Consider the following 51,096-nt stretch of genomic DNA (forward strand, 5'->3'; position numbering starts at 1 on the left):
ACTGAGAGGAAAAATAGTTTAATAAAACCTGAGTCTGGAGCGAAGAACCAACACGCCTTGTCTGGGTAGAAGACTAAGTCGGAACTGGGCATGTGCGACCAGGCAAGAGGCGTGGCTATCTCAGACTTAGTCTTATTGGGTACAAGGGACTTCAGGAAACCCAATCATGTGGATTATCCATCCCTCATGCTGGAGAATTTTGATATTACAATAATGAACCTATATTATATTCCATTTATAAAGTCATTCTTTTTCTTATGATCAAATATTAGGAAATAAAGAGAATTGCACAAATAGATCCTCAGGAAAAATCCTACATCCATACTGCATTTATTTATACAGTTAAACCGCTTATTCCAAAAGATAAATATATATCAGTTTTAAAGCAAGACATAAATGAAATCCAATAGAAATATCTACAAAGTAAAATCCTGATTCAGAATGAACTTTTAAAAGCCAAGTGATCCACCATGGTAAGAAACAAAGGTTTAAAACTTGCTAAATACATTCTCACACATAATGTATCTAAAATTACGTGATTGAGGAGTGTTAAACTTGCTGGCTGTCTCTGCCAGTACTGAATTTGAACAAAGTACCAATAATGTTAATATTTTTCACAGTAAATGGTATTTTATTATCCTTTCACTATTCATCCATGTACAGCAGACATGTCAAACACAAGGCCCGGGGCCCAGATGCAGCCCGCAAAGTGATTTCATGTGGCCCGTGAAGCCATCCTGGAAACAGTGAGGGAACAGCCCCCACTGCCTTCGCCCTGGCCCAGGCTGGCCGGCTGGGAGCCAATGTACAATTTTGTGGTGGCTATCTATGCTGAAACGTATTCAGTCTCCCTCTGACTTTGCCCTGGTACCCATCATGAACAACCTGGCTAAGGAGAGCAAGCACAGCAGCAGCAGCCTTGAGGAGGAGGTAAGTGCAGCTGGGTGCCCCCTAGGGGAAGTGGGGCTGGGCTTGGTGCCACGGGTGCTCGAGCGCCAGGCTGGGCATTTGATCTCTGCTGCCCAGGGCTCCAGGCAGCCCGCACCACCATCCAGCCCCCCTATGGCCTGAGAGGAATAGTGAGGCTCCTCCAGTGGACCATGCCTTGGCACTTGCCCTGGTCCCTTCTGCCAGAGACTCTCAGATCTGTCCCACTCCTGCCCAGGCCCCCACAGGTACCATTGACGTGAACAATGTAGAGCTGGCCATGCCCACCAGTAGGCCACACCCACTCCCTCCACGCCCACCCAGTAGGCCGCACCCACCCTGGCCATACCCACCTGGCCCCCAAGGGCAACCGCAATGCTGATGCAGCCCTCAATGAAATTGAGTTTGACACCCCTGATGTACAGTGTCCCTATTAATTTGATTTTAGAATATCCTCTCCTGATGACGTTATCTACATTTTGCTTGTAGTACAAAGACGACTAAAAGAAGGAAAATAATATCCTTTGCTTTTACCACTAAGACATGGTGGGAATATCATATTTCACCACTTCTGTATATGACACAGAGAATACAATATGCAGCCAGAAATGGGCTGTTTTCAAAACTGGTGCACAATAAAAATATACAGAACATAAATTTTATGAAGGATTGCTTCAGACACTGGGATTTGACTACAGATTCCTGTTAGATAGTCTTTGCCAAAGATATACTCAATAAAATGCCAAGTCTGCTACATCATGAGTAAATATTTAATAAAAGGCTTATGATGAAAAAAGTGCATCCAAATTACTTTAGAATAAAGTGAAAAGAGGTAGTATTTGAGAAGTAGTGCAATCATGGATGCATATCCATCAATGCCTATTTCAACATATCAGTTTAGTCCAGATCAATTTCAGAAGCATAACTCAGCTATACACAGCCTTTAGTGGCTAACTTCTCTTGTATTAAGAATATACCTGCCATGTCTTGATGGAGCAATTTTGTTTTCAGGAATACATAAGTTTCAAATCTTCATAAATGTGCAGATGGCTTATGATCCTTTCAGAAATACCTTTTATAAGATGAAAAGCTTACTCTGAACTACTGGGAAGAAAGGACTACTAACTGGGTTAGTATTTCAGTCTCTATCAATGTCATTGCAAATATGTCTGTGTTTCTGAGAGCACCCAGGGTTAGGGTATATAGGCTGAGTGGCCACATAATTTTTAAAAATAATAAATAACTTTAATATTAAATTTTAATATTAATATTACACATGCATATTATATATTCATATTTTCCTCTAAAATATGAATCCAATAAAGCCTGATTTTTGAGAGAATTTTTAAGAGCAGATTAAGTTTTATATGTAGAAAAAAAACCAGGACTGTATCAGGACATTTTTGCCAGTAGAAGAAGGGATGATCAATGAGTAGGTCAGTATAAAATTTTAAAAAAAATCATCATATGTAAATCTGATATGTTTAATAAAATATATACATATTCATATAAATGCCTACTCTGAAATAAGCCCATTAAGTCTTGAATAACCCTATTAGATGCAACAAAATTCATTTACAGATTAATGAATGTAAGACCTTCCATTTGTTAAAATGTAATGAGATTATAAATGCCAGATTCCTAAATGCTGCTCAAAATCCTAGATCTATTATGACTACTCAGAAGTGATGGTTACCCACATAAAGTCATTTTGCATTCCTGAAGTGTAAAGCTATAAACTTCATAAGTGCTGCAATAATGCTTAATGCAACTATGTGATAAGTAATCAAGAAGCCTCAGAAAAAATGGGAAGGATGAAATAACCTCATTCTATTTTTTTTCCTAGTTTAGTCTAGTGGTTAAGGAACCAAATTAGAAACTAGGAGAGTAGTTCCTAGGAGACTGCAAATTCTGGCTGGGTGACTTTCAGTCAGCCATTCTTTCTCACCCCAGCTTACCTCACAGAGTTGCTGTTGTGGGGAAAATAGGAGGAGGAGGAAGAGTTAGATAAGTCTACCGCCTGGAGTTCACAGTACTGAAGGTGGTGCACAAGGAACAATCCCATCTGATCCTTATGGTCCAGTTTCACAAACAAGGTCTCACGTCTAGCTGTTTGTGGAGAAGCAACCCCAAAAGCAATGAAGACTCCCAGACGACAGTGACTATAACCCCCCACCCTGTCCAAGAATCTCGGATGATACCACAGTCAGGATCCAGATGGGCACATCCTTGAGAGACTCTAGGCTCACATTTATGGCCTGGCTGCAGAGTCCGGCAGTCATTTTCTGACAAAAAAAATGCCAATTTATCAAGCTGGATTTAGACTTACAACCATATTATTCATTTAACCACCATGGTGACTCACTTAACAATTGTCATAAAAATGGTTGTAAAATCAAGACTAAACTTATGACTACTGCAACCAAAACTCTTAATTGTGGTTGTAAGCTGAGGACTACTACCTGTATACATGTCATTTATGTGGTATTATACATCAGACAGACAACAACAAAAATCTCTTTGTTCAACCTGATTTTTCATATCTCTTTTTCTATTTATGTGATTTTTTTAAAGGAAGATATACTGTAGTAAATTTTACCTTTCAACAACCTTGTAACTTAAGAACGGAAATACCTACAAGAACGTGCAATATTTAAAACTGAAAACATGTTTATAAGTTTTATATGAGGACCAGTTTGGTGTATTTGTTAAGCCATCTGGCTAGAAACTGGGAAACTGTGAATTCTAGTCCCACCTTAGGCACAAAACCAGTTCCATGGCCTTGGGCCAGTCACTCTCTCTCAGCCCTAGGAATCACGCAATAGAAAACCACTTCCACAATCTTGCCAAAAAATGTGCAGTGATATGTTCAGGCAGTTGCTAGAACTCAACACTGACTCAAGGGCCACCCAGCCTCCCCAAAAAAGCTTTCATGGATATACATCAGCCAAAACAAGTGAACACAAATTCAACTAAATACATCCAGAAAAGGAAACATTATGGATAAGAAATGCTGAGAACAGATTCTAACAATGGATAACTGGAAACTTCCTTTCTTTTTTCCTTTCCTTTCCTTCTCCCATTTCAAATTATAGGAAAAAAACTGAAAAACAACACATGTAAAAACAGACTTATAACAAATAAGCAAATCTTGACTGAAAAGACTATCTCTACTCCTTTTCCCAAATGCAGCCATCCCAATTTTCTTTTGCTTGAAAGCCCACCATTCCCATTTGTGTTCTGCTGAACACAGAGTGCCATCAACAGAAACATCCATTTAGATCTCAGTGTTTACCTTATTTTCATATATTTTCTCTCTCCAGTTACTGTATACCCTGCCTATAAATCTCTTCAATTGCTGTTGCTTATTTTAAATATTACATATTTCTTGATCTTTTTATTGCCCATCTTTTCTCCCCCTTTTTTCTGCTTTGTAGTGGTTTTCATTTTCCAACAGGAAATAAAACTTCCCGATATTGTCTGGTTGAGGTTATTTTATATTTGCTGTCTGTGTTGTTCTACTCTCTCTCTAAATCCCAGTGGTTTGTTTTGTTTTGGTTTTTTTTTTGTTTATTTGTGCTTGTATCTTCATGTTCCTTACTGCTGAAATCCCCTACTTCCTGAGATCAAAACTTCATCAATCTTGGTGTTTAAATTCCACTAGAAGAAAGTTTTGTTCTCCTTGGTTGCTACCCGTTAGGAGAGTTCTACTTTTTTTCTCCTTCTCTCTTGTTTGCATCCTTTCCCCCCCCTTTTTTTTTTAAATTGTAAAATAAATACAATAAAAATAAGACAAAGTACACTGTTTTGAAGATGGTGTTGAAATAATGTGGTCAGGTATCATTGCCATTATATTTCTAGAAATAATTTAGATCTGTCACTTTGGCAGTTGTTGAAATCTAAGTCAAGCTATATCAATCAAATCCAACTTCATTACAGTCACAGAAATTTACCCTGATTTCACTTCAGTTGCCACGTCAAACACAAACACACGTGATCTCAATGCATCTTTAATGAAAATGTCCTATGCACAATCCTCAAATTAAGAAAAGGTCTAGATTTAACATTTTTCAATTATTATTTCTCATCTAGAATGCTGCAGTAGAGGCAGGGCAAGGATGCAAAATAATTTGAGCCAGTTTTTTCGGTTTCTTTCTTAGATTGAGGAATGGCACTTTGCTTCTTCTTTTTAAAAGCTTAGATGAACATTTTCATGTGCATCCTGCTTCAAGATTATAAGATTAATTAGAAATTTAGGGGAAGGAGCAAAAAAAGTGAGACCTCCTGTGCATTTTCCATACTGATTTCATCACATATCACAATTGTAGCACCCAAACTATTTGAGAATTTAGTGGAGAGAACAAAGGTTTGCTTGATAAACTCGGATTTCTTTCAGCCAAAAATCATCCCAAAGTGACTCTTACAGTTGATTATTACTTTTTTGGGTAGGGGGGAAACCCCAGTAAGAGGTAATTAATTAAATATATCAATATCATAAGAAAGCAAAATAGAGCACAGAAACAAAAAAAATCAGAATAGTTTTCGAGCAGCAGCTTATAAAGGGCAGAAGGAAATCTCTCTCTCCAAAATTACCTGAAATATAATCTGTTTTGTTGCAGTCAAGAGCAAAATAAGTTAGCATGGACTCACTCATTCACAACACAGGGCCCAAAGATCACAGCAGCATCCTATCCACATAATAACAAGAGTAATAATAGTAGCAATCTTTATCACTTTTTCTGGTATGTCATGTCTTCACTATCATTTCACTTCACTATCATTCATTTAACGACCATTTGTAATTATGATGGTGATTAAAAAAAGTAACTTTATGACCCATTTACAACCTTCGCAGGTCTGTTAAGCAAAGGAAATAAGACCATAAGCACAGTTGTGGTTTCACTTAGTGATCACTTCATCAGTTGCTGGTTCCAATTGTGGTTGTTAAACAAAGACTACCTGTAATAATATCTATAAGTTACCTGTGTAGCTTTCCTGACTAAAGAATAAGATTAAAATTCATGAAATTATAAAGAAGGAGGAAATGCATTTTTAATTTACTGTCTCCAATAGAAGAATAATTGTGGAGTCCCTGGAGCTTGGTTGTTTGCTTGCAGACGTTCCATTACCCATCTAGCTAACATCATCAGTGTTGCAATAGTCACGCTAGTCACATTGATGTTATTTAGTTGAGTAATGATGTTATTTAGTTGAGTAATGTTATTTAGTTGAGTACCAGGCCTTCATAAATTACTATCTGTTTCACATACAGTATTTCTGCATTTATTGCTCTTGTGCAGAAAATACAGAGGGAGAAAGACTGACAATCATCAAAAAGACTCCAGTATTCCAGCATTTGGTCACTTGATTAGCATGTTAAAGAAGGATTTAGGATATTCTGCTTCCAAGAAAAGATGAATAATACAATATTTTATCGATAATATAGTTTTCATCAACTAATATATATAAATTCTGCATTTGGACCAAAGTACTAGGCTTATAATTGCTTTTAAACACTAAGTCACTATGACATTGGGTTTAACCCTGCTGAAGACAATCTGTAGAACCTGTAAAAAACTAACACACAACTCTCAATATAACTGAACCTCTCTAAAAAGACTTTTTAATTGTCTGTGTTATCTTGTCTGAGTTTTAAGGGGGAAAAGGGAGCTTTTTTTTTTCTTTTTCAGGGAAATTTCACTGAAGTCACATAAAGACAGCATCTAATCCAGGCCTAATAAAGGAATTTTGTGAAATAGCAAATTATAAACAGATTCCATGTTAAGCAAATTATATGTCTCTCAGGAATATCTGTCTCCTTTGTGTAATTATGCAGACGGACCAGTAAGTTTAATTAAGGTTATTTCCAAGTTAGTGCACATAAAGTCTCAGACTGAGATCATCAAAAGAAATACATGAGGAGACATTCCTTATTGATGGCGACAACAGAGGAAACTTTTCACACAATGAAATAAAGGTCTCTCTGGCATCAAAAATGAGACAGTGAGGAGGATCATACTTTACCATTAAACATGCATCTATTAAATAAAACCACTTACTGTGAAACAGCTCTTAAAGACAACCCATTTCACTTTGGCCATTAATTGGCAGCACTTTTCATGAACCAGAACAAAATGCTTGGATTTATTATTGGGTTGATATATAATATTTTGTTCAGAATCATATATAAGATAACATAACCTAAGAATGCCATCCTGTCGGTGCCACAATCTTGTTTTGGTTTTTCTGCTGTACTTGCAGAGGACATTTTTTCTTTGGTCTTTTTCTCACTGGCTTTCTGTCTCTTCATCAAGCAGTTTCCTTCTTTGCTTAGGAGGGAGATCTTCCCTAGCAGAGCCTCTTCTGGTGAGGTGGCCAGAGCTGGCAAGCTTCATCAGCCACTCCCACTGCTTCTTCTCTCCCCTAAATAACATCAGCCTCTTGGCTTGCTTCCCTAGCCAATCCTTGCTTTCTTGTCGCCATAAGAGCCTCATTCCACCTGAGAAATGGCATCTGTCATGGATGTGCAAGAACAGGTATGAGTTCCTAGAAGGTAGTCTTGCCCAGAGCAAAGTGCCAAGTGTTCAACTGCACAGATCAGCCAATGGGGTTCCACTGTTGCTAAGAATCCACCGGCCATTCAAAGATTGATTGTTCCTCCTGCCAGAATGTCTCCCAAGACTCAGTCTAAATGGCACTCAGAGTTAGAGGATATTGTTGTTGCTGTTTGAGTTTGGGACCCCCAGTTTACTAGATTTCAGACTTAAGTTCTCCATAAATATTTGAGCATTACAGAGGAATTCTTTAAAAGGGCATTGCTTCTGCAGTTATGTACGATTGTGATAAGATTAGGGAATGTATATTATAAAAATGATTGAATAAATTACAGGAAATTTAAATAATAGCAAGGATACTAAAGGTCAGAAAAAACTGTGTCTAACACAAGGCACACCTCCAATGTTTCCAAAGCATCAGGTTTTTAATTTTTAAAATATTAATTTGTTTTGATTTTATTTATTTTAAATTTTTATTATTTTTTTATAAATAACACAGGGCAGCGAACATTCCTAATACTCTTCCTCCTATTTTCATCACAACAACAAAGTGAGATGGGTTGGGCTGAAAAAGAATGACTAGTCCAAAGTCTTCCAGTTGGCTTTCATGCCTAACATGGGACAAGAACTCAGTCTCTCAGTTCCTAGACTGATGCCTTACCTATTAGATAACTGACCAGCTGCACTTCAGCCTTAGGGTGAATTAGTTTCTTAGAAATCTGCCTAAATTAATTAATTTATGTATCTGTATGAGTGTCTCCTAGCCATTTCTTCATGATTAAGGAAGCTGATTTCTCATTATAAATCCTGACTCCCAAGCCACGATTTGCAAACCTGACTTTGCTTGTTGAAAGCTGGCTGGGAAGGTTGCAAATGGCAATCAAATGACCCTAAGATGCTACACCCCTTGTAAACACATACTGCTTACCAAGTGTCCCAATTTTAGTCAGGTGACTGTGGGGTTGCTGTAACAATCGTTAAGCGGGAGGACCAATCATAAGTAACTTTTTTTAGGGCGCTGTAACTTTGTCCATTTGCTAAATGAATGGTTGTAAATCAAGGACCACCTGTAATGAATCTTTTATAGATTTCTCTATTGATAGGAATAACTTCAATTGCTGATAATTAGAATTTAGTTTTATTTGTGAAATGTATTTTCCACCCAATCTTAAAATGCTGCTTCATTGCATTTCTTAATTGCAAACAACCCCTATCCCGAAGTTCACTCCAGTTGGTCCCAAAGCATTCCAAATCACAGCTGGTAGCTAGCTGTGTAGGTTCCTGCTGGGTTACTGGAAAAGTGCTTCTCTTTTCATGTTTCCATTGACACCCCTAAAACTCCCATCTGAAGGGAGTGAACATACTATATATAGCTTTGTTTTATGAAAGTGCTGGATTGATAGTCTGCAAACTGATGTTCTTTGTTAAACTACAAAGCAAGAACAACAATGCACAGCTGCAGTATAAGCTTGCTATCTGCCACACACACACACACACACACACACACACACACACACACCCCTCCACCACCCCGATCCTGTGCCTCAGTCAGTCAGTCAGTCAGTCAGCCTGAGTAAGGCAAATCTGCCCACAGGAAGTTCAAGCCTTGCCAGGACAACAGGGCTGAGAGAGAGTTGCTTTGCAATGCACTTTCAGGAAAACAGAAAGTTTCCAAAGAAAAGTCATCCTTAGCAGAGAACTCTTTGATAATATTCACATGCTTGCTGATACTTTTGTTTTGCTTTTAAAGTAACTTTCAGTTCTTGTTTTACAATACAAACCATGGGAAACCACACGAGTTATGCGAAACCAGCAACGCAGGCGATAGGAAGAAGTTACTTTAGTTACCTTCGCCAGAAAAGTTATTTCCTTGCAAGGACAAAATGAATACTGTAAGACAATACAGTTATCTTTTCTTCTATTGTTTAGAAGACACTGATTTTCAAAACTATCCTGGCAGAATGTAAATCAGGAGACAGAAGTTCTACCCTAAATATAATGTGATTTTGGCTTCATAGTAACTTAAAAAAAATATGCCGAAATCCAGTGCTTTTTTCCTAAAAAAAAAAAAAAAAAGGTGCCGGAACTCACACATGTCATACAACCCGCCTTGCCTACCCTACAAGGTTCCATCCAAAAAAGGTGTCGGAACTCCGTTCTGGGCGTTCTATGAGAAAAAGAAGCCCTGCCGAAATCATTATGAAAATGAAAAGTTCTTAAGAATCTCTCTCTCACTCACACATACATTCACCCACCCCTCCATTACCATAATTTCTTGGGAAAAGGCAAAAAATAAAATGTGATTGTGTCCAGTTATTTCATTTTTTCTTTTTTAGTGTGAGAAAAAACAACTTACTTTATCACACTGAAGGCTTTACTTGACTTGGCTTTTATAACTCATTGTATCTTCTAATCTAAATCAGGCAACAATATTTTAACAATCAATGGTACATTCCAGCCTTCCCTAGCTTAATGCCTTCCAGGTGTGATGGGATGACACATACCCGGGAGTTAATACTCCTTCCAGGGTTGATTTCTGTGTAGACTTGCCTAATGGATGGAACTATCAGCAACCTCACATGGAATAAGGTAAACTCCCCACTGACTTATGAGAAGAAGAGAGAGTGACTTGCAAAACAGATGTGCCATTCACTCTTATGCTGGTATACTGTTATAACATTGCCATGAATCAGAAGCTCAAGGTACATTCTAGATGCAGTGCAGGGAATAAGTGAAAATAATCAATTTACTTGTAATTATTTCCGCAAGAAAATGGGCACAACGAACCAAGAAAGTTTGAGAACCTCTGCCTAACCTACTATTTTTAATCAATGATACATAAATATGTTACATTTATTGAAACCAGAAATTTGGATTATGTTTGCAAATCTGTCTGCAATGACCTATTGAACTCATTGGCATGAAGTTTGAGACATTTTTTAAAAAATAAGGACATAGAATAAAGACTGATGCCTAAAAATGACATGAGAGAAGGTATTACATATAAAAAGACTGAGACATATACATTGACTCAGCATTAAAGCTGCACTCTAAAACCATACCTATTTTCTATCTTCTTACTACTCAAAAGAATAAGAACCCTGTAGTTTCTTTGAGGAATAAATGCTGAGATACTTGAGTTGCTAAATATTGCATATTAAATGTTAAGCTCTCACAGTGGATTCATACTGGGAACAGAATAAGACACAGACTTGATTATACAGAACTGGAATAGCAAATGATAGACCCTTACTTTTAAAATGAATGTTCAGAACCAAACCCTAATCTACCAATATGCAGCTCATTATAATCTCTTGAAACACACCATTGTTTTAAACAACTGTTATATTAATTTATTAAATATATACTCTTTCTTCATTTCTTACCTATCAAGGAGCAATTCCAGAACTTCCTTTGTAGATGCAAATCCTCGGTATGTTGACAGAAATATGCTGATGTAGGTAAAGTCGTTGTCCCCAAATGCTGTCAATAGATTTTCCACAAGCTTCTCTAGAGTTCCTGCCTTTATTGTCCTGATCTTACAAGTTTCATATTGGCTGACAGTGTGTCCTGGCGGAAGTTGGTCCCCTTCAACCTGTGTTAATAGACAAATCAAGGGAAAAAAAGGGGGGGAGAATTATTAAACTCTTAATGGTAGAAATAAGACTGCACACAATATCTTTTTAGGTGTAATGAAATGGTCTGAAGATTTAGAGTAGTTACAAAACAGAGCGGGTGCTTGAGAACACCTGGAGAAGAGGAAACCACAAAGCAGCTGAGTGCATACACTGAAGCAAACAACAAATAATGACACAGACTAATTCAAACATCTTTTGATCATTATGAATTCTGAGAGATCTAACTGGACTCTACAGGCATTGTGAGTCAGAGAATATGGTATAACAGTTGACTAAGGAAGGGCCAACAGCTTTTAAGGGCTGAATACCCTCGCTAATCAGTTTTGACACCCTGTGATTGAAGCTGAGCTCAAAGAGAGCAGATGGGTTTGTTGCAACTTCATTAACTTCCTTACCATTTAGCAACATTCCTATCTGAGCTGCTTAATTTCATCCACACATATATTTTACATATCAGAATGCTAGAAAACTTTGCTCAACATAGCAAAGCTTGCTGGCTTGAAACATTTTAATCATTTTTCCTTTCTTGAAGAGCTAAGTTTTCCCTAAGCTTTTTTCTTTTTAAAATAAATCTAGGAGTTTATTATTTTACCATTATTCTAGGCAACCCAGGTTTCACACCCAAAGCTGAGATAATTCAAATAAACCCATGGTTGCAATGTTACATTCCTTCATTTGTATTTCAGGGATCAGACACTATACTGTACTTTCTAGTTTCATTCTTGTCGTTAAATGATTAGCAGGCATTTTTTTTTCTCCAGTGGTTCAGCATAGTAGGATCTCATTTCAAAAAATGAGATGGATGAGGAATCTGCATTTCAATGAACTAAGACAGAAAAAAAGTACAGAGAACCCTAATCCATTAACAAATAGGATGGGGTATTTCATCAGATAAAAGCAATTATTCGATAGTCATAACTAATTTGAATATGTGCAAAAGTGTTACATTATTTTTCTATAGGAATCAAAGATAACTTAGATCAGCCATGAAAGACTTTCAAAAACTCCTCATTCTGAGTAAATAAAGTGTTCATAGATAAATAGATCAGTCATTCTAAGTCTGCAGAAGATGGTCTTCCACAGTTAAGCATCTAGCACTGGGGTGTCAAACTCGCAACATCACATGACGTGTCGCAACTTATCGTGACTTTTTTCTATTGCCGGCAATGGGATGGGCGCGGTTTCGTCAGTGACGCATCCAGCCCGCGGGCTGGCAGTTTGACACCCCTGATCTAGCAAAATGGACTCACAATTTCCAGCTCATTGGAAACCAGTAACAGAATAACAAAATAGCAGAGTCGGAAGGGACATTGGAGGTATTTTAGTCAAACTTCTAGTGTGATGGCATGACCTGGCCATAAATATAAGGAAAAGGAGAAGTCAACACTTCACCAAACATTAGGAGGCAGAGCTAGCAGTCTGCAGTGGTATCTTTCATCTGTCTTTACTTTAAAAAAACCCACACACACCACTGTTGTTTGTGAAACAAAGATTCTGTATGCATTATCTTAGTGAAATATGTATTTCAATATATCTGTATATATAGCAGGCATGAACTGTGTGTGTGTCAGACACAGTAATCAAATGTATGCTTAAAGATGAACCCATGAAGAAGCTGACCTGGCATATGTACTGCTGAGCCAAACCACATGGGCAGCTGTTCATATAAACAGCTAACCATGTGGCTAACTTTGTGCACAAATCTGTTTTCCAGCAATGTAGTTTCCACAAAGATAATGAATAAACCAGTCTGGGGAGATGGGAACTGAGAACAAAAGAGGAAAGAAAGAAAAAGGGAATAGATTAGTACTTAGGCAATATCTAGGAGGTGAGAAATATTTAATTTTTTCCCACGATTTGTATTGAATTACAAGATCATACTCCTAGAAACGGAACATATATGTCCATCCCCTTAGTGGTAACAGATTCCAGAAAAGAAACGTTATCAGGTAGTATTTTAAGGCAGCGAGGTCTACTCTAGAAGACACCAGCAATCTCTCAAGAGAAGATCCATCACTAGCACTTAAGATTATGAAAAGCATCCATGCATATGTTATAGAGAGAATCCAACTGAGAAAAGCTCCAATTTCTGTTACAGTATCAAGATGATAAGGGAGGTGAAAGGGCCTTTTCCATTGCATACATTTCACTACTGTATGCAGTTATACGAATTTGCACACAGTTGTAAAATGTGCAGAGCTACTTTCCGTGTTTATGTTTTTATGGTGAAATGGAAAAAGCAACATGAAAGACTTTTTCATCATTTCACCATAAAAACATAAAACACAGCTCTCCATGTTTTAAAATTCATACAACTATATCTCTGCTTAATGCTCCAATGTGATATACTGTGTGCCACCATCTGCCAGCAATCCCCCTCTGGATTCTATGTAGGACAAACAAGGAAACTTTGTACAAAAGAATTAACAAGACACACGTTTGACATCAGAGCTCCAAACAAGGACCACATAATATCACAGCATTTCAACTCCCTACAATCAGACTTTCTATTGTAGACTTCAGAAATAACCATTTTGGAAAATGTTAACATGACCATCAAATGAGATTCACTCATATACTCAAAGGTTTTCAGGCAATTTCAGAATGTCTCAACAAATACAATGAGTTTGTAACACATTGCCATTGTGAATTTATAAGATACTTGTACTCCCTTACACATGTAACCTGTATCTGCATAACCTATCTTCCCTTTCCCTTCCTCCCACCTCATCCTAATTTAAATCCAACAACAACCCAGCTATCCCATGCATCTAATGAATGCCTTTTAGTAAAATGTATTATTCTAAAAAAGTGCTTTTTTGATTTCCAGCTTCCCAATAGTAAGCTTTACTGCAGACAGTCATGATTATTGCAGCAAAGGCAGGGATTAAGATTCCTTCTCTACATGCCACAATCTCCATAACATTTATCAAGCCATTAGGTCTCTGATTAAATGTGTATGCCACTAATCTGTGAGATTTTTTTCTTCTGTATCTTATTCCTATTTTTCCTACTGTATTTCTTCTCTTTGTAGAAATAAAAATCAGATTGTGGCTTTAATACTGATGCCCAGAGTCACTGAGAGTGAGTGGGTGGCCATATAAATCTTCTAAATCAATCAATAAAATAAAAACATTCCCATAAGCTTTTGATATACTTCATTCTACATTTCCATTTAATTCATTAGTTCAAGTTTATAACTTTGACCAATAATGTTTGGTAGTTAGCATTTAGAAATAGCACCCCACCCTCTGCATACACCCCAAAATACCAATCAGAATTCAAGTTACCACACCTGGTTATTTAATTCAGGCTCAAACAGAAACTTGAGTAAAGCTCTTCCCGAAAATATTCAGACTTGGGCTTTGATGGTTCTCTAGAGGAAAGGAATGCTACAGTTGTGGGGGAGACATAAAAAAATGTTTCCTTGCATTTGTGTGCTTAAAAAAATAAAAGTACATTTTATCAGCTACCAACAACAATATGCTTGAAGTCATTTGAAGGAACATCTAAGGCATAATTTTGGTCTGCCTTATTAAAGCAGTTCTGCCCCCAAATTTTTAAGAGAGCTTTGGCAGGCAACCATTCAATAACACTGACTTGTGGAATAAGACACTGCAAGCTGAGTTAGCACGCTAACAGGAAACAGCTCAATCTGGATTCAATCAGAGACTGTCTCTTTTCTGAATGATTCCTGAAAACAAGAGGGGAGTTTTGGGTTTGCTTCTTGGCCAGCTGTCCACCTACAAGTAAGCCACATTGATTACTTTTCAAAGGGCACTTCTACAGCTGAAAGGCAATTTTCCATCAGCAGGACTTAAGAATGAAGAATATACCATACCTCATTGAAGGTCAAGAAAAGTCATGCTGTTTTTAAAGAATTACCCCTCTTACTTTCACATTTCACTTTTAACTCAAAGTTCCATGGAGATGCTCTTCACCTGTTATGAGTTTCTACTGTTCTAAATCAATTATCTATAATGTGTGGGGGGGGAGGGGCTTTTCAGAGTCTTCAAGTCAGTCTTGACTCCTGGCAACTGCCTGGAGAAGTCACTAGAGTTTTCTTAGCAATAACTTGAAAGTGGTTTGCCACTGCCTCCTTCCCAAGACTGAGAGAGAGTGACTGGACCAGGATCACCTAGCTGACTTTGTTCGTAATGTGGGACTTGTCTCCCTGTTTCTAGTCTAGTCCCATGAGAAGGTGGTGCTTAGCAGTAAAAAGGTTGCCAGCTCTAGGTCTATATAAATATAAGAAAGATATATAGTTATAGGTAGTCCTTGAGTTACCGTACCTCCACAATTGGGACTAGAATGCTAGTTGTTGAACAGAGCAGTCATTAAGCAAAACAGCCCGTGACTGCTTTGGTCAATGACTGCAATTGCAGTCTTCCCAGTCATTAAGTGGACAAAGTGTCAGGTAAGGAGCACAGAGTGCCTCAAGGATTTGGGGGAGACCATAGGAGGTTTGATGCAGGCTGCATGTGTGTGTCTCTGCTCAAAAGCTGAAAATTCTCCCTGCCAAGAAAATATTTTTAACACCCGAATAGAGACATACTTACATGTGGCCTGGGCCAGCCCCCAAGTCCCATGAGGCACATCACATTCCTTAGCTTATTATGCTGTCTCACCATTCAGGAGCTGAAAATCCTGCTTGGATTTTAGCTCCCTCTAATCAATGGGGTCTGAATGAAAGAGCTGGCTTCTGAAGAATTTCAGCTTCAGGCCAATCCAAACTCATATGGAATTGAAATCCTTCTCTCTGGAGATTGGCTGAACAAGCTGCCAGCCAAGAGATTTCAGCTCTATGACTGTTTGGTTTGGCCTGGAGCTGAAATCCTTCAGCAGGCAGGTCTTTCAGCCAGCCATGAAAGACGAGAGGGAGTTTTCTCAGGAGGCAGCAGCAGCTTGAAAGTTTTCCTGCTGGCTTCCCCATTAAACTTCTGGGGAAGCCAGCATAGAATATTGAAAACAACGATCACATGATCATGGGGTACTTGGCAACCACTTGCGAGGTATACAGATCACAATCACATGATCAAATGTGATGTGTATGTGTGTCTGCGTAAAATGTTTTGCAAAGGTCAGAAGTACTTTACAGGCCATAAAGCAACCTTTTCTGAGGCTGTTATTAATTCAAACTGTTATTAAGTGAATGGTTGTTAAGTGAATGGTCACAAGTCAAGGACTACTTTTATTCTATTATTAAAAATAGCTGACTTTTCCTCAGAGTAAAAAAAAACTCTGCAAATTAATAGCCAAACACTATGAATATGCGTTCAGCAGCTAGATCCTTCTAACCTCAATTATACTTTCTCATACTTCCATGGAAATAGGAATCTGTCAGTATTCCTCCATCAAGAGAAACATGATGGGAAAGTGAGTCTTTAATTTTTTGTGACCATGCTCTTTTTCTAACACAATTACAAATTCCTGCAAATGTAATTGTTTCTACAAGCCAAGGAGTGATACTGGGAAACTGATTGAACCAACAAAGAGACTGAGAAACATAGCAAGCAGACTCAGAGAAGGAAGATTTGCAACAGAGGATTAGTAGGTCAAGGAGAGGTTAAACACTTCCCTCCTCTGAGCAGCTACACATCCCATCCCTGCATTCATTTTGCATCAACAAAACAGGGTAAGAGAACACAGGCTTCCCCAAAGAACAAGTAGTTCCATATTTAAAGTGTATAGACTAGAGTAATCGCTGATAATAATCATCTCAGAGTGAAAATGTTCTGTAGGCAGAACATTTATTTCAATGAAAGCGAATAACATCTGATTAGGAGTGTATGTTCTCTCCCAAATGCTTGTGCTGCTTGCCTGATATTACCGTCTGAAATCCATGTGTAAATATGTAGAAAAGTTTTTTCAAGTGGCTGTTGGCCAACACGCTATCCAGTGAGATGCATGCAGTCTGCTCACTTATTCCTCACCAGACCAATGCTGTGTACACTATATAAACAATGTATATATAGAAAGCAAGTTGTTCTCTACGGTAATTAGCAATGCTGGAGGTTATAGGGTAATTTCATCTAGCCCTAAAAGGCTATGGGTATTCATTTCACGGCTCTATTCTGTCTCCAATTATACATAGCAACTCTTGTATGGGGATACAGATTTCTGTCCACACAACAAACCGTTTATTCATTTAACCCTGGACACTGCATTGGGTGTACTATAAGATGAGGCAGAAGATGAGTAAACCAGTGACTATTGATATAAGATACATCCCCCCACCCACCCCAAATTTGTATTTTTAGTTTGTGTGAGTTTGTCTCATTTCTATTTTTGAAAGTTTTAAAAGTTTGAATATTGTTTTGTGAATTGCATACGTATTTTAGAAAATAAAGAAATTAAAAAAGATGAGGCAGAAGACGAGCTTTAATTCATACAACAATAAGTGAGTTCACTCATCAATCTAATAATAAAGCCAGACAATACATAAGAAAAAGGTTTTTTTTTCTGTCAATGCCATACAGAATGTGAAGATGGGGAGAACTTCCAAAGTAAAAATTGGCACTGGGTTGTCTTCTAGTTTACATGCTTAATAGAGCTTGGCATTCCCTCCAATGCTAATCAAGGAGAGAAACAATCTAGAACTAAGGAGAAATTTCCTGACAGTGAGAACATCAGTGGAACCTCTTGCCTCCAGAAGTTGTGAATGCTCCAACACTGGAAGTTTTTAAGAAGAGACTGGACAGCCATTTGTCTGAAATGGTATAGGGCAGGGGTGTCAAATTCGCAACGTCATGTGACATGTTGCGATGTATTGCGACTTTTTTTCCATTGCCGACAATGGGGTGGGCGCGATTTCACCATGACGCATCTGACCTGCGGGCTGGCAGTTTGACACCCCTGGTATAGGATTTCCTGCCAGAGAAGGGGGTTGGACTAGATGACCTCCAAGGTCTCTTCCAACATCATCATCATCATCATCATTATTAACACTTCAGATTCAAGGGTAAAACTTCATACCATATAGGAGAATACATGGAGCTCTTCTCTTCAACTCTTTAAACCATTGTTTCTCAAAGTGTGGCTCATGGCCATCACAGGGTGCGATTACAAGAGAGGGAATGGATGAGGAATGATAAAAGAGGACCCTCATGCCAGAAGATGTGCAGGCTCATCAGTGTAATGCAAAAGTATACTGAAGCAACATTCCCACTGCCTTGTGGCAAGACTAAGTGTTTGCTGTGTGTTCATCTATTACATCTGGAGGGCACAAGTCTCCTATGCAAGCTCTGTCTGCCACTTGACCCTCACTCTGAAGAGGGGATTATATGGGTAGTCCTCAACTTACAAGCACAATTGGGCTCAAATTTTATGTTGCTAAGCAAGACAGTTGTTAAGTGAATTTTGCCCCATTTTATGACCTTTCTTGCCCACAGTTGTTAAGTGAATCACTGCAGTTGCTAAATTAGTAGCATGGTTGTTAAGTAAATCTGGTTTCCCCATAGACTTTGCTTGTCAGAAGGTCGTAAAAGGTGATCACATGACCCCGGGACATTGCGACCACCATCAGTATGAGCTAAATTGCTTAAGCGCCCGAATTTTGAGCACATGACCATGGAGATGCTGCAGCGGTCGTAAATTTGAAAAACGGTCATAAGTCACTTTTTTCAGTGCCATTGTAACTTTGAACGGTCACTAAACAAATGATTGTAAATCAAGGACTACTGTAATAGAGGAGAATGGAAGGTGTAGCTAGGATAGAAATGCAAGAACAGGGGAGAGAGATATAAACAAGAGATATATAAGTTGTGTCTTTGGCCCTTTTGGGAGGAGGCCCAAAAGCACTACTTGCCGTTTGTTGCAAGCTGTAGATTTTTAAGAGAAACTGATTTAAGGCAATGAAGTGTTTATTACAGTACAGGACAAAGGAAACATTTCCTTTTCTATTTTCTTTCTGATTTTAGTGACTAAAAATAAGGAAAGAAGGAAGCAGGAAGAGAATAGCAGCAAATTTCCGCATTTCTTTACAACAAACAACAAATAAACTGGTATCAAGTCATTGCCTGCCAAAAGTTACATCACTACCACCCTCTACATTAGGGGTGTCAAACTGCCAGCCTGTGGACCAGACGCATCACGTGGAAGCCGCGCCCACCCCATTGCGGGCAATGGCAAAACCGGCCGGATATGTTGTGCGACGTCATGTGACGTCGCGAGTTTGACATGTCTGCTCTACATGGAAAATCTTTATTTTGTCTTCCAGCTGCAAGATAAAAGCAAACAAGCATTCTTCCCATTACAAAAGTACTTTTAAATTTGATATGTTTCTATTTCCAGTGAAATGGCTTTATTTTTAAAGTTTTAAGATTCTATCATGCTGTTATAAAATACACAGATTAAAATGATGGGCGAAACAGTTCTGGTTTGTAACAACCTAATTTTATGGATTAGTCTCCCCCAGAAGTACAGTATATTCAGTCTCCTTCCCCCTGCTGAGTAAGCAAGGTAAAGATTGTTCCTTTTAATCACAGCTGAGTGCCTATCTTGGGTTTTCTTTGGGGTCCCATTCTTAGTATTCTTTGGGGGATTTTTTTGCTTTTGATATTGTTATGATTTAGATATGTATTATTTTGTTTTTGTTTTGTATAATGTTGAATATCACCAAGGACCCTTTGGGATCAAGTTGGGTTGTAAACACTGTCAAATAAATAAAATAAACACATTTTGTATCCTTAATAATAGCATTCAAATGTAATTGAACTTTATGAAATGTTAGCAGGAATATCATGGAATCTTTTACTGGTTTATTCTTTTTAAAAAATACATTTGCTTAATAGCTGCTGCTATAATAAAGAAAAAAATATGTGGATTTACAAGTAGTCCTCCACTTACAGCCAATCGCTTAGTGACCATACCAGAATTACATAGAACCCATTTTCAAAGTTACAATAGCCCCTTTGTTCATGTGATCACATTTTGGGTTCTTGGTAACCGATTCACATTTATGGCTGTTTGCAGCATCCCATGGTCACATGGACACAATTTGTGACAGTTTTTGCCAGTTTACCTCTAGTTTCTGGCAAAAAAACGCCCATTGGGGAAAATAAATGCACTTAACTGTGGTGCCTACTTAACAACCACAGCGTTCACTTAATGATCACCATTAAAAAACAGTCATAACTCTGAATCCAGTCACATGATACCTCGATTTATGACTGCCATGAATCATGACTGTAATTCCAGGCTCAATTACAATTATATGTCAAGGACTATCTGTATCCTGATATTAAAGAAGTGTGAGGTAAAACCACAGTAATAACTGTGATCAGTGCCAAATTGTTTGATGAAACAATTGCTGTAAAGCTTTCCTCCAAAACACAATGGGATGGAATTTCTTCTCTGTTTCCCTTAAGGAAAAGGGGAGACTGCTAATTGCTTAAAGCAGTTTAAAATGCTAACTTAAGATAAACCCATAAGATTTTCTTCAGGGATGTATCTCTCCCAAACCTTGCTGATTTTTAAAAGTCATCGCAAGGGGTAAAGTTTCTAGTTGGCTAGCACGGCTTCTTTTTGTCCTTTGACAGATAGTATTTTCAGTTCTTTAAACATGGTAGTTTTTACAATTTTTGAAAAGAACCTTGAGTCTCAAGAAAACACCATACTTAATTTAGTATTTAGATCTTTCACACCAATCTGACTAGCCAAAGCACTACATGCACAGAACAGGGTGTGCTGATCACAACAGGAAGCAGCATCTACAATATAAATACGAACTACTTAGATTTCACCAGACAACTTTTTTATCAATTCAGAGAGCATGAATGAAGAGAAGCTGTGAAACTAGAGGACAAATAAGTTTAATAAATAATTAATACTGATATATTTGTACATCAGACATAACTTTGCAAGTAAGAGCAGTAATGCTATTACCCTCAGAATACGCACTAGTTAATAATCTTAAAATAGACTAGAAATTTTACAAATAATTTAGAAATGTGTCGGAACTATGTGTTACTAATAACTCTAAAAAACCCCACCAACAAATTGAATCTGCAATGGTCAGAACCTGAGACATATTAGCCATCCTTAAGAAGAATCAATTACTGAATCTAGCGCCCATATCTTTGTTCACATGTGTATGGAAACTTATATCTACAAAGGTTTTGCTTTAAGAGGTGTGTGGCAATACAAAAGGTATCTCACTGTAATGTAACCAGAAGTCTGCAGGTGCAATGGAAAGTCCCTTTAATCTTGCAGTTCCCATTCAAAATCTGTTCTGGATGGTGACAGGAGAGAGCTGCCAAATAAGAAATGGGGAGGTTATCTCTGAGACCAAACTTAGTGAAAGTAGCAGAGTTTCATTTTCTAGCCAATTGAACAAAGGGAGAGTAGAGAATCAGAAAACAAATCATTATGTAAATCAAGAGGACAGAACATTCCTTAAGTCCTGGGAAGGGAGATAGTATTAAGAACAGAGGGAGACTAACTCCTCCACGATTCACTCAAAGGAGGGAAGAAGAATCACAATCAGGCTTGCAAATTCTGTTATAATATAGCCTATCTCGATGAATATAGCCATCCTGTGAGTTTCTGATTTGGCCTACCTTGAAAAGCCGAAATATCAGGATAAACAAAGGAAATTTTAGATGATAGAGTATATTAATTTCTTTTGGGAGGGAGGCTGTTCACACCAAATTGGAATTCCATGGCCTCAAAGTTTTGATCACAAATTCACAATAGGATAATCAACCTTATAATAAAGGGTGAAGGAATGTCTCTCTGTGGACCTTGACTAGATCAAAGATAATAATGAATGCTTAGGTAAGAGTTGGTTGCATGTGACTCTGCATATCCTATCACAAATATGCTGCCCCTATTAATTACATTGCATAATAAGAGCACAAAACTTATATTACTCAAATCTATTGCAGTTTGGGTTAACCAGATTGAAAAAAATGACTCTAGTTTGAGACAGGAGAGTATATTTTAACATTGTAACACGAAAGCAAAAAAGCTTTCAAAAAGAGAAAAGCAATGCGAAATATTTACTCAGGAAATTCGGAAACAATTTGTTCAACCCTTGAAAGGACATTCCAGGTCTCTTTGCTGGTAGTATTGCAAATGACTAACCTGGCTTTCACTCTGGAATCTGTTTTTACTTTTCATCGTTTTTCATTATAATCATAGATGATAAATAAATGTTCTTACCAGGTTGTGCAATTGTACAGCCAAACTACCATAATACATAATATATAATTATTGAATAGCCCATGATTTTCCATGTTGTAACAGATGTGCAATCAGTGAAACTTATTCATGATTTCACACCATTCCGTGTCCCTGCTCTGTTCTGCGCCAGTGATGCAGGCAAGTGACTATAGAACACAATACCGCACATTCTATTAAACCAGTCTTTTCCCACTAGACACTATAGTTTTTGCCTTCAGAAGTTGTGGGTGGTCCATCACTGGAGCTTTTCAAAGAGATTGGACATCCATTTGTCCAGAATGGTATAGAGCAGGGGTAGGCAACCTTGGCTCTTTTATGACTCGTGGACTTCAACTCCCAGAATTCCTGAGCCAGCCATGCTGGCTCAGGAATTCTGAGAGTTGAAGTCTACGAGTCATAAAACAGCCAAGGAATTCTGGGAGTTGAAGTCCACAAGTCATAAAAGAGCCAAGGTTGCCTACCCCTGGTACAGAGTCTCCTGTCTGAGCAGGTGATTGCCCTATAAGACCTCCAAGGACGCTTCCAACTGTTTTTTTATTACAGAAAATGCAAAGGAATTAGACATGTTGTATGACAACAATCACACACTTAGGCATCACAAGGATCTAAGATTAAACTAAGAGATAAGGCACTCTAAAACTAATAGGACTTTGGCATTTCAACATACAAAGAAGACCAGTGGAAGTTTAACAGTTGTACAAAACTGATATTTTGTTACTCAAAATTTCCATCAGATTCATTGTCTTCATCTGTTTTAAGATTATGAGCAGCACTGATGTGCTGGCACCCATGTGAACAGAGAATTCCCCATCTCTATCATTTCTTTTTCAAAAATGGGCAAGTAGCACATAGTTCTTTTATATAGTCTACAGACTATTTCTCTGTAGTCTTGTCTACTCATGCTTGCATTGTTTTAACCCAACATCGTGAGAATATATACGCAGTTACCCATATGTACTTTCCTGGAATATGATATAGGGAGAGATTACAATCTTTTTTCATTTTTATAAGGATTACATTTAAAAGGCAATATGATGCAGCCTTTTACAACTAATGAACATTATTATTTCTGTACACGCTATAATTCAGGTGAGATTTTGATAAACGTCTATGTAGATTAGGTATTGCAGAAGCTATAATTTAGCAAATGTGTTATTACAGGACAGATTATTGGAATATATTTCATTATTTCCAATCTCTGAAATTGCCTTCAGGAAATAAAGAAGAATTATTGCTTTGCCTAACTATATTATGTCTGGTACAGCTGGATTAGCTAACAATGCTATAGAATGCATAGATTTGGACACCTAAAAAATTGGCATGCAAGAACAACCTTCCATAACTTTTATTTTTCTATCTGCAAATTAATTGATTAGATTGATTAATTAGTAAAATACTGAATCACATGCAGCGTCAAAGCTCCCAAGATCACATCTTGAAATTTAATGGAAAATATTTGTTTTTGTGTTATGATTCCGCCCAGTTTTTGTGTTATGAGCCGCCCTGAGTCCGAAAGGAGAAGGGCGGGATATAAATACAATTAATAAATAAATAATAAATAAATGATTCTAAGCTGCTGGTAGGATATTTTGACTTTTAAAATCCCAATCCCTCTAAACCTCTCTCTCCAAAAATAAAAGATGGCCTTGCTCCTTCTAGAGACGTCACTAAGGCAAATACATAAACTTGAGTATTTCATCATCAATGAAGATGCAGGATTTAGCAATGTGAATGTGATTTCTCAATTCTTTCTTTCCAGATGCTGTTTTTCAAAATAGAAAGCTCTTTTTGTTCACAGAAAGATGGAAGTCTCATTGCTTGATTATATATACAAATGAGCCAAATAGAACAATGGCCAAACTAGCAGCAGGCTGAAACACTCAATACGGCGGCGTTATGAGTGGATTCTGCAGCACAATTAGAAACATCTCAGTGCTTCCAAGAGCACAATTAGGTGCCACACAATTACATCTGTCTAAACACTTCATAGTCAATTAGGTGCCAAACCCCTCTGTCTGTCTAAACAGACTTCATAATACAAAACAACAGGTGGTTTTTGTCTTTGATGGATTACTCAGTGAAAGCAAAAGGTAAGACATATTTTTATTTACCTCATTTTGATTATATACATATGCATATACTTTTAAAAACCTTCAAGAAGTTAATCCTATTTTAAGCATACATTAACTCCAGGCCTGAAAATAGTTCAGATGAACTTGGTCCACTTACTCTAAAACCATTCACAGCAGTGGTTTTCAATCTTTTCAAAATCAAAAACTAGTTACGGGACCCAAAACATCTACCTTATATTTTTCATATTTTTATTTCTCTATCTTTCCATTAATTTCTTTCCAATTCTCTTTCTGCTTTTATCTCTTCTTTCACTTCTGCCAAAGGGATGGAGATGATACTGCTGATGTGTTCACAATAGGTAAGATCCCAACTTAGTTGGGCTTGAAGGTATAACTGAAGACCAGACCAAACTAACCCACATTACTCAAAAGAGAATGCTTCTAGGAATCATTTATATATTGGTAAATACAAATGTGTATTTGTCATCACAGAAATACATCTTTTAATTCTTGAGCATTATTTCCATTGTAACTCTTTCTCAAATAATATTGTGACTGGCCCAGAGGGAATTCAAATAATTATATGTGGAAGTTATTGAATTATTTAAAAACAGTATTACTTGCATTTAATTTGATAACAGATGTTCTGGCAATCAAGATATATAGCAAAACTATTAATAACCCTTATTATGTACCAATTCAATCAAACTGCTTAACAAAACAAGGCCCACCCATTTTAAAATGTGCAATTCAGCTCTTTATAGAGCTGACAAATTACAGTGCAGGGGATTCCCAATTGCAGGGCAAGATTATTGTTAAATGCCTAAATAATAAAAAATTGTTTTGGAAATCTGTAACCCAAGATATGACTTAGGCAGTACTTTTGACAGGAACAATTATCTGTGCAATAATGACTGTAAGAGTAATATAGGATGGAATCACAAGAGAAACCACATATAAGAACATGAAACAAAAATTAAGGAGCAAATAAAGACATCTGCTCTCAGTTCACGAAAAAAGCAGACTAGCACTAAATCTGCTCAAGAAAAATAGAAAGATCAGGATTAATAATATTATTCTAAGGAAGTACTTGGAATACCCACATTTAATTAACAATAACTGCCGTTCAACAGATAGCAGTCTTGGCACTGGACTATAAAGCTGTGGGTTCAAATCCTCTGCCAGTACCCTTGATTTCATCCCAGCTGCTGACTCGACAGCTCCTGTTTCTCAGAAAATGTGTTTTTGCATGAAATGCTATTCTGGGGCTTGGAGAAGGATGGCACGTAGAAAATGATGCCACAAAGTCCAAAAGTACTTTACTTGTGAAAATAAGTGGATGTAGGAGAAACAGATAATTAAAAATTATACAGATGAGAAATGCATTGCTACAATTCACTAAATCTTGAATTCCTTAAGGTTATTTCAGAAGAAAAAAAGCTTTGTGTTTCATTAACTTCACATTTTACCTTGATCTCAGTGAGTAAAGTACATTGCAATAATTCACTTACTAGATCTTGACTCCCATAGGGATATTTCAGAAGAAAAATGATTTTTTTTTCATTAACCCCCTATCTCATCTCGATGTTAGTTAAAGTTAATAAATGTGGAGTTAATTTCAGCATACCATCATGGCAAATTTCTGAAACATTCAGGATGACCTGGGCTTTCATCATAATAGACAGTTTAATGTCTAGCTTGGTTTACACTTTGTCTTTAGGCAAGAAATTCATGGTAGATTCAGTGAAATGTATTATTATACGCTTGGAGATACTTCTGAAATCATAAATAACATGAAGGCGATTATTATGGGACAATTACTTTCCTTCTCATATTACAGAAGTCATGCAGGAATAGATGAAATTATTATGAAATAATTATAGAAGATGCAACAAGCTCATTTACAGTTGTACTATGCAAATGACTGCCTTGAATTAGCAACTCCTTGCTTACTACTGTTGTTAACATTCCAGGGCTGAACAAGAGATTAAATAACTGTGGCTTGGTCCTAATTTCAATTAAAAAATATATATATAGCTACCAGTTTCAAATAAATCAGTACATTTCAACCACAAAATGTCATGGGGGAGGAGAGAGAGAACTAGGCTAGCAAAATCAAAATCAATACCAAATACCTGTTCCAACTGATGGTTCCTCCCCACCCCCAGCAGAATGCTCCATCAGAAAGATAAACACAGATGAATAACTAATATCTTCTGCTCCATCCCACTACATAAAAGTAACAGGAGCCCTTTCTCATGTTCCTCAGAAATCAGCACTAACAGATCCTCTGCCTCTGTTGATGGATGCTATAGTGATTCTGCTTAGTCAACAGTCTTACATATTTGTAATTTGTTAAATCCTCTTTCAAAATTGTTCAAGTTAATTGTTCTACCTACATCAATCATCAAGGGGTGATGTCCATAATTTGACTATGAGATAAAATTCTGACTTTAATCAGTCTTGAGCCACTTCCAGTTTAGATTACTTAGTTGCAGTTCTTTTTTTCTTTTTTCTTTTAGAAAGTTCATGCCTTTCCTTGCAACATATGCTGATTGGTTCAGGGTATCATTCCTTGCCAGTCATATAATTCTGAATAGGTATGGCCATGACTATCGCTCCAAGCTTTGGACTGACAACATAATTCATGGGGTTTAGAATTAGGGTTGGGAATGTTGGAACTGAAAATAGAATTCGGAAGTGGTACTAGGGCTCTTATGCTGGATCATGTCTACAAAAGGGGGAGATAGTGTGATGGACTATAAGTGAAGCAGCAGTTTGCCAGGAAAAAGAGAAAACATTCCAAGAGACAAGAGGCAACACAACTTCAAGCTATATCAGAGACAGAAGAAGAGAGATTTAGGGTTGCCAGTCTCTAGAATCTCCCACGGTTATATCTGTTAGAGTATAAGAGTACTACAGATCACAATTGAGTCCAAAATTTCTGTTGCTAAGCGAGACAGTTGTTAAGTGAGTTTGGCCCCATTTTACCACCTTTCTTACCATAGTTGTTAAATGAATCACTGCAGTTGATTAGTACTTACTAGTAACATGGTTGTTAAGTGAATCTGATTTTCCCATTGACTTTGCTTGTCAGAAGATCACAAAAAGCTGATCACATGGCCCCCGGGACACTGCAAAGTCATAAATATGAGTCAGTTGCCAAGCGTCTAAATCCTGATCACATGACCATGGGGATGATACAATGGGCACAATGGCGAAAAACGGTCATGTCACTTTTTCAGTGCCATTGTAACTTTGAACACTCACTAAATGAACTGTTGTAAATTGAGGACTACCTGTATTACTTTAATCTGGCAAGATTTTCTCTATATGGTATAAGCAATTAAAAAACTGAGCTTTAGCTGGATTATTTTATGTCATTCTTCAGCTGGGGCTAACAGTTCTGGAGCGCCTCCTCTCCCTGCTACTTTAAAATCTGACAAAGTTTGCTAAAAGTAACAAACTAAGGACGTAACTGATTTTATAAGAATAGATCATCTCTTGGCATATTTCTTATTCAATAACATTGATTAGAAGATGTTATTAAGCTTACAACTATATTAAAATGGCTTACATTCCCCTCCCCAACCCTATGACTACAGAGCTGGAACCTAGTAAAAGCAGCCAAGCAGCCAAAGCTGGAACAGCAGTTTGAAGCTGCTCAGAACAGCTTTGGATCTGGAGGGGGGGGTGTTCCCTCAAGCAGCCGACTGCTGAAGCTGGGGGCCTCTTTTGGCTCCAAATCCAGCCTAAAATGACCTGAAGCTGCACTGGAGCCAAAGCTATCAAACCCAGATTGTTGTCACAAGAATTCTGAGATCATAAGAAATGAAGTTGATGTTACATCTGGCTTTGAAAAGTGTGGGTGGGGGAGAGGGGAATAAAAGGGAAAGGGGAATAAAAATGATAACTGACTGAAATGCCCTCAAAATTCATCAGAATCTATTTTGATTATGCATGAAATACATTTCAGAACTTTCTTTGTCAATAGAAACTGTGCTTTTTTACTTCATACACTTGATTGCTGCTCTAAGAAGCAACAAAAGCAGTATGAAAATTAGTACATATTAAACTGTAACTAGCAACATGCAAATTTATAGTTTAGTTTCTGTGATTATATATAGAATGCTTGTTCTATTTATTCATATCCTGCCCTTATACTCAATCAGCAGCAGCAGCAACAACATAACAACAGTAGTAGTAGTAGTAGTAGTAGTAGTAGTAGTAGTAGTAGTAGTAGTAATCTTTTTATTTTAGTAATTGACCAGCATAACATATCACTAAAGGATAAAATTATACCCATCCCATTGTGTTAATAATCTAACATAAATACTACAAATTCAGATTATAGAATATATCATAAAGTCATGATACCAAAACTACTAAGACTGTATGTTTAAGGTCTTTGAGATGAAAGTAAATGTATTAGAAATTTACATAATTTGGATAAAACTATAGAATAAAGAAAAATAAAGAAAAATAGTTAATAGGAAACACTAAATCACAAAGGTCTGCCGGTAAACTATTTCATATTGATATTATAACTATAAGAACTATAATAGTATGATGTACAATAGAATTTTATGAAAAGGAATGGTACTAACTTAAAAGACTAAACTAATTAATTTGCAATTGCTAGTTTTCTGCATCATTAAGGGGCTTTCTAGAAAACAAACAAATAACAGTCATTATATGCAAGGATATCAATAATCAAACAAATAACCAAATACAGTTTGGTAAGCAACAGAGGCAGAGAGGAAATATGATTCTCAAAATGAGACATACGCCACTATACATATAAAAGTTTCCATCAAACCTAGTTGGAAGGGCAAGCAAAAAAAATAAAATAAAATAATAAATAAAATAAAATAAAAAATAATAATAATAAAATAAAATAAATTAAAATAAAATAATAAAATAAAATAAAATGTACCATAAAGCTGAAGCTCCAATTTCTACTTAACTGCCTTGGCCAGTTTTCATTTCAATCATGGGAAACTCTATTTGTAAGCCTATTATAAATCAAAATGAAAGGAATACGATTCTAAATATGTTTGCATTAGATATTTGCTGGGTAAACGTTATAAAAATACTATCAAAACAGTGTTCCTAAGAAAGGTTTGATGGGTTTATTATCTACTCACTTTTTCTCTTTGCATTATTCTTACTATCTTGGTTACTTATTTATGAACTATTTGATAGAGGTAATCAATAATACTATAATGCCACCAAACAGTCAGATTTATAACTGAATACACATACATAGGACTGTGCTGTTGGGTTTTAATGCTGATCCACTTCAAATACATTGATCAGATAAAAAATACTACCAACTTTATCTAGGAATCAAGTTCATCTCAGGGTAGGCTTTTGCTATAATGTTAAGGAGCACATTGCTTCTAAGAAATGTGAATAAGCTATGGAAGATTACAATGTGATATTTTAAAAAGGCCTCCCATATTTTCTCATGTTATTCCAACAAAACTGTCCAGGTGAAGACCAGAGTTAACATGGATGTTGACATGTTGACAATTACACACAGCCCTAAATGGAGGGGAGAGCTATTTAAGACACTGAAAAGAAACAAACCAAATATAACAATGATTGCCTATAAGGTGACCAACTTTTTTACAATGAAATGGAGGACCCAAATAAATTGAAAAAAATACCGTAAATAAAAGAAACATTTTATTCATTGCAACAATACAGAATACACTATGATAAATGCATAATAAAAAACATTTGTAACAATAACATTTTATATTGTAATTATGCTTACATGCCGCGCCCCTGCCTGCAGCCGCCCCGCCAGCACTGCTGCCCCGCCGTGTAGAGCGGGCTCGGCGGCTCCCAAAGCACCAGCTGCGCCGGTTCCGGCCCGGGGGGGCAGCCCGCCGTCAACACACCCCGCCTGCAGCCGCCTCGCCAGCACCACCGCCCACCCTGCGCAGCCCCGTGTAGAGCAGGCCCCGCGGCTCCCACAGCATGGGGGGCAGCCGGCCACCGCCGCCCCTCACACCCCCGCCAGCAGCAGCCCCGCCGTTCCTGCCTCTTGCGCCCGCAGCCATTATTGCCCTAGCAGGGCCGAAGATCAAGAGAAAGTTACCCTGGAGTCGCCGCTCCAGTCTCCTCCAGGTATCTTTGGGACTAACTAGGAGATGGTGTAGTTGGGTAACAGGAAGGGGTGCAAAGTTCCTGCCAATTCGCCTTCGCTACAGACAACTTACGTGTGCAAAGTTTGCCGGCCGGATGTTTTGGCGCGCTCAGCAGCAATTCCTATTGGCTTTCGAAAGCCAATAGAGGGAGTAGCACAGCTCATGCAAAAGTTGAAAAAAAATCCCATCAAAAATGGTGCCAGAACGCTGTTCTGAGCATTCTATGAGGAAAAAAAAAGCCCTGCAGATTAGTCTTCAAATATCGAAAAGGAGGACATGTAGGAGGACACTTTTCGAGGACAGAACTCACAAAAGGAGGACTGTCCTCCCTAAAGGAGGACGGTTGGTCACCTTATTGCCTAGCAGAAATCTTTAGGCAAAAATTTGCACTTGTTTAATGTAATTTGATTTTGCTCTTTCATGCCATCCTAGCACTGCAGATTGAAATGTGAAATGTAAGAGCAGCAAAGAATATTGGATGAGTTATAAACTGAAACAAAAGGGAGAAGAGTGATGATGAATTAGAAGATGGAGAATAAGTGTATATGGAAGAAGATGGAGGAATAAATCAGAAACATTTGGTATTCATCCTTTTTCCAATTTATCCTAAGTGTGGGTAGATTGGCAATTGTTGGAAGTTTCCAAAATTAATTATGTATGATTGCAACAAAACTATCTCCATTTTTGCCGAGTAACCAAGGCACCACAAAAAGTGACTGAACAAAATCCTGCATTTCCACACATCTAATTTTCATTCAGGTTGCTTTGCCTAAAACTTTCTGAAATCCTGGAACTGATATCAGATTTAAGCAAGCAAAGATCTTTTATTATATTTTATTTAGAATAACTATTATTATTTGGCATATGATGAGAACAAGACAGAAGAGAAGTAAACATATATACACAGTCCACGTAATTATATATAAAACTTCTAGCTGCTTTTAATTACCCTTGTGACAAGCAACATAGGTATGCAGTTAAATAGATTTTGTGCATTATTGCACACTTACATGTACATTACAATAGTAATGGGGCTGCCCTTAAAAAGTATCCGGAAGCTCCAGTTGACGTAAATGCAGCTTCCGCATGGCTTTATGCAGACCTCAGTGTTCACGTGTCACCTACCTCTCCTGCGGAAGCCGCATTGGTTGCTGATCTGCCTCTGGGTGGAATTCAAGGTGCTGGTTGTCACCTTTAAAGCCCTTCATGGCTTGGGACCAGGTTATCTATGGAATTGTCTCTTGCCGGTCACATCCACTCAACCCACTAGAGCGGGAAGGCAAGGATTGTTGCGGATCCCGTCCCCAAAGAAGATACATCTGGCCGGACTCAGAAGAAGGGCCTTCTCTGTGGTGGTTCCCTCCTTCCCTCTGGAACATCATCCCCCCCCAGATATCAGACAGGCCCCCACTCTGACACTCTTTCGAAAGGCCCTGAAGATGTGGTTCTGCCAGCGGGCCTGGGGAATCCAGAGCAAGATGGATTCCATTAATGGCTGGTATGAATGTCTGTTGTCGCCGTGTGTGTGTGTTATTATTTTACTATTATTTTTAATTTTTATTTCTTTTATATTGTGTTTTTATTTCCTGTAAGCCACCTTGAATCACCATGAGCGAGTAGGCAACAACATAATTTTTCCAAATAAATAAATAACTGCACATGTGACAAAATCTAGAAGTAGGGCAAGGAAACCATGAAAATTAAATAGACTGCACAATGAATAAATAGCACTGTTGACTTAATCAATTGCCCATGAGAAATGATGCTAAGGCTTCCCCTCCAGTAAGAAATAGATGTTGTGTTAGGCACACAATCTATGAGAAAGCAGCAATGCCTACCTATCGAATTCTACACTTTTCAATGGTGAGTCAGATGTTTCTGCTGGAACTCTACAAAAGATTTTGGCAGTACCAAGCTGAGATAGAGCATGTCAAAGAAAGGGATATATTTGTTCTATCCCAGCCTATAGCCGTCCTTGTTAAAGGCACAAGGACCAAACCCCTGTTGAGAAATAGGCTGGAGACTCAAAACAAAGCAAACCCCTTTTAATATAGGTGACAAACCTGCCAAATAGTCCAGAAACAAAAGCAGCAAAACACAATCCAAATGGAGGAAATTGTCCACAGGAAACACGATGCAAACAGAAGAGTAGTCACAGGCAATACTAACAGAACATGATCCCATGAAGTACTTTGCAACGGTTGCCTTCAGCAACCAGCACCGCCCACACCTTCCCTTTTTATACAGCAGTCCCAAGGCGTTGCCTCTCAGTGCCTTCTCCTCCTTCCCTGGAGTTGTCATATTGACTGCTGCTGATCTGCTCTCATTAATTGTCGGCGTGTACGAGCATCAATCAATCTGTCCATCAGGTGTGAGTCCTCCAAGTCTGACTCATTCTCCCCACACAGCTGAGCTTCATCAGGAACACGACTGGAGGGCCCAGGCTCTTCATCAAACCGTGAGTCTTGTAATTCATCAGAGCCTCCCTCTGACCCTGATGGCCCTTCAAATGCTTCCTCCACCTCCTCCTCAGATTCCCCAGACTCAGCTGTTGGGAACACAGGCTGGCACGGAATCACGACAATATTACAGGCCTAAATATAACATAGTTGGGAATGCCTTCTGGCAAATATGACACATGTAAGAAAGACCTGGATTCATCATGATTCCTTGATACAGTAAGAATGTAAAAGTTGGTGAATCCATGTGGCTATGGCCCATTAACATTTGGAATTCCTCCTTCTTTCCCACACAATGTCAGGAATGAACTGATATGAAATTAGCAGATATCCCTCTTTCTCTTCCATTTTTTTTTATTACCAAATGGCCTTGCAAAATGTGCATTATATGCTTCCCAGCCCAGTCAGAGAAAGGGCTATCTATGTTCCACATTCACCTCTCTAAAGAAACATAAGCTTATTGCTACTAAAGGCAGGGGACAGTAGGGTGAAGTGAATCTTTTATGCTCCTGAAAAAATGAGTATTATGAGAAGTTTTATTTCTCTGGAATAACTATCTGAACATTTTGCTCTTGAAAAGCATTCCAGAATGGGGAAAGCATTCCATCCCCTTCATGCTAAATTTCCATAAAGATGAAAAAGTTTTCTATAATCATACATACAAAGATATTGTATAACAAAACGTGATGGGAAGAGTTTACAAGTATAACCATACTGGAAATGTTATGATTAAAACAACAACTCAGGAATTCAGTATTTGTGGATCAACTTATTTATTGGGAGAGGAGAACTGCTATAACTTGCAAACATTTTTGCTCTTGGCAGCCTTTATATTACGTGACCTCAGCTAAGGAGCCATCTTAGAAGGCATGAAGGGGATGGAAAGCTGGCTTCCACTCTATGGACAAAAAAATGGCCTAACACAGTTCTCTGTGAACTTTTCACAGACCTTTTGGCTATAATGAGACTATTGGGACAGCTCTCTTTCAATGTTTTCTGAAGGCAGGGAACTATTTTGAACAAAGAAAAACATCTTATATCCAAGAGCACATAAACCAACAGCTTCAAATTCATACATGGACATTATGCTACAAATATGCATTTTTCTCACCCCAAGGATCAAACACATCTCAATTACAAGCTTTGCTATTTAAGGGAAGTATCCTATTATGATTAACAGTACTGTGGTGCTATAAAAACTAGTTCCAACATATCCTGTTGCTAGCAGGCCCGAGAAACAGAGCTAAGGATGCAATTCAGCATATAGTAAAACTTGAATCTTAACCTGAGTTTACTAAAAAGAAGTCCAGACCTTCCTCATTGTAATTTTGGCCTGAATAACTCTCCTTATTTTTTCCAAAGAGAATGAAAAAAAGGGTGCATATAGGGGACTAGAAAACTTGTATACTGTATATGGAATTTTGATGAGGGCTGAAATGGTAATAGACAGACAAGAATAAGAACCATCAGAACACTATTGAAGGAGGTGAGAAACGAAAAAAAATTACAGGTGCCTACTCTTTACTGTTTTAGGGTAATTATTTCTTCCATTTATATTTTAATCTCTCTCCAGGAGTCAAGGCATAGCATTCCCTCCTCCAATATATCCCTAATTTAGCATCCTAATGAGGTAGGGTGGGTTAAGAGAAAATGACTGGGCTGAAATCATCCGGAGATCTTCCTTGGTTAAGTGAATGCTTGGCCCTGGTTCTCACCAGTCCTAGTCCAATAGCTTAATGCCAACAACCATTTGAAACAACTAAAAGAATAACACTTTGGAACAAAGAAACACTTTCAGTTTTCTCAAGGCATACGGAACAAAAAAGCTAAACAGAGTTTAGAGAAAAGGAAAGAAAAGCTGTAAATGAATGGAACGGGGAAAATGAAGTCTTCCCTTTCCACTGGTTCTCCCTATGTGAAATTATTTTGGAGAATTAAAATATTGGGGCAATAAATGTGGCAAAAATAATCTACTTGTATACTCTTCATAAAGGAAATTTTCCTCAATGCCTATGAAAAAGAACCATGTGTTTAATATCTAATCAAATACATTTATCTCTTCTAGTCACAAAAACTAGTCTCATTCAGACTGTCAGTGTCAAATTGCAAGAAATGTGTGGTTTAGCAAAGAGCAAGGCGCAATTCAGGATTAAGTTGGTATGCCCAGGAAATCTTGAAACATACATACACTAATAAACATATCTGATTGTTATTTTTACCAGTTAGGATCAAAGATGTCTCATGCAGTCTGGAAAAGACCCAAGAGAGACTGTGGTGGGAAGCACATCCTTAAATACAGTTTCAAAGATGAAAACAAGAACCCTCATGTCCGTTTATAAACTTCTTTGTCCTCACAACAAGCAAGAGTGCTCTCTCCACATTACAAACTTCTCTTTTCCTGTTCCTTGAATTTATTTACTCTACAACAAATTATCAACTTTTCAAAAGCAAGGCAGTATTAGCAAGGTGACAACACTTTCCTTTGTATAAAACTACTTAAAATCATAACGGAAGTGATTATATTGTTGAATACTTTCAGCTCAACCACATTTAATCTCAGTATATCAAAGAACCCAAATACAGTAGCAATGTTAAATTCTATAAAACAAACTTATTTCTGCTACATTTGTGTGAGCAGCTACGCAGATTAGGAAAAGGATGGCTCAGAATCTGAGTAATTGAGCTGTCTATACTGTGTATATATATTATCATGCATTGATATCCCAAAGAAGTTTCTTGGATGAGAAGCGAAAAGTCTTCAAAGAGAAAAAAGGAAGCCCAGTTGCCTCATGGAAAAGCACCTTTGGGACAACCATGACCTTGATGACTGAGAATCTCCATAGACATCATGCATTGATAGTTTTTCCTTAACTATATAATAATGCATTAATATGTTTTGTGGGTTTTGCAATGTAGTGAGAGTAAGCAAATATATATTTACAATCAAATGAAGCATCACAAAGTATCTAAGTAGGCAAGAGAGAACACTGACTTTTTTGTGACATAATCTGCACGGATTGATTTATTCATCTAGAATAAATATGTCAATGGGCCATTGAGAGATTTCTAGTCAACAGGGAAGTGAAACCTGAAGCACTTAAGTTTGTATGTGTCAGATGGAGAGGACAGTCACAAGACCTCCTGAAAAGCAGATGGACCTCATGCAGCAAAGATATCATGAATATCTCTGGAGGGAAAAAAGATAGTTGGAGTGTATGAAGAAAGACCACCAACTTTTCCTTTGAACTTCTTAACAATAGGAACAATACCTCCATTAAAAAGACAGCATTTGTGTTATTGACATCCGCCTGTAATAAATAGTATACCAAATCCAATTATTAGTATAGTGGATCAACTCTTATACAAGATTCTACGGGCTCTCAAATTATAACTTTTCATACCACACTGTGAGAAGTAGCTACAATAATAATTTATTCCACAAAAAAGTATTGAGGCATTACCAACTTCTAAATATTCTAAAGCTATCAATCTATCTATAATTATTTTATCTTCTGCTCAACTGAAAAGTTAATATTTTTCCCTCATGAGTTTTGTGTAATTAAAGTATAGCTATATTGATATAGTTAGCACACACTTAGCTATTTTGCATATAACTTGAAAGCAAGAGAGAAATGTCTAGTTTCACAAAGATAAAAACAATTATTTTCCTGGAACAGTAGATTACGGAGGACTAGGAAATGAAACCTTTCAAAGAAACAAGACTAAATTTCAAACTGTACTAAAAAAAATCCCTTGCTGACCCATGCGGAAATTAGCAGTTCCCAGTTTTAAGTATTGCTGACAGTGAATTAAATCAACTAAAGGAATAACAAAATCCTTTTACCATCACTATAAACTGTGATTAGTTTTATGGTGGGCTGCTTTAAGAATTGTGTGCAAAAACGTTTGGGTTAGACCTCGTTTTATTGCTCTCCAAAATGAGTTCCAGCAGGTTTAAGCCAACATGAGCTATCTTTCTTGCTTCTGGATAGGTGGCAAGAAAAAAAATGAAACCATTTAAAGCAGGGGTGACAAACTCGCAACATCACGTGATGTGTCACGATGTATCACGACTTTTCCCCCATTGCCGGAGCTGGGGTAGGCGTGGTTTCAGCATGACGCATCCGGCCCATGGGCCGGCAGTTTGACACCCCTGATTTAAAGGATTTAGGGCAGGAAATACGAATGGCTGATCTCAGAACTAGTTATTCTCTTGAAATTCTGTTACTTCTATTAAAGCTAACTATGAGAAGAAATAATACATTTCAGTGGAAAGCAGAGGTGATCCTAATATAAGGAAAACTACCCTAGATGGCAAATTTTCTTCTAGAAACAAACTTTTAACTATGTTCCCCACTGTCATTCCATACTTGACATGCAGTTCTCCTCTTAATTCCCTCAGTTGCTTCTATCGCCCTCTCCCCCACACCAATTACTTCAGAGTCTCATACCAATGTGCTATTGTCTCACTATTCTATCTCACCAGGAGTCAGTGGGATTTGGCAAGTTGTACACACATTTTACAAGCTGATACAAGTCAATCTGGCTGCAGATATGCATTCTCACTGGGCAGTTTGTTCCTCCAGCCCAGAATGAGAAAATCAGAAGAGTCAAATGAAGTTCCTCCTAAAAGAGGGAGAGAGGATTGTTCTTCCAAGTAGCACTATTATTTTGGGTTCAGAATGACGTGATTGAACTGAATTGCCTTCCATAAAATCAAGATGCCCTTCCAAAATTATTAGCGCTGAACTAGCTAAACATTTTGGCATTCTTCATACCCCAAATCAGCCATAAAAGGTCTTTACCAATTCTCTCCTGCAACTTCATACAAAAAATAGTGGACATACAAGCACTCTTGGTGGTCTTGAGCCCTAGCAAAAACTGCCATCTGTGAAAAATATGCAAATATTTCATTTTTTTTTTAAAAAAATATTCCTGTAAACAGAAGGCATTGATGGGAAATCTGCCACCAAAGGAAGCAGATTTGAATTCATCCGTTCTACTCAGAACACTTTGTACTCCTTCAGAATATGAAAAAGGAGAAACTAGCAATACAGTCTATAAGTTTTGCAAAATTTGCTGATCCTACTTGGTTGTACCATAGTACATCTAAGATTAAATTATATTTCAAGATAGCATCAGTAATTAATTGACAGGTCTATATTGAAATAAATTAACTAGCTTGCAGGATCATCTTATTTTCAATAATGTCTATCCAAATGAGAAAGAGTCTCAGAAAGCAACCCCAATTTCTCTTTTGATAAATGAGGCTTTTGTGGGTGATCAAACCTACCAATAGCTTCCATTTTATAAATGTATAAGTTCTTCAACTGCAAGTGGTTAATGAGAATGTTCACAAAATACTCAAGGTTTCAAGTGTGTTCAGTAGCTTAAAACATTTGCCTACTTTTACCTAGTCTGTCCTTAGTCAAAACAAAACCTACAATTTTTTCAATATAAGATAATAAAAATCCAAAGGTTTTGTTTTTTATACACAAATTTGTTTGTGTATATGTGTATTATGGGATAAAATGAATATAAATCCCACAACTACCATGTAAGACTTACTTCGAGATGGTTGTGTATAGAATCAAATACTCATTCTATAGCTACTTCGTTGAGATACCCATATTGGCCATTTTTTTATTGTAACTCACAGTATACATAAACCTCCAACATATATAGGCTAAAAGAAGGATAAAAGCCTACACAGTATTATTTAAGTTTGACATCTATGCACTCCCAGTTTCAGAGCTGGTATGGGAACACAGGAATAAGGCATGATCCCATTCCTCCATTGTTTTTAATACTCTGCATCTAGCGCACCAACATAATCTCCATTATTGTGCATGCAACTTGCATTCATACCATGTTTCCTACTTGATTTTTTAAAACTGTGAGAAATGGAATGCTGCAAAGTAAAATGCCAAACTCTTATCTTAATGTTCAATAATGGTTTACAAGCTTTGTTATGAAAAAAAAAATACAGCTGGACCCAGCACTATCTTTGGAAGTATACCCATTTGCACCAAAAGAAGACAAAAACAAGCAACAATAACATCAGGTGGGAAGAGGGAACGACAGATAGCAATCTGTTTCATGTATGTATTAAACTAGATAGGGTGGCCATTTTGTGAATGGACAAGCCTCCTTAGAAGTGATTTTGTGAGAGTGCCTATACATATTCTTAAAATCTCAATTGTGCCCACCAGGCTGGGTCTCCTTGGTACAGACCATCTTTCCTGAAAGTCATGATTCAGTAAGTTGCCGTATTGTAATATTTCAAAAATAATCAATCTTAGTTTCTCTAAATTAGCAGTGTCACTAAAATGCAGAAAGCTAAAAATGTTTTCTTAATCCCAATTTATTGGAGTCAGCAACCAACAAGATGAAACATTTCATGTTTTTGTTCATGCTGGATACTTTAATACTGATAATCTTGTAAGAAACTTTCCATCAATCTTGAATTAATCAGGATTCAGAATCACCAACAATGCATCTTACATATATATTTTGCCTTTCTTCCATGAGGCCAAGACAACATACACAGGTATCTCCATGACCTCCTCAAAGCAACCTTGCCAAGTAGGCTAGATTGAAAGTTAATGAAAGATCAAATTCACCCAGGGAGCTTTATAGTTATGTATTTGTATGGTTTTCTCAAGTCATGGTCCCACATTCAAATTTATACACTACATTGGCTGCAAGTAAATTCAGTTTACTTCTGATCTACTCTACTAAAAGAAAACTGGCCCAACCATAAAATATATTGCCATATCTAAGTAAATTGTATCTCGCTGCTCCAATGGAATTGTTGCCATTTAATTCCAATTCTGGATTCACTCTGTAAAGCACAGCTTGATACTAAACATACACATTTGGATTTAATTTATCAGAAATTTTAAAATATATTAGCGGGAAACACAACATAACTATACCTAAGAGTACAGATACAAAATCAAAAGAAAACACATACATAACTGTTTGAAGTTACAATGGCGCTTATAAAAGTGACTTATTAAAACTTTTCATACTTATGACTGTTCTGATGCTTGGCTATTGGCTCATATTTATGGCAGTGTCCCGGGATCATGTGATCACCTTTTGTGACCTTCTGACAAGCAAATTCAATGGGGAAGCCAGAATTCACCTAACAACCGTGTTACTAACTTAAGTGCAGCGACCCAACGTAACAACTATCTCACATAGCAACAGAAATTTTGGGCACAATTGTGGTTGTAAGTCAAAGACTATCTCTATCCACTATTTGTTCAGAGAAATTTAGAACTCCCACAGAAAGTTTCCCACTAAGGCCAGCTTTTTACTAATGTGTCCTCTCATAGTTATCTCAAAGAAGATAATATGGAGCCAAAACAAATGAAAATTGGTCTAACTCAGAATTACTAACTTTGAAGGGCAGTAATTTACAACTGCTTTCCCACACATGCACTAACTTCAGAACATCTGCATTAAAGCCCCTCTGCTACTACTGAAGAGGACCCCCATCTTTTTTAAAAAAACAAACAAACAAACAAGCAAACAAAATTCTATTTGTTCTGAAGCTTTGGTAATTTATTATATGCCCAAAATGATCTTTGATCCTTACTTTTCACTTCCCCTGCACAGGATGAAGAACTTCATAAAGTATTTTAATGTGAAAACCCGGCTTTAGCACAACACATAGCATGTAGGCAGCAGCCTGGAATGCAGCTCTCAGCTGGGACTCCAAAGTCCACTAAGCACTTTTACAAGATGCCAAAGTGGCAATTTCACTCACCCCTAGCCATCTTGCTCCTTTGTTGGCGGCTTGTTGAATCTGTACTCTTTTGAGGGTGACATGGTAAACTGCTCCTTCCTCTATCTCTTCACCCCAGTCTTGGATTGAGCTCTGCCACAGGAAGAAAGGAAATGCTTGGATTTCTTACAATAATAATAGAAACAAAGACATTTTCCCTAGTTGTCTCGTGTTTAGGCCAGCCGCTGCACAATTTGTTTCAAAGGAGACCTTGCAAAAGGACAACCGGCATACAAAATACTCCAAATCTCCTCCAACTGCAAACTATTCAATGGAGAAAAAGGTAGAATACATAGCAAGATAAGTGCATTTCCATTTAACTTCTCTGGCACCCGATCCAGGATTTATACATATTTCAAACAGTTCCGCGGTACCATTTCCTAAGGAAATACCCCTCTGCATCTCGTCCCCAGTAACTATTATTGTTAGCATTTAAACTGCAGCAATAGCTGCACCTTTAAAAGCTACACAGGCATTTCAGACGGCAGTAAATATAGAAGAATTAGCTGAGTTTATTTCAGCCTTTTTTTTAAAAAAAAAGAAAAGAAAAAAATCAGACATGAGAAGAAAATGAGATAAGGTTTAACAGAACTCCATTAAAGATTTCTTTTTAAGAAAATTATGCATATCAGAAAGTTGAGGGGAGAAGGTCAGGAAACTGTAGCCTAACTATACTTGCTATGCAACTACAGTTTAATCACTGCACTAAACAATGCTAAAATTCTAAATTCTAAAAGACACACACATATATAGGAAAACAACTCATTTTGATTGACCAAGGATTAAAGTATTTGAGATTTGTACAAAAGCTTAGCCCGTTCATTCCCCCCCCCCTTCCCTTCCCTTCCCAACCCCCGCCGTTCTTTCCCACACTAAGTGGGAGAATTAGATTGCAGGCGGCGTCCTTTCCAAACTCGAATTCACACTAAGTCGCAGTTTTTTTAAAAAAGACGGCTTCAAAAAAATCTTTTTCCTGGGAAGCACCAGATATTCACCAAAGCGGTTTCCTTTCGCAAAAAGTAAACCTCGGAGTCCCGAAGGAGGAATCTCTCTGCCTATGTGAGAAGCCTTTTAGAAACGCAAGGAAGCTTTTTTTTTTTTTTTGGGCTGCGATGGTGGTGGGGTTACCATTTTAGCTCTCCAAAGCAATTTCATCCTTGGGGTTCCCCTCAGCGCTCCGAAAGGGCATGGTGAGCCGTAGGAGCCCGCTTTAAATAATCCTCTCGCAGGCACTTCTTCGCCTCGCTTGAAGGCAGCTCTCTCTCTCTCTCTCTCTCTCTCTCTTCCTTGCGCTCTTCTCTCAATTCATGACCACAAAAGAGTGGCGAGTGGAGAGCAGGCAGAGCTGAAGACTCCTCCCTACACACAGACACAAGAGTGATGTAAGGCTTTCCTGTTTATGCTTGTGAACTCTTTCTAGGCTTCAAATGAAGCCAGCGTTAAGCATCCTCCAATGGGCTCTGCGAACCCTCCCTTTCTGAAATTCTGCAAACTTTCTGAAATTCGGTCTCTTACGTTCCCCGACAAACACAAGGTGCCGAAGGAAGCATCTCCTTCCCCTCCTCCTCTACTTTTCCTTAACCAAAAGCCACAAAGAGAGAGCCCAGGGGTGAAAGAAGAGGTTTAAATAAACTGCCATCGCCTGGCGCTAGCTGGAGTCCTCTCCGAATAGTTGTTGCATGGAGTGAAATTTACAATGGGATGGACGCTCCTCCCACAAGGCATAGCTAAGTAGGCTCCGGTCAGAAATACACCAGCCTGGAGCTTTTCCAATGGCTCAATCTGCCAGGCGGGAATTGGATTATGGGAATTGAAGAATTAAAGGTCTGGTGGATACCAAAATAGGGAATGCTGATTCAGGAGAGTCAATGAAAGCCTGTCAGCCTGGAGGATGAACTACTCTGCCATCTGAAAAATTCTTGTTAGCCTGCTCTTGTTAGTTTACTCAAGGTAGGCAAGATTAACAGTAGGCTTTAGAGTTCTGTGGATTACTTCTTCCAATCCAAATGGGTAGTAATCTCATCTCCACCCGGAAAATAAAAAGTAACCGGGGGGGGGGGAATATCACTGACCCTGATGAAAGTGTATGGTTTGCACTCTATAGAATAGAGTGGTAAAGGTATACAAACTTGGATAAAGTTGGTTAAGTGGCTAGGTGAAAAATAGACTGAACGAACCTGCTGTAGAAATAGAAAAAAATGAAGACATTCTTACATTAATAAAACTGGTGATTAATTTTAGATGATGCACAAGCTATGAAATTAATATGATGGAAACCTGGATACTTTTATGGCAAATTTGGAGCTTGTAATGATCTTTGCAAAGCCACATCGTCAAGAGATAGATTATATTTTTCAATAGTTTTATTTGCACTACCTACTTCATTATGGTACAGTTCAAATAAGGCCTCAGACCTGTCCTGAATTATATATCTCTTTAACTCGCATGCCACAGAATCTTACATATTCTTTCACCAGTAGCAGCAGTAGCGGCATTACTGGAAGTGACAAGAAGATGTCTACACCAACGCATAATGCCAGTTTCCTGCAGCATGTTTATTTACATACACTAAAGGCATATAATAAAACTAAAAATAAATAAGGTGGTGACTAGAAGCTCTTTACCCATGAAAAATAAAGAAGTTGAAAGGTAACGATTAGCATCTTAGAGGAGGGCAAAAGCAAACTGAGGGGTGTATCTTCAGAAAATTCCCTTTTAATAAATGGGTATTTTGCAATTGTTGACAGCCAGAATGATAGTCATTTTATGGACAGAAAATTCTCCCATGGCAGCAACTGTGTGAACTCATAAAATGCCCTCTGGCCTAAAAAATGTTGTCTACCCTTTACTTATTTATTTGAACTTTCTGTCTTATAGCCAAACAGTAGTTATAAAATGTTACAGAAACATTCTGGATTAAGGAAAAGAATAATGAGAGTTTGTGCATCTTTAGTCAAAAAAGCCATTCAAGGAGAAATATTTTCAGTTTTAAAATATTATCTGTCTAGCACGTTACTAATTGTCAGGCAAAATAGTTGATGAAGCAAGAAAATGTGGAAGACTTAAAGCCATTAGAGACTACATTCAGAAAGACCAATTTTGAAGAATTTATAGGAGGAGTCAGGCTGCTTAGCATTTTCCCAAATCCAGTCCTTTATAAAATGAAATGCAGCAATGGACTGCATTTCACCTGACTTTGTGCAGCCTAGGCAGATAGTCCAATTGCATTGATTCCGTGTACTATAAGATCAAACCAGCATTTAGATTATTTTAGTCTAATGCACTTTTTGTTGACCTCAGTAACTTTAAGATGTGCAGTATGCTGGCTGGGGAATTCTGGGAGTTGAAGTCCATACATCTTAAAGTTGCTGAGGTTGGGAAACATACTCTGATGCCTTCTTCATGAGGCTACACTTAAAGAATGTTTAGAAATTCCAATTGATCCAGAATACCACAGTGAGAATATTAGTAGTCACTTATTGATTATTTCTGCCATACATGGTTACCGGTAGCTATTATTTGGTTAACAGGCTCACTGACCTTTTAAAGTCCAAATTCTTGATTCTGAACAATTACTATCCATATAATACTTTGGTATTAAGTTAGGAACGTCTATTATACTTAACTGTATCTATCAGTGGAAATTTTCATTTCATATAGAGTTAGTCTGGAGAAATTCAAACATTAAATAATTTGTTTAAAATGAAAAATCTTGCAAGATGGTTCAGTGCTCATAGCAAGTTAATATTCAGTCATACCACTATAGGAGATCGTGCAATAGAGCTGGTTGTTCACATATTTGAATCCCACTACTGAACATACCTAATTGGGAAGACCATGTTTTCTTAGTTTAAGCAATATATTTTGTTCAAATGTATGGTAATGTAGATAATACTATAATGACATTATGAAGTCTATTAATTGACCAGATGGAAATTTGTGGTACTAATCAAGGATATGGAAACTAGGTATTTTATTTTACTGCTTTCCCTGGCGTCACATAAATTACACTTCACACATGTTGAATATCGCTATTGCTGTTTAATATTTTGAACAGCTAATATTTTGAATAAAGATTTGTCCTAATTCCAGATGAATTCCCATATCCACTTAATGCATTGATCATCATTATGGATGATCTTTAATAAATATGTATTCAATATTTTTACATATGCTTATAGTAGGCATACTATGCTTCACCTAATGGTTTTCTAGGCAAGCATTTATGGGACAGAACATTTTGTGTCTTTGCTTCCAAATGCTTTCAGTTATTTAGTCTTCAAGAAAATGCCCACATTGACTTGGAGAAAGAGTTTAGTATCTGCTATAATAGTTACAGCATTGCAGAGAAACTGCTGAACCTAGAACAAGGCAACCATATCATAGTCTTCTCTGCTAATCTTAAACTTTTAACATCTTTGTTCATATTTCTTCCCAGCCCTCACAGCACACTGCCACTTACCTCCCTTGATTCTAAGCTGTGTTCAGGAATGGGAGACTTAATTATGATATTTACACTCACATTCACTAATTATATTTTAATTAATAGATATTATATGAATTGTATTAAATATTTGGGTCATTGGCAGACATTTTCTCTCTTTGTATAATAACAATAGTGAGGTAGGAAAAAATTATATATGGTAACGTTTCCCAGCCTCCACATCTTCCAGATTTCTCAGCATATTGGCTGGGGGATTCTGAAGTTCACATCCCCAAAGATGACTAGGTCAGGAAACCCAGATCTACAGCATTTATGCCATGCATTTGAGCTGTGTTGGCGTAGTAGTTAGAATGCAGTATTGCAGACAAACTCTATTCACTGCCAGGAGTTTGATTCTGACCGGCTCAAGGTTGACTCAGCCTTCCATCCTTCTGAGGTCGGTAAAATGAGGACCCAGATTGTTGGGGGCATTTTTAAACCACTCAGAGTGTGTGTAAAGCACTAGGGAGCAGTGTGTAAGTCTAAATGCTATTGCTATTGCTGTTACAAAGTTATGCCAATTGATTGCTGTTTCATGGGACCTACTTAGAAAAGGAACATTCAGGGAACTCATTGGTATCCTGGGCTAAAATGTATGATGTCCAGGCTTATTTCATTTGTGGCAGTTTCAGTGGGATGGAAGAATTTCCATTCCAAACTTACCAGATAAATTGGCAAGAATATAAAGACTTTGAATGAAATTGAAATTTAGTTAACTAGGATGCAGGACTACAAGTGTCTATTGTATTGTGCACTTAGCATAAAGAAGACTAATATTTGTAAAATGAAATATGTGCAACCTTAGTGCTACCCATGAAGATTGTGCAGAAGCTAGAGCATTTTTTTCCACATAATTGCTCAATAGAGTTTTATCTTGAAAAGCAGATGCTTTCAGATGATTCTGAGAGCAAGAAGAGATAGCTTTGTTCTTGCCCCATTCCTGGGCTTTGAAGAGCAAATGGACTCCAGGAATTTTAGTAGAGAGATGAAAGAATAAGAAAAGTTAAAGAACTTATTTTCTTCTTGTCAGTCGAACTCTTGAAGGCATAGGACTCAGGCCAGAAATAAAAATAGTAAGCAGAAGATTGGGTGATTATGCCACTTATCCACTAAACAACGTATTTTCCAAGAATGCATTACACAAGACTGAATTATTTACAAGCGGGCAAGTCATGTCCCTACTGTTGCCAAGAAAACTACAGAGCTTGTCCAAGGGAATGTTACCTCTTGCTTGCGTTAATACATATTCTTAAGTGTATCTGTTTCTACATTTATACAATATGCATGGAGTTGGATGTGCCTCTGTGACTCATCTGATTATTGCATTTTTTCACTACTTGAATTTCTGACCTGTTATAGCTATAGATAGCTTAAGTGGGGCGAGCAATGCAAGTTATGCTGATGGCCACTGATACTGAAGTGGCCAGTTAGGGAAAATCATGGGAGGACAATGTTCTCCAGTTCCAGCATGCTTCAAAATATCAGTTGGTAGGGAACATGAATGTTACTATGTTCATGTTCTGCATATGTACTTTCTGCAAGCATTGCTTGGAGATGATAGGAACAGAATCCTGGATTAAGTCAGCCTTTGCTCTTATGCAACAGGCACTCTCTGATGCACTTAATACAGTACTAGGATTAGAAAAAAGACAGTTGTTTTCCCCCAGAACTGAAGCTGGTATGATAAGCCACTATTGCTTGTGATTCATTTACAGATCCTTGTAAAACTTGTTTGACTGCAGATGATAATAGGACAGAAGAAGTGACTGTATATATAAACAGTGATAGCTCAACATAGTTATCTATTCATTTAAAAAAAGGCTAGTCTCCAGCTTCAAAACTCATGAAAGGCAGTTTCTAGCCTCACCACCACCCATTCCTGAAGTAAGGTGAAGCCTAGTATTTCTCTTTTAACACAGCAAACCACAGATGCAAAAGGCTAACAAATGTGCTATATTCTTACATTGACCATACTTTTGCTCATATTTGCAAACACAAAGGAAAGTTAATTTTTAGCAACTCTTCTGTCTTGCCCTCTGTGTTTAAGAATGAACTTTCTTTCCCTACTTCTAAATTCCTTATATTTAGCCTAGCTCAGAGGACAGGGACTTTGTCCTGTCCCCCAACTACAATCACTTGGCTTAATTTTTAGTCATTCCATTCCAGTAATCACTGATTTAAAAAGAGTTATTTTAGCTATATGGGTGTTATTCCTTCCAAAAAGTTTAGCTTGTTCAAAAGATTAGTTTTATGATGCTATAATATAGCATTTATGATGCTATTATATAACTTGGAAAAGGCAACAGAGCTTAACATATAATATATGTTAAGCTCTGTTGCCTTTCCCAAGTTATATAATAGATTCATAGTTTAAATTCTGAATTTAATTTTTGCATCCTCAGTTAGGAAACCCAGATTAAAACATGCAATGACATTATGTTTATATAACAAATTTACCCAAGCTAAAATGTCATTTGCTTATTTCTGATTCAGTATGCTATGCAAAGAGATATGATCAAAATTGTTGTAGAACACTGAATCACCAATAAGTAAGCTATATTATTATATTATTATCAACATAGTGCACAAATTGAACAACTGTGGTTACAAACACTGGCTTACTCACAGTAGTTCAATCAACACACGATGGTTAAAATTATGGCTTACCACACTGCATGAACATATTTATTTACTGTTGAGAAGATGAAATCAACCAACATTCATAAAGGAGTACCAAGCTTCCATTTTTACATTCTGAACGAATTTAGAATTCACATTCTAAAGAAACCTTCCCTAACTCAGTGCCCTCCAGGTATATTAGATATATGTTTAGAGCAGAGCTTTTCAACCTTTTCACCCATTGTACCACTTTTAGGATATGGCAGTATCCAAGTACCACCAATCACCCAGCAAGGTGTCAAAAACTTGATGACCCCCCCCAAAAAAGGAAAAAACTGATGAAGTACAGGTAGTCCTCGACTTACAACAGTTCGCTTAGTGATTGTTCGAAATTACAATGGCACTGAAAAAAGTGCCCCCCAAGCCACAGCCGAGCAAGACACCTGCCTGCCCTCCCGGTGGCGCTCTTCCTCCTGTCCGAGGTTTTCATTGTTGTGAGCATTTCTGTTGAGGATTGGCAGCGGGGGTGGGGTGGGGGGTGTTTGGTTTTTATTCCCCCCGTCTGCTGGGTGGTTGCAGCAGGTTTTGGTTACTTCACTGTGACCATCATAAATATGAATTAGTTGCCAAGCATCTGAATGTAAATCATAAGACCCTGGAGATGCTGCAACATTCCAGCTGATCGGCGCTTCTTCTGGACTCAGCAGAAGTACCAGGATCAGCGCCGAGCTCCAGCTGGAGCCTGGTGCTTCCACTGAGCCCTGACAGTCCCGAAGAATCGCTGATCCTGGCGCTTCTGCTGAGCCCTGACAGCCCTGCAGCTCCAGCCATCTCTCGCTCAGGCTTGTGCGGTGCTGCCACTGGTTCAGCTCATTCCCCTCCCCCATTTTCTAGAATGGTTGCGTACCACCTGCCAGGTTCCAATGTACCACAGGTGGTACCACTGGTTGAAAAGCCTTGGTTTAGAGGACCAAGTTAAACTAAAGAAATGCTCTACAGTTTCTAAGATGCTGGGCTTGTTGACCGGAAAGTCAGCAGTTTGAGACCAATTACCATGTGACAGAGCGAGCTTCTGTTACTTGCCCCAGCTCCTGCCAACTTAGTTTGAAAGTATGCAAATGCAAGTAGATAAATAGGTACCACTTTGGTGGGAAGGTAACAGTGTTCTGTGCGCCTTTGGCATATAGTCATGCTGGCCACATGACTATGGAAGTGTCTTTTGGATAACACTGGCTCTTTGACTGAATTGGAAATGAGCACCGCCTCCTAGAGTTGGACAGGACTGGACAAGGGAAAGCTTTATCTTTTACCTTAATTTTATATAGTATTTTTGGTGGCAAATTCTTATGTAAGCAGATTCAGGAAAACAAAAACCTAGAGTAAGTCTAAAAAAAGAATTGAATCGGGGAAAGAGAATGGTCTTCAAATCTAGACTGAACTTCCATAGTGCTACACAATTTAATTGCTATTGGAACAGAATTTTTGATTATTTAAAGTTTTCAAACTATTATTGCCTATTTCAAAATAACATCATAGTTTGCTAATAAAACTAGGCTAAAAGCTCTTTTAATATACTTTTGTAGAGCACTTTTCAAAGATTCAGGGTCACAAAGCTTACCTTTTCAGACTTACAGATAATCATCAGCCCATTACCAGGAGCAGACTAACTTGTGATCTACCATCCAGCTTTGAAAAAAGGAATTGCATAAGTGGGATAGATAGAGCTGGTGAAAGATTTACCAATTCTTCGCAAAATGATACCTGCTACAGATAGAGCCAGAACACAGAATAATGATCCCCGAAAGGAACATAATCTGAGCTATATTGTGAAAACATTTATTTTAAAAGAAAAAATCATCTACTATTAGTACTTTTAAAAATGAACATTTTCTAAATCTTTGAAAATGTCTTCAGGCCATTATAAATCCGCATTATCCCACTAGAGTTAGGAGAGGTGGGGGAACCAAAGGGTCTCCTATAAGAATGCCCAGATCTAGTGGTGGGTCGAGACCCACAGTTCAAGACATTTTGTTAATCTATGGCTTCTGATTTTTTAAGACAAAACCATGGGAATTGTAGCCACAAGGTAGGCAATCACATTCATGAGTACTGGCAATTGCATTAATTAATTTGACAGTGCAAGGCTGTGGGGGCTATAAAAAGGGATCCACAAATGGAGCAGCAACTTGCCACCTCCTGCTTTATTTTAATATAGTTACAACCTTTAATACTAGTTTGGTTTTATAGCTGTTTCATTTGGCTTAGATTTTCATGGTTTCATTTTATTAATGTATTTATTATTTCAGTCAAGGTTCACACAACGATCTACAAAAGTTATTGGTTGAAATGGAAATGCTGTAAATAAACAATAAACAGTAACTGTAGCTTAGTATTATTTACTAATGTCATAGTGAACTACCCTGGATATTTTATTAAAGCATTAAATGCAAATAATATTATTACTTTAGTATGGAATCATCAATAAACATGGTCCATCATTTACACAGATACATACAAGCAATCACAAAAGAGGGAACCTTTTTCACAAATTTTTGGTGCTATTTCAATTTTGGATAAATATTTATTCCCTCTATATGGAGCATTTGCTTAAATCAGAAGGGTATCACTAATATTCTTTTACTGAAACTTAAGTTAAAAGTATACATAGAACAATAAAGAGTAATTGTCATTCTTATTAGTAGAGAAAATGCTCAGATTATGAAATAATATTTTGGGGGGGAAGCTTTAGGCATGATCTCCAAGCCTGTTGGACAAAGTTAGAGCCAAAAAGGATGCAGGAACAAGAAATATGACTATGAATTATATTAAAACGTCCTGCACATGTGTTGCTGGTTTCCCAACAAATGAAAACTTGTTAGTTTAAATTAACACATGTTAAAAGTCATTGATGCTCAGTTAATTTACTTCTCTCATCATGCCTTTAAACCATTATGCAATAGAGTTATATATTATACTCCATATAGGTCGTCCTCAGCTTACAACCATTTGTTTAGTGACCGTTTGAAGTTACAGCGGCACTGAAAAAAGTGACTTAGGACCGGTTTTCACACTTACAACCACTGCAGCATCCCCATGGTGGCTTGGCCACTGGCATGGATTTATGTCAGTTGCACAGTCTCGGGCTCATGTGATCACCATTTTAACCTTCCCAGCTGGCTTCTAACAAGCAAAGTCCATGGGGAAATC

The 51,096-nt window shown here is 37.6% G+C and overlaps 1 protein-coding gene across 1 annotated transcript; it reads right to left on the reverse strand.

Moving 5' to 3' along the window:
• Nucleotides 1–10,867: 10,867 nt before the first annotated feature.
• Nucleotides 10,868–42,050, reverse strand: LOC107298560 (ral guanine nucleotide dissociation stimulator-like 1; the record flags this gene model as incomplete). The annotated part of the gene is made up of 3 exons (XM_015827937.1): nt 41,916–42,050; nt 40,770–40,880; nt 10,868–11,076 (listed from the first exon to the last, which is right to left on the reverse strand). Coding segments are annotated over exons 1-3 (347 nt in total), but the record flags the coding sequence as incomplete, so codon positions are not given.
• Nucleotides 42,051–51,096: the final 9,046 nt, after the last annotated feature.

The sequence above is a fragment of the Protobothrops mucrosquamatus genome, unplaced genomic scaffold (assembly GCF_001527695.2).
Source record: "Protobothrops mucrosquamatus isolate PMUCROS unplaced genomic scaffold, P.Mucros_1.0 scaffold4079, whole genome shotgun sequence".
Taxonomy (NCBI): Eukaryota; Metazoa; Chordata; class Lepidosauria; order Squamata; family Viperidae; genus Protobothrops; species Protobothrops mucrosquamatus.